The sequence below is a fragment of the Phoca vitulina genome, unplaced genomic scaffold, assembly GCF_004348235.1.
Source record: "Phoca vitulina isolate PV1807 unplaced genomic scaffold, GSC_HSeal_1.0 scaffold5, whole genome shotgun sequence".
Taxonomy (NCBI): Eukaryota; Metazoa; Chordata; class Mammalia; order Carnivora; family Phocidae; genus Phoca; species Phoca vitulina.
In genome coordinates, this window is record NW_022589708.1 from 59,083,178 (window position 1) to 59,155,266 (window position 72,089).

Sequence of the window (72,089 nt, forward strand, 5' to 3'; positions counted from 1 at the left end):
AGAAGAAAATGAACACATACGTGTGTGTGTGTGTGTGTGTGTGTGTGTAACTTGTTTCAGTTACCATCAGTTTTGGTATTCAGTGCTATTCAAATATGTTCATCTAACATTATGGCTGATGTAACTGGCACATTTTTAAAATAAGTACGTCCAGAGCCTCGCAGCATATGGTTCAATACAATTTAGCACCTCTGATGTGAAAGGCACTGAGCAATCTTAAATCTTTTATGGAACGAAGTAGGGTATAAACCAACCAACTAACAAACCATACAAAGATACAATAGGGAAGATACAAAGAGCACTGTACTAGTCCTAACCTTACTAGAACCTAGGGGATATTCTGGTTAAAGGTCAAACCAATACTTTGGTACTTCATAAAGAATTATGATATAAAGAATTATTAATAAAATAATGATTAGGGACGCCTGGGTGGCTCAGTCCGTTAAGCGTCTGCCTTCGGCTCAGGCCATGATCTCGGGGTCCTGGGATTGAGTCCTGCATCAGGCTCCCTGCTCAGCGGGGAGATTGCTTCTCCCTCTCACTCTCCGTCTGCACTCTCCCTCTCTCTCTCTCTCTCTCTAATATATAAATAAAATCTTTAAAAAAAAGAAAAAGGGGGCGCCTGGGTGGCTCAGTCATTAAGTGTCTGCCTTCGGCTCAGGTCATGATCTCAGGGTCCTGGGATCGAGCCCCGCATCGGGCTCCCTGCTCAGTGGGAAGCCTGCTTTTCCCTCTCCCACTCCCCCTGCTTGTGTTCCCTCTCTCGCTGTGTCTCTCTCTGTCAAATAAATAAAATCTTTAAAAATAAAAATAAAAAATAAATAAAAAAGAAAAAAATAATGATTAGAGCTCTTTATAATTGTATGAAGGAGGGTCTGTGTTTACTCATAAATACTTATTATTCATTAAGTATTACATAAATAGTATTTATTATTATTTATATAATAGGTAAAGTACTATATGTTAACCATTCTTCAGGATTAACTATTTTATGTTAAAGCTGTATGAGAAGATACTGTCTAAACCTCTCTACAAGATACATGAAACTCTAACTGTGGAAATTCAACATGTTTTAATTTGTCACCAGGCACAAGACATTGGTCTACCATCCCCTCCTCTCCATCCTGGTCCTCACTCCCTACCTCCTACCTCCCCTGAATTAGGACAGATAAGAATATAAATATGATATAACCAGGCAAACCTTCTGATGAGCTTTCACTACTACGTACCAGCTACCTTGGTCATTACAGTGACATTTGTATGTTTTACACACTTTCATTCAGTTTATTTCACAAAGCTTAATGTGCTTTGTTCAGAATTGCTACAGGTACATTCTCAACATTTCTGACACACATAAAAATATCGGTTTTATTTTTGCTAATTGAATAAAATTGGGAGGTGGTGGTTTCTTGTTGTTTGGTAATAGGGCTCACATTTGCTGAGAATTAGGTGAGGATTTTCAGGGGCAGGAAGCCTGTCAAAGCATTTTCTGTTAAACCATTGGCTGACAGCATTTGGTCAAACCACAAGTATCCTGGGCTGGGCTTCAGCAGGTCAGAGCAGGGCCACTTGCCTTAGGTGCCCAGGGCCTCCCACCTGCACGCGCCCCTGCACCCTGCCCACTTCCATCAGTGGTGCCTGTTTGTGAAGGTGGGGGTGGGGGGAAGGGGCTCTCACTTTTCACCCCATGCACTTCTGTGCTGCCTGCATTCTCCCACATGTGCCCTTTTGTGAGAACCTGTAAGTTCTACTCGCTTTTGCTTGCTCTTTCCAAAGACATGCGTTTCTTACCGTAAGATGTTCATCGTGGTGCAGCCCTTGCCCCGTGGCTTCTCATACTTCCTATTCCTTTCTGCTTCCCCAGCCTTCTCCTTTCTCACCTTTTGCTTTTCCTCCACTCTCATGGGGTTCCAGCTCTGCCTTTCCTTTCTTTCTTCTTTTGCATGGGTTTTGGTGAACTATACCTCTGTAGGATCTGTTTTAGAGATTCATCGAAGGCCCTCATTTGTAATTACACCCACGATTTGTTGCTGTGATGGCCGCTTCTTTAGTCCTTGGTTTCAAGAAATTCGTCCACAGTGACTTCTGCATGGAGTGGTATATTTCTCCACTTCCTTTATTTTCTCCCCTCACACATTTTGAGAAGGAAATAAGGAAAACCTGTGTTCTTCCTCTTCCTCCAACTTCTTTTGCCCCCTGGCTTGTACAGCATATTTGTTAACAGCAGAATTTTCTTTTTTTTTTTTTTTTTTAAAGATTTTATCTATTTATTTGACAGAGATAGAGAGAGAGAGCACAAGTAGGCAGAGAGGCAGGCAGAGGGAGAAGCAGGCTCTCCGCTGAGCAGGGAGCCCAATGAGGGACTCGATCCCAGGATCCTGGGATCATGACCCGAGCTGAAGGCAGCCGCTTAACCAACTGAGCCACCCAGGCCCTCAACAGAATTTTCTTTTAAAGCAAAAGGAAGGGGCGCCTGGGTGGCTCAGTCGTTAAGCGTCTGCCTTCGGCTCAGGTCATGATCCCGGGGTCCTGGGATCGAGTCCCGCATCGGGCTCCCTGCTCCATGGGAAGCCTGCTTCTCCCTCTCCCACTCCCCCTGCTTGTGTTCCCTCTTTCGCTGTCTCTCTCTCTGTCAAATAAATAAATAAAATCTTAAAAAAAAAAAAAAGCAAAAAGGAAATCATTGCTAGAGGAGACAAAGTTAACTAAAAGGCACACTGAGTTGCTGGGTATGTCCAGAGTCTGATTTAGATTTGAGAAGAGGAGCAGAAGTAATTTTTGTATTTTAGAAAGTGAGGAGGCCTCCTGGCCTAGTTTCAAGGACACGCATGACCAGAGAAAGCCCATTAAAAAAATAAAATCCAACAAAATCGAGTTGGGAAGATAAGCCAGGCTCTTGTTACTAAAAGTGTCAGAGATCTTGGTTGTATATTTTAAATGCACTAATTACTTACTAATTTAATATCAAAATGCATAGATATCCTCCTGGCCCTTGTTCTGTTCTTAACCTCCATTCCCTCTCTGTGGAGTCCTGATCTTTCTCCGCAGCCCCTCCCACACCTACCTTGGATGGGAGCTGTCAGGACTACTCCCAGGTAGTCTTGGTCTCTAAGGGAGCACCGGGTAGCCAGATTGCTCCTATGCAGGTCATCAGTTTCTGTGCACAGAGAAAATGCTAGAGTGAGTCATAGTCCTCCTTTCCTAACCAAAGGGCATTGTATTGTGCTGTTTGAGTTGGGCTCTTGTATGCCGCTTGAGGTTGCAAACTTAGGGTATGTGAGGCACAGTTCCAGTGACACACCTTTCAAGTGACATTTTAATGATCTGATTTGGGTGTGCCCCAATAGACTGTGAGATCCTTTAAGGCTGCGACACTTTTCTTTATCTTTGATCCCCAGCCCTAAGCACACTTGTGCCTAGCTCAGGATAAGTACTAAATAAATGTTTCTTGGTTGGAATGCTACAGCAGGAGGGGAAGGGCAAAAGCCGGGCTGTACCCAGGCGGGGAAGAGGACCCTGTACGAGACCGCATCACCTTCACAGGGCCAGCAGAGAGCGCCCTTGCATCAGTAGAGAGAGCGCGGTTCCTTACCCACCCCCACTTGTTTACTGGAGCGTTACCTCTTGGGTGAACCCAAGGCCCGAGACTACAGACATGTAAACTTAACCCTGGCACGCACGCATCAGGACGTCACCAACCGGACAGACGAAGGCTGTGTTACACTCAGTCCAAAGGCACAAGAACAATCCAGAATTAGCTTGAGGAATACTAAGCCATGACATGTCTGGTAGAATCAAACCTAAAGAAGAAAAATTACCCAGTGTTCCAGGAAATCTCAGTAATTTTAAAGTTGGAATGCTCCTTACACTCACTTGACAAACTAGTTCCTTTAATCCAGCTACCACATTTCTCAGACGGGGAAGCTGAGGTTTGTCCTCTAGGCTCCTGAAGAGGATAGAGCTACAGAAAAATTATACTTCTCTCAACATTGGGTTTTAGGCGTGTTTTGAAAACATGTGGAAAGATGGCCATTTGGAAAAACTGCATCTAGAATCCTTCTATCTCTCTTTCACACTCTCTCATATACATTTATGTATGTACATAATGTACATATAAATGTGTAATACATAATATGCAAAAATATAGAATATGTAATGTATATTTATATATAAATAACATTGAAATTCAATTTAAAATATAAATATATATAAACACACACACACATACCCAGGCCCTGTAAAGAGGCAGCGTAGCCTAGTGATTCAGCATATGGCTGTGATCCACCCAGACTGCCTGGGTTTGAATTCTGGTTCTGTCATTTATTAGCTGTGTGACCTTGAGCAGGTTACTTAACCTCTTTGTGACTTAATTCCCTCATCTATAAAGGTAGCTAATAACAGTACGTATTTTATTAGATTACTTAAGGATTCAATGAGTTAATCTTTGTAAACCTTCTAGAACAGTGCTTGGGACATAAAAAGTAGTGTAATAATTTTCTGCTAAATAAAATACATAAAAATTTGGAAAGACACTCTTTTAAAAGTACATAAGGGCAACATTCCAAGGGTACTTTTTTAAAAGATTAGAAATTGGCTTTGAAAAATCTTTGCGGGGGGAGGAATCAATTGCGTGATAAATTATAAAGGTGTGAGAAAGAATGTGTGGTTAATTAACCTGACCAAAAGGCCTTACATTACAATTCCAGGAGAGGCTCTGGTTTCCAAGGTCCATAAAAGTTTTCTGATAGCTTTTTTTTCCCTCCTTTTGGAAAGCTTCAAAAACAACCCAAACTGAAATCCTCAAACCTTCAAAGAATCAAGTGCTTAGAGCATTTTAAATGCACCTGCCCCTCTTGCTGGCTTGTTTCTGATGAACCATGACTCTCTCTCCAAGGCTGGTGGTCAGTCCTCATCGCCCTCCTTCCCCAGGTGTCCATTTGAAGGCGGCCTTACTTGTGTTCTGCTTTTCTGTTGGGGCTGTAGGGAGTACCTGGCAGGAAAAAGAAACAGGATAGTATGTCTGTGCAGCGTGGGAAGACTGGGAGTTCTCAACTTCAGGGCAAGCATGGCAAAGGGAATCCCTTGCTCTTCATGAGACGGACGGCTCACATCCCTGCCAAAAACCAGGGTCGAGGGCAGTCCGGCCCAACTCTAAGGGGCTGTCACTGGACAGGTTAAGGCAACTCTAAAAAAGTGCAGAAGTGGGAGCACTTGGTTTGGTATCACAGGTCCTCCTTGGGGAGAAGCACAGCAAGAAAGCCACCCTCCAGGAAATGTCCCAGGAGTGGAGCCTGGAGCCTCCTCAGAGCCCAGGAGTGGGGCAGGGGTGCTCGTAGAAGGAAAAGGGGTCCATAAAAGAGATGTTGGCTGTGAGGGGGCAGGGCAGAGTAGATGTCAGAAGTCCTGAGCTCAGGATTCTTTGAAAAGTGAGGACAGGCCATCTGGCTGGCTCAGTAGGTAGAGCATGTGACTCTTGATCGTGGGGTGTGAGTTCAAGCCCCATGTTGGGTGTAGAGCTCACTTAAAAAAGAAAAGGAAGGAAGGAGGGAGAGAGGAAGGAAGGAAGGAAGGAAAGAAGGAAGAGAGAGAGAAAGAAAGGAAGAAAAGAGAGAGAGAGAGAAAGAAAGAAAGAAGAAGAAGAAGAAGAAGGAAGGAAGGTAGGAAGGTAGGAAGGAAGGAAGGAAGGAAGGAAGGAAGGAAGGAAGAAAAGAAAGTGAGGACAATGAAGTAGGCTGGGGCTTAAGGGCCCTTCAACAGAACACTTACACGAATTCTCCCAGCCAGCAGGAAGGGAGGGGCCTGAGTGCTTCTCTGGCTTCTCAAACTTGCAGATGAGTGGGAATCACCTGGGGATCTTCTGATTCTGATTCAAAGGTATGGAATACCACCTCTGATTCTGCATTTCTAACAAGTTCCTTGGTGAGCCTGCTGATCCCAAGACCCTACTTTCAGAAGCAAGGGTCTCTTCTATTTGAGTCTGGAGGTCAGGGAGCAGAGACCCAATTACTGGGCAAATTCTTTCAGCTCCAGTTCAAATTCAAGGTTGTCTCCAGGTTCCCAGGTAGTAAAAGCATTTAAGGAGGAGTTCATTTATGGGGCAAGGAGGGAAAGGGGTCTCAGATTTAGGGACTCCTCACCAACCTCCCAGGGTACCTGGGGGCTAGGAAGAAGAATGGCTGGTCTTCCCATGACTGGGGGAATAATAATCAGGGAGATAACCAGTAATCAGGGAGATCTGGTGAGGCAGAAGATGCTAGCACCTGAAGGTCCCAAAGCAGCCCCTAAATTCCCCACAGGCAGCTTTTCACATGCTACCCGGAGGCTGCCATTTGAGAGGTTTTGAAACAAGATACTGGGTTACCCCACAGAAGCACTTGCCAAACCAGGTGACCCATTGAGAGAACCTGCTAATTGTAATAGAGGCAGAATGTTATCTGTACTAAGTTTAAAACAGTTTTCCAGGGGGAAATGAGGACAGGCCAAGGCAGCCAAAAAGGGCTGGGTGTTGCCTTTGCAGAAAGCTGAGTTACACGGACAAACAGTGTTGCCAGGTGTCCTGTATTGAACCAGACAGTGTGGTATTTTAGCTTCTGGTGTATTAAAATGCAGCAAATACCTGTTTTAAAAAATCATTATTATTTCAGATGTACTTTTCTTACATTTGGACTGATTTTGAATCAGCAGAGGTTTGTAATTTTAGCTTTTAGTTACTCCTTCTGCTAAGTATTGAATGGACAAACACCACTTAAAGGAGCCGTAGGATTCTTTTGAAATGCGAGCAATCCTTTTATGTATCTGTGTGCAAGGAAACTGTTCCAACACTAATGTTAAGTATTCTGTTAAGTAAAGTCAAAGTCTATCCCTTGGGAGGGGAGGGTACACTCTGCAAATAAAGTGTTTTGTTTCCTCGGTCTCTGTGGGGTGGATATTTTTGTAATCCTCTTTACCCAGGAAGCAGGGAAACACAGTCATCTTGGGGGTAGTCATAAGTGCCAGCGTTTATTGAGCATTTACCATGTGCCCGACACTGTGTGAGACTCGATGTCCTCTACCCCTTTCTGCAAATCCCATGAGGGAGATGCTCTCCTTGTCCCCATTTCACAGTTAGGGGAAACAGTCTCCCTGAGTCCCAAAACCAAATTCCTCTTTTTCTCTCAGATTCCCTCATCCAACTTATAACAAGTTCTGTCTGTCCGTGATAACTCCAAAATAGATCCAAAACTCTGACCTTTTTTCAACTTAGCTCAGGCCCTCGTTAGCCATCTTGCTTGAACACTGCATTAGCCTTCAACTGCCCCCATGATGCCACTCTTAACCCTAGGACTTTCCTCCCTACACACAGCGGCCAGAGTGGTCTGTTTATTTTTATTTTTTAAATGTTTTTATTTGAGCCTCGTTGACACAGTGTTGCATTAGGTTTACAGCATAGCTGATTGCACTTCTCTATACTTTATGCTGTGCTCACCACGAGTGAAGCGACCATCTGTCCCTGTGTGGTGTTATTACAATATCACTGACTCTCTTCCTTGTGCCCTACCTTTCATCCCTGTGACTAATTCATTCCATAACTGCAAGTCTGGATCTCCCCAGAGCGGTCTTTTTAAAATTCTAAGTCATACCATGTACTCTCGAGTGACTTCCCTTCACATTTTTTTTTTTAAGATTTTATTTATTTATTTGACAGAGACACAGCGAGAGAGGGAACACAAGCAGAGGGAGAGGGAGAGGGAGAAGCAGGCTTCCCACAGAGCAGGGAGCCCGAGGCGGGGCTCAATCCCAAGACCCTGGGATCATGACCTGACCCGAAGGCAGATGCTTAACGACTGAGCCACCCAGGTGCCCCTTCCCTTCACATTTAAAATAAAACTCACAGTCCTTTCCAGGACTTACAAGGCCCTACATGATCTGCTCCCAGTTGCTGCGTGCAAATTCTTCATTCACTCAACAAGTATTTTTTGTGGGCCTACTATGTGCCAGGCACTATTCTAGATGCTGGGCATCTTGTTCCTGTATAGAGTTTATATTCTAGTGGGAGGAAACAATAGCTAAAGAAATATGTAGGCCATCAGGTGGTAATAAGTTCTATGAAGATAAATGAAGTAGAAAAGGAGAATGGGGGGGTGGCTGGGTGGCTCAGTTGGTAGAGCATGTTGACTTTTGATCTTGGGGTTGTGAGTTCGAGCCCTACCATGTAGAGATTATTAAAAAAAAATAGTAAACTTAAAAAAAGAAACAAAAGGAGAATAGGGAGTGCTGAGTGGCAGTGAGGGTCCACCAGGATGGCCAAGTGGATAGCCAGGAAATTCTTCCTGAGAAAGTGACACTAGAGCAGAAACCTGAAGATGAGGAAGGAGTGAGCCAAGTGGATTCTGGAGAAAGAGCATTCCAGATAGAGGGAACAGCAAGTGCAAAGGCCCTAAGGAAGTGTGTGCTTGGCATATTTGAGGAACAGCAATGAGGCAGATGTGGCTAGAGCAGAGAGAGTAAGGCAGGGGAGTAAGCAGAGGTCAGAGAGGTCCCGTGGGTGGGTTGGGGGTGAGATCAGGCCATGTAGGTACTTGTAGGTCCCCACTGCACCCCCACTCTGGGGGCCTGGATATTGAGTGGGCAGGCAGCAGGGGAGGAATATGAACAGGGCAGCGACGTGACTGTGGAGAAAGGCAGGGAGACTTGCTTGGAATCAGAAACAGGAGCAATAATGGAGGCAAAGGTCAGAAGGGAGGCAATGCAGGAAGAGGGCTCCAGTGATGCCCATGGGTCTGGGAAGTGAGGATAGAAGACCAAGCATTGCATGTGCCGAGGCAAAAGATTTCGCAAATGAGGCGTTTTCCATGGGATGGTGGCCACAGCCTGCTGGAGAGGGTTCAGAGGGAACGGGGAGAAAGGAGGTGAAGACGGTGAGCAAAAGTGGTTGTGCTGTAGAGACCATCAGAAGCCTGAGGTGGTGGGTCATCAAGAGACGACTTTGTGAGGGGCACCTGGGTGGCTCAGGTCATGATCCCAGGGTCCCGGGATCGAGCCCTGCATCGGGCTCCCTGCTCAGCGAGAAGTCTGCTTCTCCCTCTCCCTCTGTGCTCTCTCTCAAATAAATAAATAAAATCTTAAAAAAAAAAAAGAGAGCGATGACTTCGTGACAGTGTAGGAAAGTAATACAGTTCCTTATGCTGGTGGGATCATGAAGGAGAAAGAAGGACACTCACTAGAGAAGGCTGGAGGGATGGAGTGTGCATACCTGCCGGAAGGCCTGCAGCCCTGGCACCCACAGGATGGAGGGCGAGGATGGGATGCAAGGGCAACTGGGAGCCTGTGGGTGTCCTCGATTGCTTGCTTCTGTTTTCTCAGTGAGATAGGAAGTCTGTCCGTGAAGATGAGCATTGCAGAAGAAGTGTTACAGGTTTGAGGAAAGAAAGAGGACATGCAGCTGAGGCGTTGAGTGTTTATGCAAGGGGGTAGTTATTATACTGGACTTTGGATCTAAGCTGATTAAGGATGGAAGTGAGGATATGAGGGAGGAGAGGAGCAATAAAAAGGTAATGCAACAGCGGGCTACTGTAGGATCCAATGGAGCTGGAGAAATTTTGGGTTTGGGGGACTATATGGCTAGGAAGATGGGGGGGTAGAAATTGGAATGCTTCACGTGCCACCATTCTCTCTCCTACACTCCATTTCAGCTCACTTGCCTTACTTCTGTTTCTCCAACACTTGAAGCTGGTTTCTGCCTCAGGGCCTTTGTACTTGTCATTCCCTTCACATCTTTTCATGGCTTGTTCTCTAACTCTACTCAGCTCTCTGCTCTAATGTCACATCCTCAGGGAGGTTTTGTCTGATCACCTAGATTGAAAAAAGTCTCTGTCCCCTGACTCTGTTTCATTTTTCTACATGACATTTATTGCTTCCTGGAATTATGCTATATTCATTCATAGGTTTATATTCTATGTCTCCCACTAGAATGTAAGCTCCATAAGGGTAGGAATATTGTCTTATGCACCATTTTATCTCTAACACATAATAATGGGCACTCAACAAATGTTTGCTGAGTGAATAGTGAATGAATGAACTTGCCCAAGGTCACTCAGCTAGTAAGTGATGGAGCCAAGATTCACACCCAGAAGTCTGATGCTAGAGCTTTTGCTCTTATGCACTCAACGGCGTGAAGGAGGAACTAGACAGAGGGGAACGGCTGTAGCTCTGAGGGAGATTTCAAAGTCTGAGATTTTGGTTGCTTTCCCATGATGGAGTTTGAGGGGAGGAAGGGAAAAACAGTTATATTGGAAGCTTTATTGGAAAAGGCAGAAAGTAGATGAAAAAAAATAATTTCCTGGCTAGAAAACTATCTAGAAGGACAAAAAACAAATCAGTAACATTGTACAGGTCTGAGATTGGGGTATTGATCAAAGATCACTTAAGCATTACTTGTGATGTGTGTGTGTGTGTGAAAGTGAACGCATTAAGGGAATGCTTTTGGAATTAAAAATTAAAATGCAAAAAAATACCCACTTTTTTAAAAAAGGGGAAAAAAAGAAAACTGCAGACTATCTGGTGATGAAGGCAAAGGCTAAAATTTAAGTCACCTTTTCTGGAAGAGCAATGAGTTTAGAAGATTAAGCCATGCAAAGATTTTAAACCATCCATTTTCTGGGTTACTTGAATCTTTGGTGTCATTGGGAATGACTCAGAGCAGGGATGCTTGTGATGCAAAACTTACTCCTCAGTGTTATTTTCTGTTTGAGAATTGGTTGGATCCATTCGAGTCAAACTGTGCTTTTGTAGACTTGGTTGCTTCTTTTGGAAGTGTTCTTTCAAATTAGGTTACAGAAACAAGAGCTGAATTACACAGACAGCTGCAGAAACAGATTTCTCCTTTCAAATGTAAGATGAAAAAGGGAATATTGAGAGTATTCCTTTAGTGCCAACTTTCTTGGTAAAGTTGTTTCTCCACAGTCAGAAATTGGGGGTGGTGGCCACATGCCCTGAAGAGGCAGCCAGGCCCCTTTCAGGGCAGAAGTTGGGGTCATGCAGATGGATGTTTGAATCCTGTTCTGTGCCTCATAGTTGGATGACTTTGGTCAAGGTGCTTTAACCCTGTTACTTCCTTCATTTGTAAAATCCCTGTCCCTGAAACTCCCTCATGAGGTTGCTGTGAGGGTTCATCGAAATGATGTGTGTGGTATCACAGAATGATTTGCTTGAGAAATGGAAGTTAATTATGTAAATTGCTGGCAGACTCCTACTTGCTTTTGCGCACTCATGTTTTTGTTCTAGCTCTGTTGTTCATAGACAGTGTGACTATATAATTTATCATCCAAACTGGGACCCTTCTGCGAATGAAAGAGTAGAGCAAACCAGAGTGGATTCTGGGCTCTTAGGAGTAGGTCAGGACTAACCCCAAGCAAATCTGGATGTATGGTCACCCTCCCAAAGACTAACTCCTGGTGAGGCAGGAGCCAGAGGAGAGAGCTGGCTGCTGTCATACCTCCTGCTGGAGAGATGACAAGAAAAAAGGGGAGAGGGGGGCCTTGCCTGTATTGGTAAGCTAGTTAGGAGCCAATGACCCAGTCTTTGGAAAATGTAAAGAATAGAAGAAGCTGGGGCGCCTGGGGGGCTCAGTAGGTTGAACATCTGCCTTTGGCTCAGGTCATGATCCCAGGGTCCTGGGATCGAGCCCCGTATCGGGCTCCCTGCTCAGTGAGGAGTCTGTTTCTCCCTCTCCCTCTGTCTGCTGCCCCCTCTGCTTGTGCTCTCTCTCTCTCTGTCAAATAAATAAATAAAGTCTTAAAAAAATAGAAGAAACCCTCTTTCCCTCCTCCCTTGCCACCTTATGATTTGGCAAAGGACTTCCCTCTGTTGGGCCCAGACTGGGCTAGAGATTAAAATAGCCAGCATGTGCCAAGACAGCATCAGACCCACAGGGTTAGGGTGAAGACCCCAGCACGGTTATAAGTAGGCCTTCTCTTGGGAGCCAGACCACATGCATTTATGCTACTGTGTTTATTTCTCTGTTAATTGCCAGTGCAATAATGCCCAAATTTGCAGGAATTTAAGGATAAACTGGCATTACTTTAAAACACCCATTTCCAGACTGCCACTATAGACCTTCTGTATCCAAATCTCTTGACATTCTGTCTGTTTAAACTTGCATCCTGGGGGCACCTGGGTGGCTCAGTTGATTAAGCATCTGCCTTCGGCTCAGGTCATGATCCCGGGGTCCTGGGGTGGAGCCCCACGTTGGGCTGCCTGCTTGGTGGAGAGCCTGCTTCTCCCTCTCCCTCTGTCCCTCCCCCTGCTCATGCTCTCTCTCTCTCTCAAATAAATAAATAAAATCTTTTTAAAAAGTAATAAGCTAGCATCCTGGCCATGCAAAGTTAGAAGACATTGCCCTTGCCCTGAGAAAAGTTGTTTAAACTTTCTAGCTTTGATTTAGTTGTGCCATGGGATGTTAAGAAATGCCTTTTGTATGTAACATTGTATCAACTATACTTCAATTTTAAAAAATGCCTTTTGTTATCTCATGCTAGGGTCTCAGAAATGAAAGGAAGAAAAGATCCAAGGAGGCTTTGCTGGAGCAAAGATAATGAGGCCAAGATTCCCAGAAGAAAGATGAATGTCTCGGACAGGGTTTAGGGTTTGGTGGTCTCTGCTTCTGGCTCTACAGTCACCTGGGGGCTCCTTTTTGGTGTCAACCCTGGAGGAACTGAGCTTTATTTTTATTATAAAAGCAGTGATTCCCTGCCCTTATACTTTATCTCTCTATCGCTCTTTGTCTTCTTTCTCCATCATGATTCCAGAAAGAATTGTTCATACTTCCTGTCTCCACTGCCTTCGTTCTCATTCACTCCTGATGATCTGGGCAACCCTGGGCAGGTTAATGAATGACTTCAAGCCTCAGTTTCCCCACCGTGACTTGTAAATAAGGTCATGCCAGAAAAGCATCCAACATAGTCCCTGGCAGGTAGCAAACACGTGCTCTTAATTCCTTCACTTCCTTTACCTACTTCTGCACCCAGGCCAGAGATTAACTTTCTCCTCCTAAAATGGTTAGTGACCTCATTGAAAGATTCAATGGTTCCCTTTACTTCTTTGTCAATATTCAAGACTATACTCAGTTCTTGAAATTCTTATTCTTTTCTCATATTTATGCCACTTCTCCCAGTGTTTGTCTCCTGGTTCATTTTCTTTTGCTTACACCTTACATGTAGGTATATTGATGGAATTATATAGTTATCAAAAAGTATCCTTGTGAAGACTGTGGAAAGATGCAGAAATGATTACTTTAACATCCTAAGTAGAAATAGTGCTATAGAAAATGTTACATGTTAAAAATAGGTAAGGAGCTTTTGGTCTTAAGAAGGCATTATGACGGCATTATGTGATCCACAGATTGTAACAGAGTCTTACCCAAGCCACAGCCACAGCCAAGATACCCCAAGGGCAGTAGGCATGTAGGGAACACTAGCAGATGAGAATTAAAGTGCCATTTGCTGGGCCTGAGCACCCCTGTGGGCTGCAGGCCTGAAGGCTGTCTCTATCTTCCACGCATACATAGACTCTTACCTCTGCAGGAGCATATCAGAGAGAGATGCCACGTCCTCTGCCTGAGAGGGAAGAGATCTGGTTTCAGCAGTGAACAAAGGGGCTGCAAAAGAGAAAAGAGATTCTCTCTTGGCTGTGCTGGGGCAGGCTCATAGGAGCTTGAGAGAGTAGATTCTGATCATCTCTTTCCAGTTCCGCGTTTAGCAAACTTCAGGTTGAAATTAGCCCTGGCAAGAATATTTACATCATGGAACTTGGTAAACACTACAAAGTGTGGCTTCCCACCCCCCCCACCTTTGCTCAAAGCTGAATGTTAACTATTTATCAGCACACCACCAGGAGAGGGCAGAAAACATGCAACACTCCCTTACTCTGAGTTGGCTCTGGTTATAAAATGCACCGTTCCGTTTCATTGTGGGGAGAACTTTAGGTCAATGTCTGAGTTCACATCTGCAGTAACAAAGATGACAACCTACTGAGCACGTCTAGGTACTGTGCTTCACTGTACCAAGCACTTCCCATGCATAACCTTAATTTATTCTCAAGTCACTTTATGAAATAGGAACTGTCGTTACCTCTGTTTTACATATGAGGAAACTGAGGGTCAGAGCGACTAAGTAATTTGTCTGATGTTATACTGTTGGTGAATAGAAGATTCTGGATTCCAGTCCAGACAAGGCAGAGAGGGTGACAAAGTTCCCTCCCCAACTAGCACTTGACAGTATGTGTTACTATGATAGAATATTTATATTTAAAAAAGTGCATCCTTTTGTGTATTGTGATACAATTTTTACATTGGGTTTTTAGATGTGCAAAATAATACTATTTATTTTCACAGATATTCACATATGTAGTAAAGGTGTAAAAACATACATGGAGATAATGTGGGTACATAGGTATTTTTTTAAATAACTTTTTTTGTACATTTAAACTATTTTATAATAAAAATTTCATATATTTCTATATAAGGTAATCAGGCTGCTTTTAGAGTGATATGGGTAGTTCTAATCATTTATTTAAAATTTTTAATGTGGGGCGCCTGGGTGGCTCAGTTGATTAGGCGTCTGCTGTCAGCCGTCAGCTCCGGTCACGATCTTCGGATCCTGGGATCGAGCCCCACATCCAGCTCCCTGCTCAGCGGGGAGCCTGCTTCTCTCTCTCCATCTACCTCTCCCCACTGCTCATGCTCTCTCTCTCGCTCTTGCTCTCTCTCTCTCAAATTAATAAATATAATCTTAAAATAAAATAAAATAAAAATTTTAATGTTAAAAATTGTTTTTTAGAAATGAGTGCATGCAAAATCTGGTAAAAGTGAATAATGTCTGTAGTCAGCAGTGTTGTGCCAATATCAATGTCCTGGTTTTGAGAATGTCTTGCAGTTATGTAAGATGTCATCATTGAGAGAACTGAGTGACACAATGGATCATTATTGTTATTTTTAAATGAATTAATAATTTTATTTATTATTTGCAAAAAGTGAGAATCTCTGTTTTAATGGAGGTCTCCTCTACCCCTCAGGTATGTTTTCCCTGTGTTCCCACCCCTCCTCCACAGCACTTACCACTTTGTAGGTTATGTTTATAAAGGAGCATTTACTTAAAATGCTATTCTTTTTCAGGAAACTTTGACAGGCCACCAAATTTTTTCCACACTTAAAAATTGAGATATGATTCATATACCATAATAATTCTCCCTTTTAAAGTATTAAGATTCAGTGGGTTTTAGTATATTCACAAGGTTGTGTGCAACCGTCACCACTATCTAATTCCAGAATTATTTCATCATCCCCAAAAGAAACCCTGTGCTCATTAGCAGTCACTCATCATTCTTCCTTCTCCCCAGTTCCTGGCAATCACTAATCAACCTTATTTATATTATTTTGCTTGTTCTGGACAATTCATCTGAATGGACGCCTACAATAGGCGGCCTTTTTGACAAACTCCTTTCACTTTTAGCATAATGTAACCAAGTTTCATCCATATTGTAGCATGAATCAGTATCATCCTTTATAGGCTGAATAATATTCCATTGAATAGCCATACCACATTTTGCTTATCCATCCATCAGTTCACAGGCATGTGGGTTATTTCCATTTTTGACGGGGGTGCTATTCTACATAATGCTGCTATGAACATTCATGTATATGTTATTGTTTGTACATATGCTTTCAATTCTCTTAGGAATATATCTAGGAGTAGATATGCTGGATCATACAGTAACTCTGTTTAATTTCTAGAGGAACTGACAAATTTTTTTCCAAAGCATAGGCCAACAGCTTTTAAAAGAACTTTTTTTTAATGACTATAAAGATAATATATTATATAACCATTAGAGAAACTTTGAAAAATCCAGGGAAGAATCAGGACAAAATAAAAGTCATTCCCACTTTATACTACTTATGAATAACAATTGTTAACATTGTGATCACTTTTTAATATGTGTACACACACACACAATCTGTATTATGCTATATATGCCTTTTGAAATTTGCTTTTCTTCACTTATAAAAGATATACATTTTTTAAGTTGTTAAAAACATGATTTAAAACATGATTCTAAAACATGATTTAAAAATGCCTTCATGTTATTATTTTGTATGAATGTACTGGGATTCATTTAATTCATATCCTTTTGATGGATAATAGCAATATTTCTAATTTTCCCCTGATAGCTGCTGTAACAAATATTCTTGGCATATAAATTGCAGTGTTTATGATTACTTTCCTAGGATAAATTCCTAGAAATTGAATTAAGTATATGTAATTTTTGAATGTTTTTTATACAGATTACCAGGTTGTCCTTTAAAAGGTTGTATCCATCTATGTTGGTTTCCAGCAGCAAACTGGTTTCCAGTATCTCCCTCACTGCTGGCCTACTGGTCATTATGTTTTAAATCTCTGCTAATTTAATGAACTAAAAAGGGCTGTATCAATGCTTGCTTGGTATTTCTTTGATTATCATTGAGAATGAAATTTTTTTTCTCATGCTTATTGATCATTTGTATTTCCTTTTTTAATATCCTGCGTTTCATGTATTTGGCCTGTTTTTCTATCTCAGTGTTTCCTTGTTACTCAGTTGGAAGAGTTTGTTCTAATTGAGTGCGTTTTTCTTTTACAAATTTTTCTCTTCTTTACAAAAGTAATAGATGCTCAATGTAAAAATATAAAAGAATTGTAATAATATAAAACATAAGCACTGAAAATCTCCAAATTTTATCCTCTCAAACTGATAATGTGGTGTATATTCCTCCAAATAGTTTTTTCTATCCATATTCTACCAATTACATTTCTTTTCAAAGTTGGAATCATAGTAAACCTATTGTATTTAACTTGATTTTTCACTTACTATATCTTACACATATCCCATTGTCAAACATACAGCTTTATCTTCTTTTTAAAAATTATTTTATTTTTTAAAGATTTTATTTATTATTTGAGAGAGAGCCCGCACGTGTACTTGCTCCCCGTGCACAAACAGGGAGAGCAGCAGAGGGAGAAGCAGACTCCCCACTGAGCAGGGAGCCCGATGTGGGGGCACAGTCCCAGGACCCTGAGATCATGACCTGAGCCGAAGGCAGACACTTAACCAACTGAGCCACCCAGGTGCCCCCAGCTTATCTTTTTAATAGTTGTGTGCTATCATGACTATATTATGTTTTAAACATGAATAGTTTTACATTTTTATTGAGTTATATCGTTAAGTCTTTTTTACGGTAGATTGCTTAACTTTTATGCGTAGAAAGAAGGTTCTCAATTTTATGGGAATTCTCTGGACTGTTCAAGAAATTATCCTCATTTTCAGAGACAAGCTATGCTGTGAAAGAGTGAAGACTGTTGACACATCTTGTAAACTGTAGGAGTCTGAAAGACTGCTTTGCAAATGAAGGGGGGAAAGATATTATTTTGATCAAATAAAATGTATTAAAGTTCCTATTTTAAGTCAGTAAGATTCAGAGTACATTACCTTTTTGGCTGGTCTCAACAGCTAATTTCTAGAAGGTTGAAATGCATCAATAGTCTTTGAAAGAGAATTCTTCCCTGAAACATTCATAAAAAAACATTAAAAAAAAAAGAATGGGATGATTCAGAGGGATCTGTCCCTGGCCTGGAACATTTTGGAAAGCTAACCTGGGATGTGTCAGCTGTGCAGCAGTTGGGGGATCGGGGTGGGAATGTGGGGTTTGGTGGCAGGGCGAGCGTGCATTAGGGAGAGAAGGAACTACAGGGGTAGGAACCCTGAAGCTAGAAGGAGCTCAAGCCTTGGGCAACACAAGGGCTAACTCAACTGCCTACAGAGAAGAAAGGCTATGGGAGAGCAAGAAGCATGCCTCTGCTGAAGTATTTAAGTTCAAACAGTTTTCATCATCTAAAAATGGTATGACGGGGCCGGGGGAGGGGGGGAGGAGTGGGGGGACCCTGGTTGGCTCAGTTGGTAGAGCGTGCGACTCTTGATCGTGGGGTTGTAAGTTTGAGCCCCACGCTGGGTGTAGAGATTACTTAAAAATAAAATCTTTAAAAAAGAGATAAAAATAAATGGTATGACTACAAGCTATCAGTTTGTGATCCCTGCTTTACAGGGAATGTGAGATCACTAAACAGTGACCGAAGTCCTGAAAATGTCCTGAAATGGCGGCGTGTCCAAAGAATTCCAGAATTTGAGAAGAGGATGACCCAGAAAGTGTTCCTGAGTTGGGAAAAGAAAAGCCAGGAGTGAGCAAGACCTTACTAAAGGCCAGGAAAAGGCAGCCTTTTAAGGAGGATGCAGTGAGTGCTGCTAAGAGATCAAGGAAAATGAGGAACTGAAATAGTGACCTCCACAAGATGCCTAAACTGTGCTGATATTGTATAATAAGTCTCATGCATCTTCTGAATTGTCTGTGTCTTTTGCCTGACTGGGAGGGGGTGTGGCTGAGTTAGATCCAGCACAAGCTCCTAGAGACCCGGCTTCATTCCAGCAACAATCAGCATGGCATAATAAACAAGACCACTATAAGAGAAACACATTTTTGACAAGGTATTTATTAACACATGCTTTAATATCAGAGAGACTCAAGTGGGCTCACATCAAAAACCATGAAGCATGTATTTCTTGTGCAATGCTGTTAAGATAGGTATCTAATAAATTTTGGTCTTCAGAACCAAAGCTCTATGAAATGTACTATTGCCTTTAACATAGACTGTTGAAGGTACAGGAATCTACCAGCTACTGAAAACTGCAGAACCCTACCCCTGGTGTATCTTTATTTGTGGAAGATAAATTCTAAAAAATGTGCCATAGAACAGGATGAAAGTCATTTTCTAAATTGAAATTATAAAACTTTATTATCAAAACTGACATTTTTCAAGATAAAAACAGAGCACATTAATGATTAATGAACTCAACAGAAAGATTCTAAAATAAAGTTTCTACAAATTTAATTCTCTTAAACAACTGTAAATATATAGTATATATAGCTTTACCTGAATTAAAAATTCTCAAGGCCCTCACAAAGTTACTCTTCATCAAGAATAAAATTCTACGTATATAGGGAATTAAATTCAGAAAAAATTTAGTTAACATATTAAATGTAATTAAACATTGTTAAAATATCAAAACAGAGCAGTACATTTCAGAGTATATATGTGTAGTGATTTTTAAGGCTCTAGTGAGACACACTCTAAAATGTAGCTAAGCAATGTATTAATAATGTATTAGTCACACAATGTAGTTAAGATCATTATAGAAAAATAAATTATATATGTGATTGATATATAAATCTATATACATAAATACATATAATTTCCTCTTATTGGATTTTAGGAAAATATGTGTCATAGTTAATTCTTTCTATATTGTATTTTATTTACAAGTTAAGAACTTAATAAATAATTATTTGGTATTAAATGGTTCAGTAAGACTTACCCATATATGCTGTACTTTTATATACATTATTGCATTTTTAAAAATCTATAATTTTCAACAACAAACCTCAGAAGTAAATATAAAGGAAATTTCTTCTCCCTTAAATCTCGGATCCTGTAATCAGATTAATCTTCCTAAAATTATTTCCTCTTATTAGTGCCACATAAATTATTCAGTGGCTCCCATTTTCTACAGAATGAAGTTCAACTCTTTATTCTGACATTCAAAATATTCCATGCTTTGGCCTCAAACTTTATTTTCAAACCAGGCCATACTCTTCACTGACTCAGTATCAGCAAAGCTCATTCCAACCCTGAGCTGTGTTCCTCACTTCCAATGCTCCCCTTTCTCATCTTCAAATCCTATGGCTTTATTTATTTATTTATTTATTTAGTAGACTCCACACTCAATATGGGGCTTGAACTCCCAACCTTGAGATCAAGAGTCCCATGCTCTACTGACTGAGCCAGCCAGGTGCCACAAACCCTATGATCTTTAAATGTTCCATTTGACTCCCACCTCCCCTGTGTAAATTTCCCTAATGTTTCTGATGCCTTCCTCTAATCTGGTCTTTAACACTCATGTTGGCTTTTAAATAGCCACGCTCATGTACTGTTACCAAACTAGTTTCTGTTTTTAAGACTTGTCTCTTCAACTAAATGGGAAATTCCTTGATTAGTGCCTTTGGTGCCTAGGACAATCCTGAGTATATAATTATAAACACATGCTAATATCATCTTAATCACCTCTGACATTTTACTTTATTCTTACAATTTTTCTTTCCAACTACAGAAACAGCACAACTAAAGGCCAAGTTTACTGTTGCTATAGTGTCTCATTCTCTCCAGAAGCCAACTGACTTTGCTCTTTGCTCCCATTATTAATGCATGACCTTTACTGTGCAACTAAAATACATGGAATCTGGAATTTTCTTCAAACCAGGGGCTAATACCTTTAATTTCATCAAGTCTCAGGTAAGTTTCTGTCTTTTGTGATAAATGTATATTTACAGATAGATTTTTTCCTTTTAATGGAATATTTTGGATGTTCAATCAATTTCTCTGAAATTACAGAGCTTTAAAATAACTGCAGGTTTCCTTCCATTGAGTATGATGTTTTTTCCTTTTTTCTCTCCTTTTCCTAACTGAGCAAAGGGAAGGGGGTATAGAAGTGGTAGGATATATGCTTTTTAAAAGGCCACCCCGGGCTGGGTGTAGAAAAGCATAAATTATGGTCCTAGCTTCCTCTACTGCGTAGGCAGCTTTGCTCTGCTTAAGACTGTTAGGCTTGAGGTTCAAATCTACAAATCCAAGCCAGCTGTAATCCCAAACCAGCATGGTTCTCTTCCTCCATATAACTGTAGCACCCATTTATTAATCACCTCCTATATGTCAGATACAGTATTGGTTGCTTTATATATCATCTAATTATCATAATCAAGTGAATCATGATTCTCATTTTACAGAAGACAAAAGGCTTACAGAGGCTTAGAGATGTTAAGTAATTTGAACAACTAGTAAGTGGCACAGCTAGAGTTTGGATGTAGAACTGATTCTAAAGCCTCTGCTCTTTTCACTACACCTTGCAATGCCAGCGCCTTGTATTGCCAGGAATTCTGTTTCGGGAATGTTGGGGCTTGTACTGATAACCTTGGCAGCTATTGGGAAGGACAGAATAATAATAAAATGTTTTAGTGTGTATTGAGGAGGCTCACCAACAGTCCTCTCCTGCACACACTTACTCCAGTCTTCGTTTATTAGGTGTTCCCCACTCTGACAATTTACATTACAGTTTACACCAAATTTGGCACTGTCCCTTTTGTTATGGAACATATGATCACATGTCTTGGTAGGTGGAAGGAGAGCTGGCAGTTTTTACCTTTGTCAAGGTTCAAGACAAAAACAACAGAATGAAATCAACACAATAAGAATATATATACATATATTTCATATGTGTATTAGAAATTCTCCCTGTAATAATAAATCACAAAGACAAACTTAAATAAGACTATATAGTCTTGTTGTTCTGACATATGAATTCCAACCTTCAGCTGTTAGTTTACTTATTTGAAGTACAGTCAATAGAAGGAAATTCCAGTGTGACAAGAATTTTGACAATCCCTCGGTATTATCTCTAATGGGATCTAGTTACATTGTGATTTTCCAGGAAGGATGTAGCTGTGTATGTATGTTTTAATCTGGCAGTTACTCTTATTCTAGTCATGCTGTATGTGGCAATTCCCATTGCTGTTTTATTAGGACCCTGGGAGGAGAGAGGCTATTCTTCCCTATTTTTCTATACTTGAGAGTTTACCGCATAATGTTCTCTTAGTAATTTAAGAGTCTAAAGATTTCTATGCTGATTTAACCAATGTTTTACATTTAGTTGGACAGAAGTTTATTAATAAGTATTTGCCACCAAACAGATCTAACTGTATAAATATGTATTATATAATTACATTAAGGATAATTTGTGTTTGAGTCAATAACCTTTCATTCTTGTATCATTTTAATATTAGGTATTTAAAATGCTTTTATAAATCAGATTTTTTTGGTGTGTTTAAAAAAATAACACTAATTTAGTAGGAGACTAGGGTGCAGTTTTCAATGGCATTGACAGTTATGGTGCTATAGAAAGAAACTATACCTGGAATCTAACTTTATAGAGTCTTGGCTCTGCCTCTTGATTTTTATCTTGGAGAAATCACTTCATCCACTTACTCATCTACAGGATAAGAATAATAATTTCCATCCCCCAATGTTTTTTATGAAGACTATATGGCATATAGGAGCTGTTCTACAGAGGCAAAATTGGGTTTAAGGGACAGGGGCATGGCAAGGAACTAGACATCTCAGAAGGGAGCAGGGAGGGGCTCTTTATGGAGTTTGAACTAAGCATCATTAGTCACAGAGCCCAAGTACTATGTATGGTAGGCCTAGAATACCTCTCCCTGAAATTCTACTTCCAAAGACCAGACTTCCCTACTGGGGGTGAACTCAACCCCAGGGCATATTTTGTGATTTTTGTCCTTGTTGCCCTTCCCCCCAAGATTGTAAATTTTGGAGAAGCCGTTCCTTCACCTTTGTATCCTTCTGGGAACCAAACCGATCATTAGTATATGTGTTTAATGTGTTTGATATTAGACAAAGTCCCTATACAGAATAGGGAATCAGGTTAGCAACTGAATAACCATTAGCAGCATTTAAGTTAAAGCCAATTTTAAGTTCTTCCTTCTCTCCAAAGGAAAGAACAGTGGTGTTTTTCCTGAAAGAAAATCTTAAATTGAATTGGGTCGCTAGTATTCAGCCTAAAGCCTAAAAAGAAATAGGTGCAAGGTTGGGGAGGACGATTATTAACCATATCTTGGTTGTGCTCTGGCTCGGGAGGAGCCCTGGCGCTGGTCCCAACAGGAATGCCCGTCCCACCCAACCCGAGTTGTGGGGTGCAAGGCAGACGGTTGTCTCCGTCCCTCCAAGCCACTGTGGCTGGGTTTCTGGTCTTGAGAGATGCAGATGAAGTGGTGTGAAGGGTTGGGCTTTTTTTTTTGTTCCTAAAAATGCAACGAACAAAAAAAAAAGTACAACAATCCAAACCCAACCATCTTGTTGCGCGCCAGCTTTCTTCCCGGGTGGCTCCACCGGGGACGGCGCCGCCTCCTGTCGCCCGCGCTCCGTCAGGCCCAGCCCACGCGTCTTAGCGAGCCGTCAGCCCGCCAGCGCCCAGGCTCGCCGGCCCCGGGCACCGCGCTCCGCGCCGCGCGCAGCCCCTCTGGAAGGGAGAGAAGCGAGCAGCCCGGGACCCTCCCCTCTTCCAGGCGCACCGCGGGCGGTGGCAATTATTGGTGGCGGTTGTTGACACCGGAAGGACTCCCGCCTCACCTCACCCGCCGCCCCCCACCCCCACCCAGGGAAAGGCGAGACTCGGGAGACGGAACAAAGGCGAAGCCCGGCCGAGGAGGCGGACCGAGGTGCCGGGAGAGGAGGGCGGTGGGGCGGGGCACGGCTGGCGCCGCGAGTCCATTTTGCCGCCGTGCCCAGCCGGTAACGCGCGGTCCTCCGGCTGGAGGACAGGCGGCCGCGCGGCTCCAGGTGGGGCCCCTCCCGCGGCCCCCCGAGGTCCGAGATAAGTACCCGGCGGGTCCCTCTCAGGGTAGGGGGGTGTGATCCTTGGGCCTGCTGCGAGGGTGGGGACTTGCCCTGGCAGGACAGCGACCTGCGTGGGTGGGGGGTTTGGCGGAGAGCTCAGTCTGAGCTCCACAGCTGCACAGCGGAAACCAGCTGGGCGCTGGAACGGGGCGTGGGTTGGAGCGGCGCGCAGGGGGCGTCAGCTGGGCTCGTGCGGCGTGTCTGTGTTCGAGAAAACCTGCTCCGCTACGGATTATGCCCGGCTTCACTGCCAGCGCCTCGGTATCGCCTAGGAAAGAAAAGGCGACCATGAATCACAAGTCGGAGCACTCAGCACTTTCTGGCACTGAACCTGGGGAGGTGCCTGGCGCCGGGGGAGGGCGCCCTAACCGGGAAGCTCCTTAGTACTGCACAAAGATCTCCGGTCATGCTGCTGGCTTTTTCACCAGGTCCTAGCACGCTGGCTTTATTTGTGGGGGACGACTGAAAAAATTAAGGGTCAAGACTAAGGATCCTGTGCAAATAAATGCATAATACTCTCTTCTTTGTTCTTTCTTTGCAGTAGCCTCGTTTGATTGTCAATCACAACGTGAGAAAAAAACAAAAACCTGATTGCTTTGTCCTGGGAAATAGTAACCCTGACGAATACACCTGCTCGCAGGGGACAGAGGTAAACTACAATACTTCTCCCTACATTAAGAAACCAAAAAAGCACCCAGTTTTTTTTCTAGGCCCAGAATCATGCAGAATTGAACTAGGTGTAGAATGTGTTCCCATCCTCATGCGCGGTCTCTGTTCTTTTCATATTTTTTCAAAACTCAGAAGAATAGATTTAGTATTTGGAAAATCTTTATGTAGCAATTATTCGACATGTATTGCAGTCCACAGATTTATAATGAAAAGGAAAAGAGAGGCCTTAGTAGCATTTCTTTTTTTTAAGATTTTTTTTTTTTCCTTCTCCCATACCGTGCTGCTAGGACTTGTACAAATACTGAGTTTTCTAACTCTAGAGACTTTTATACAATCGGTATTTTAAAAGCAGAATTTCATTTACATAGCCACTCCTTCTGGTAGAACTTGATGGAGCTGTTGATTAACTGCTTATACTTCTGTCTTCAACAATGAGAAGGTACATTTCTTCAGGCTCTCCTTTTCTTAAAAATACCATTCTTTTTTTGCACTAGCTGAGATGCTAAGCCTCCCTGGTAAGTCCTTCCATAACACCAGGTTATTCTTTCCATTCTATACATTTATGACTGGCTGGTTACCTGGTCTTACTTGTACCACAGCTACTGTTCAGATATGCCTGTTTCCATGAAAGTGCTTTGTACCTGCTATCCTATATAATGCTTTACCTTTTCATGAAATTGTAGTTCAAGAGAGTCCGGCTCTCTTTCAGGACCTTTCTTGGTTAATATACTCATGCTCTAAAATAACACTTTAAATGTGAATTTACATTTTGTGTATTTGTACCCAACTGTAATTAATCCAACTTACATTTATATAGTTTAGCAGTTTACAAAACTGGCACTCATTACTTAATATTCCCAGAAATATGATGAGGTAGATAATGTAAAAATCCTCATTCTATGAAGGCTAAAACTCCTGCTTGAAGTTAGGTATTCAGAGACAGGTTCAGTACTCTGTTTCCTCTACTAGAGAGCCTGTTATAGCCTAATTTGTAAAAATCATAAAATTTTAGAAGGGATTTAGAGAGCCATGATTAGACTTTTCCATTTTATGAATGAGAACACTGAATTCTTGATCCACTTTCTGGATAGTGCTAAAAGTCTAAGAATTGGGGAACTCAGGTCCTAAGCCTAGCTTGCTGTGTATAATTGGGAAAGCTCCATTTTTGGAGTTGGCGGGGGGGGGGGCTCAGTTTTTTCAATTATAAAGTTAGGTGTTTTCTAGATGGTCTCTAAGATACTTTTAGACTGAGTGCTTCTCTTTTTTAATTTTTTAAATTTTATTTTATCATGTTATGTCACCATACATTACATCTTTAGTTTTTGATGTAGTGTTCCATGATTCCTTGTTTGCATATAACACCCAGTGCTCCATTCAATACATGCCCTCCTTTATACCCATCACCGGGCTAACCCATCCCCCCCCTCACCCCCCAAAACCCTCTGTTTCTCAGAGTCCATAGTCTCTCATGGTTCTTCTCCCCCTCCGATTCCCCCCCCTTCATTTTTCCCTTCCTACTGTCTTCTTTTTTTTTTAAACATATATTATTTGTTTCAGAGGTACATAGACCTAGTACTTCTTTTTATTCCTACTCCAAAACTTTTATTACCATATATTCCCTTATACGTATTGGTAGTCCTAAACACACATTAATATTAACTGCCTTAAACTGTTTTATATTTTAAATTTGGGTAGGTATGGTAAAAATGTATGCCTTATTCTTGGTGTTTTACTAAACTATAAAAGTATGGTTCTATTGTAAGATCAGGAACTGCATGGAGAAGTGGGGCACTCATACATCATTGGTTAGAGTTCATAAATTGGTATACCCCTTCTAGAGGGAAACCTGACAATCTTTTCAAGGTCTTTAAAAGTGTTTCTACTCATTGACACACCTAACAGTACCCTTACAGGAATCATCTAAGGAAATAATCAGAGCTGTGGACCAAGACTTTTCTACAAGATGTTCATTTAAATGTTATAATCCAAAAAGACATATAGCCAATAAGAGCATATCCATAAGATGGACTATCACATTTTAGAAGAATATATAATAATAGGGGAAATACATGTGATTAAGTGAAAAATGGTGGATACAAAATTGTGTGAAGCTACCAGTTTTGTTAAAATAGGTATGTGCACAAACACAACACACACAAGATTGGAAGAAATAAAACAAAACAATAATAATGGTTATTCCTTGCTGATGTGATTATGGGTTATTTTTCCCCTGTACTTTCTGAATTTTCTATACTCACAAATTACTTTTATAGTTGGTTGCTTGGATAACCTCTCTAACTTCAGTATGGTGTCAACTTTCTATGTCCTTTTTTTATAAGGCATTTATCATACCTTTTAGAGGAACAATATCTTTGTAAATGTGCTGTATTTCTGAATTTAGGGCAGGAATTGACTTTTGGCTTATATTTCATCTTTTTAAATATCATTAGGTCATTGGATTATTCATTCTTATTATTCATTAAAGACACTGCCATCTTCATTACCTTGGCCTTGAACTCTGGATTCTAGAATGGTACTGATGAATAGAGTGCTATGCCCACTTCTCATAACAATTAACCCAAATACAGGCGTCCTCTGACATAAAGAATAGTTTCATTCACATTAAGCCTTCTATAAAGCAATTTCCTATAAACTTTAAAAAAAAATCATTTCCGGGGTGCCTGGGTGGCTCAGTCGTTAAATGTCTGCCTCCGGCTCAGGTCTTGATCCCAGGATCCTGGGATCGAGCCCCGCATCAGGCTCCCTGCTTGGTGGGGAGTCTGCTTCTCCCTCTCCCACTCCCCCTGCTTGTGTTCCTGCTCTTGCTATCTCTCTCTCTCTGTCAAATAAATAAAATCTTATTAAAAAAATAAAATAAAAAATCATTTCCATTACATATGGAGACATATTACTAAGGAAAAGTTGAACTGAAAATTTTTGTTGACAGTTTAAATTCTTGTCTTTCGTGTGGCATTAGTGCCACAAGTATATTCTACGGCAGTAGCCAGGTTCCCCATTATAACTCCATGAGGAGCTTTTTTGTTCCCCCCTGCATATTTGTGGTATTGAAAATGAGCGAGGAGTGCCCACATAGTATATATAATATAGCCAACCTAAAAATTGCTTAAAGTTTAGCATAATTGGCTTTCTACTTGATGTATCTTGTAGCTCACGTTTACTTTAGAATAAGATGTATACAGAATTCTACACTGAGCAAAAGGCCCTTTGTTATACTAATTATATTTCCAATAGGCATCTCAGAAGTAAGTTATTAGTTGATATGTAGTACTTATCATTTATTTACAAAATGCCTATTTTCCCTTCTACAGTATTATATGTGACATAAGTAACCTCACTTATCTAGATAAATCCAGCTAGCTACCTACCAAATGCTAGACTTTGACAGTACTTTCTGAAAGCTGGCATTAACCTGAAATACAGATTTAGATGATGATGGAAACTTTTTAATAGATACCAACCAATAGTGATTGCCAAATTTATGGTTGTAAAAGAAGACAAATTGTTTTAGGGGTAAAAATTTTCCAGCTTCATGAAACCCACTTACATTTATTTGGGAGAAAAGAGACCAGACATTTCTGGTTTGACCTTTCCAGAAGTCATTAGTTCCAACTTAACTAAATTGGAACTCTTAACAGGTAAAGATAAATATCTGAATCTGGTTGGTACCAGAGTAGGAGAATAATTTAGTCTGTACGTATGTTTTCCTCAAATTCAGACTCATTCAAATAGATTTCATCTGGGTGGGAGAGAATAGGCTTCAATACTGTTTGGAAATCACACAGACTTCTGTGGGGTTTTTTTTGTTGCTAAATTAAAAAAAATTTTTTTAAGTAATCTCTACATCCAACATGAGGCTTGAACTTATGACCCTGAGATCAAGAGTTGCATGCTCTACTGACTGAGCCAGCCAGGCATCCTCCCACAGATTTCTTGATAGCTGTACAGAAGTGGGATAGTGGGATATCTGATTGAGCTGGTATCCTAAAACCCTATTGATATAATGCTGTTACAGAGTAATAGCTGGGGTAATTATCAAGAGACACAAGGAAAAGATAAAAGGGAAAGAAAGATAAGGTGAACAGGCAGGTAGGGGATAAGGAAAGAATAGGAGGAAATCAAAAGATTGTACACCTTGACATGGGGAGTATGATGAGTTAAGAGAATAAACGAAGGAAAGAGGCAAGACAAAATAGTGGTTCAGAAAAGAGAATGAAGAAAAGGAAAAAACCTGTTTTTTTGAGTGGTCTGGACTAAGTAGTAAGGGTAATGACCTGGCTTTTACGTTTCTGAAAATGTTACCATAGTCCAAAACCTCTGTGAAATTGCTGAATAGGTGGGTCTTCCAAGCTGATGGAACTTTTGTTCTAACTTTATTTTGTCCTACTAATCAGGAATCCTACTAGAAATATCCTGGGGTAAATTTTAACTACTAATTCTAGGATAATGCCAGAAAACGGAAGTTTCTTATTGTCTTACATTGACACATAAGTAACTTTTATATTGTGTTTGCAGGAGCCACATAACAATTACACAAGCTATTTTAGACACTATATATATCTTCCATAGTCCTTTTTTGAGATTCTTAAACTCACTTTATCCTGTTTTGATCATATAAGTTATGGAACAGTCTCTAAAAGCCATAATAAAGTATAACAACACATTGATAAGGAGCACTTAAAACAAATATTTTGTAAATAATTTTCATATATTATGACTTTCAAAACAGTTGTATAACGAGGAGAGAAACTGCAATATGTACATGTGGTTTGTCAAAGGCTATTGTCTAAGAACCAAACAAGAACAAACCAAACGCCTCCTCACAGGCCTGGATCCAGAGATTCTCAGTAATAACATTTTTTATTTTATAAAAGATAAAACAATACTATAGCAGATCAAGCTCTTGTAAAGCTTATCTTACCTAGCTAATGCTTCTGAAGTTTTGCTTTTTAAGCTCAATTTCTTATAATTGGTCTCCCTTTTTAGTTTTTTCCTTAATTTTTTATTGTGAAAATTTTCAAATATACAGAAAATTTGAAAAGTACTACAATAAATATCCTTACATCCTCTACCTAGATTCAGTAACTTGACCCTAAGTTTCAAGAAAGCATTACTAGTGGATCTCATACTAGCAGAATACAGTATACTACTTGAAAATAAGATTAACTAATATGCTGAGAGGAAGTGCTTAAAAAAAAAAAGTGATTCCTTTTATTCCAAGCATTGTTTCAGGAAAGATTGGTGGCTCCCAGTTTAGTAGAGGCTTGCATAATTTAGTTTTGTCTGTGAGGTGTATTTCAATATTTGCTATGTAGTTTCTTATTAGGTATCTACTTTGGAATTCCTGAATCCAAAGATGACTCAAAGCAGGATGGAAATTTGATTTAAATCCTTAAGATCCAAAGTATTATTAACTTTTCTTTTTGTTCTTTAATGGGATTTGGAAGGAAATCATGGGTAGTATCTTGAACAACTTTATATTCCTACCAATTAAATTCAAAGCCTTAATAGGAAAGTTTCTTTGAATAGTTTTTTAATTAAAATTAACTTTTAAGAGTAAATAAATGAGCACCTTTTGCATTATAATCATTTTGAGTTGATCATTTAAAAACAAGGGACTTCTAGGAGAGAGAAGTCTAATACACATATGTAGGTTTTGCTTTTTATTTTAAGACTACTTTCCTTTGTAAGTATTGACTTTTCCATTGTCTACCTTGAGTGTAGATATCATGAATATTTGCCTAAAAATAAATCTGTGGTGGTGTTATACAACTATGCATTTGTCAAAACTCACAGAACTGTATACCAAAAAGAATGAATTTTATTGTATGTAAATTAAAAGTATATTTAAAAACACACATGGCAGGAAAATGAGGTTGAAAATGAGAGGTGGTAGATAATTAGATATATATTTGCTACTTTGTTGGTATAAAACTTGGGAAATTTCTAATTAGTGGGTAAAAGAGATTTCTGTCCTTCAAAATTTAGACTTTCTTGGTTTTCAGAAACACATTCAAAGGAAAAAAAACAAATCTTGGAAATGTGTTTGCTATTGTACACTGAATTTGACAGTGCTTAAGTTGAAATTTTATTGGAGAGCAATAATTTTGTTCACATAAAGTTTCTAGACTTCTATATTGGTAAAGAAGATTAGCTGTAGAAAAGAGGGGATATGTACTTTAGTTCCTACAAAGGAGTATGTTTTATTGACTTCTCCAGATTTTTACGTGTTAGCCACATTTTAAGAAAAGGATCTGTAAGTTCCTTTACTGCAAAGTATACTCTTCACTTAGTGAGCCTAAAAACATTATTAATTATCTATTTTCCTTTAAAACTTTTGAGGCAACAAACTTTGTATGGTTTTTTGGATTCAGCTGTCTCAGTTTTCTCTAAAAGTCGGCTGTGGAAGTGGTCACATAATTTGGTCATAGAGAAAGTTTTGAGTATAAAGAGAAGAAAAGAAAATGTTTAGCTTTTTAAAGTGAACAGAAATAAGAATCTTTAAATTATAAACAAAAATTTGTAAGCCGCATCACTAAAAATGGAACTGGATCCACCATAATTTTGATGCAAATTTTTATTTTTTAAAAGATTTGAGAGAGAGAGAGAAAGAGTGCCGGGGGAGGGGCAGAGGAGCAGAGGAAGAGGGAGACAAGCAGACTGCCTGCTGAGAAAGGAGCCTCACACGGGGCTTGATCCCAGGACCCTGAGATTATGATCTGAGCCAAAATCAAGAGTCAGTCGCTTAACCAACTGAACCACCCAGGTGCCCCTTGATGCAAATTTTTAAAAAGGGACTTTCTAAATAGTTTTTTCCTTTTTTCCTCTGGTTCATTTTCAGAGCTATAAGGTGATTCATGGTTTTGGGATGACTGTTTACTACTAAATTTTCTCATGTATGTCATATTCCTATTTATTTTTTTAATACTTGATTGCCTTAAAATTCTTTTTGGCCCCTATTGCAGTATCTTTTTCAGTTTTCCTTTGCCTTGGGTGCCCATTTTTTTTCCTCTGCATTCCGACCACTTGGTATTCTTTGTTTTTCCTCTTATTTATTTAATATGCTTGGATAAGATTCTCTGGAAATATTAACCTTGCAAGAATGAGTAAATTAGTTTACTTTATTGAATGCTGTCCTCTATTACTTTCCTGTTTCTACTACTTTCTCCAAAATCTAGTTTTAGTATAGAGTTCTTAGGTGAAAGAGGACAAAGAGCAGTGGAGATGATAAAATATAAAACAGGACTAAGGTAGGAGGATCATCAAAAGTTTTCTTTTCTCTGTTCTAGAGTCAGAATTTTTTAAGATTTTATTTATTTATTTGACAGAGAGAGAGAGCAAGCACAAGCAGGGGGAGCAGCAGAGGGAGAGGGAGAAGCAGACTCTCCACTGAGCAGGGAGCCCGATGCAGGGCTCGATCCCAGAACCCTGGGATCATGACCTGAGCTGAAGGCAGACACTTAACTGACCGACCCATCTAGGTTCCCCTAGAGGCAGAATGTTTTACAGCTGCTTCATAACTTCTCTCAGGGAGCACACTAACCCCAGTCTTTATAGCCATTCTCCTCCCAATGCCTTTAAAAGGTTTTATGATTTCTTATATCACAAAAGATTGTTCAGAAAAATCAGCTCATCACATATTTTTGCCTTTTGACATTAAATTTGACAGAATAATCTTTGCTTTAATTCTGCATATAATTTTATTATAATTTATTATACCTTATCCCTCACAACTAAATGTAAAGCCATAAACTAATTAGCCTTGCAAACTCGGCTAATCTTTTAAATACTATTTATTTTCTAGATTATAGCTCTAATTGTGACTCTTAAAATTAGTGCTAAAATTTATTTACTTATTTTTGATTATAAAATGGCCTGTAGATTATTAGACCCTATTTTATTTATTAGTTTGGTGGTAATGTGACGTAATTTGTCCCTCAGTAAGCTGAATGAGGACATAGTTAGCACTATATTTGGATTTAAAACTTTAGGGATAGAAGTTTTAAAATGTACATTTTAAAATAATAAACTTGAACTGAGAAATGGTATTCTCTAGATCAGGAATCTCAGTTTTTTTTGTCTCAGGATGACTTTACACTCTTAAAAACCGAGGATCCCAAAAGTTTTTGTTTACATATGTATTGTATATAGATATTTATTGTATTGAAAATTAAAACAAAAAATTTAAGATCTTCATTTAAAATAACGATAAACCTATTACATGTTAACATTTGTGAAAAATAACATTTTCAAAACAGTTGTGGGAAGAGTGGCATTGCTTTACATATTTATAGGTCTCTTTAATGAATTGCTATTAATAGATTATAACGAGTCTTTTATCTGTCCCTGCATTACACCTGTTAAAATAAGTAATTTTGGTTGAAATATACAAAGATCATATTTGGCCTTGCACAGATATATAGTTGGTGAAGGGAGGAATATCTTAATAGCATTTTCTGATAATTGTGGATCTTCTTTGATACTATACCAAAACTCAACAAGTGGTAGTTTCTTAAAAGTTGCAATATGGAATCTGAAATCATATTATTGAATGTGTTGGTCTTTTGATCTTTTGCCCAAGCATGATTTATAACATGCATTGGTGATTTGAACCAATTAGTTCATTGTGTTATGCAGATCTCCAAATGTTAACATTTTATTATACAATAATCTCCCCCCTAAAAAAGTAAAAGCCCACATTTGTTAAAATTACCACTTATTTCATTAGAAAATAATTAATGGGAAGTTATCAAGCACTTAAGTGGCAAAAATGTTTTCCAAAATTCTAATTTTCACTCAAAAACTTTTACCATTTGTTTTCCTTGAAGTGAAGAGCTATTTTGTTCATTTTTGAGAAGATGTCTGCTTTACCTAAGTCTAAATAGCCAGTTTGTCATTCATTCTTTAAATAAAAATTGTGTTCCATAAAAAAAAGCAGCTGGTTCAGATTGTGACTCAATCATGTAAGTGCTATTTCTCCAGACAATATCTGTTGGGTGTAGCACACAAAATATTAAAAAGGCATGTACACACTGATCAAGATTTAATAAAATGAATAATTTGTGCTGCTTCATAAAGAACATTCTTAAATGAAACTGGCTACCCCCACCCGTACTGTGGGTATGTGGTAATGAAGAATACAGTAACTTGTAATACAGTTTGGTGCTGCCTTTTGCCTTGTTTCATTCCTGCTAAGGCTTCAGCAGTGTCTACTCACCATTGCTTTTACAGTGCAATTGTCAACGTGGTGCCAAAAGTAAATATCATCTTAGTATTATTGTGAAAAAAGTATTGACCTTCACAAATGACTTGAAAGAGTCTTAGGAACACCAGATTTCAGCCCACATTTTGAGAATTGATGCACACTAGACAGTTGTGGTGGTTTAAAAGAAAACTTCATTTAATTCTCTGAAGAATGAATTGCAACTCATGTTTTTACTTACGATTTCAATAATTGTAATCTTGCCTCTGAAATAGAAAAATTTGCCAATTTTTAATAAAAGCCTGCACAAGATGCATGCTTGAATTTATATTTCTGTGCTTCTTTCTTTTAAATAGCATACCATTTTATAATTGTGGGCCCAGACTAAAGAGCTCATTCTATTCAAACACTGAGTAGCTTTGTTTCTGACAGCTAGCAGTCAGCTTTCTGTTTTAAAACAATCAGTTGGGTCCTGCTGGCTCAACTTGCAGTTGTCCTAGACCTAACCCTATCTCAGCCAAAGACTGTTGCTGGAAAGCCCACACAAAGGCCTTGTGTAAGGGAGTCCTGCTAATAAGGAGTGTGTTCTAGTCCCAGCAGATTAAATCTGCTTTGGTGTGCATTCCCTTCCCAAATTTCTCACTCATTTCCTTTGTTTGCCTGGCTATTTCAGTGAGAGATCATTCTTAATGCCTCTGAAGATAGTTTCTTCTGATTATTACATAGTCTGAGTGGAGGGGATTACTGGAGTAAAATGTTTCTTTCTCTATGGTAGGATGTGATGGAGCTGCTTGAAGAAGATCTCACGTGCCCAATTTGTTGCAGTCTGTTCGATGATCCGCGAGTTTTGCCTTGCTCACACAACTTTTGCAAAAAATGCTTAGAAGGGATCTTAGAGGGGACTGTGCGGAATTCCTTGTGGAGATCCTCTCCATTCAAGTGCCCTACATGCCGTAAGGAAACTTCAGCTACTGGAGTCAATAGCCTGCAGGTTAATTACTCCCTGAAGGGTATTGTAGAAAAGTATAACAAGATCAAAATCTCTCCCAAAATGCCGGTGTGCAAAGGACACTTGGGGCAGCCTCTCAACATTTTCTGCCTGACTGATATGCAACTGATTTGTGGGATCTGTGCTACTCGTGGTGACCACACCAAGCATGTCTTCTGTTCTATTGAAGATGCCTATGCTCAGGAAAGAGATGCCTTTGAGTCCCTCTTCCAGAGCTTTGAGACCTGGCGTCGGGGAGATGCTCTTTCTCGCTTGGATACCTTGGAAACTAGCAAAAGGAAATCTCTACAGTTACTGACTAAAGATTCAGATAAAGTAAAGGAGTTTTTTGAGAAGTTACAACATACATTAGATCAAAAAAAGAATGAAATCCTGTCTGACTTTGAGACCATGAAACTTGCAGTTATGCAAGCCTATGACCCAGAGATCAACAAACTCAACACCATCTTGCAGGAACAACGAATGGCCTTTAACATTGCTGAGGCTTTCAAAGATGTGTCAGAACCCATCATATTTCTGCAACAGATGCAGGAGTTCAGGGAGAAAATAAAAGTAATCAAGGAAACTCCTTTACCTCCCTCCAATTTGCCCACAAGCCCTTTAATGAAGAACTTTGATACCAGTCAGTGGGAAGACATAAAACTAGTAGATGTGGATAAACTTTCTTTGCCTCAAGACACTGGCATATTCATTAGCAAGATTCCCTGGAGCTTTTATCAGTTATTTGTGGTAGTCATTCTGCTTAGCTTTCTTATTTTCTTTGGTCCCACTGTGTTCCTAGAAGGGTCTTTATTTGATGAATTCACAAGTTGGAAAGACCATCTCTCAAACTTCAGTTCCTATCTGACTAAATCAGCTGATTTTGTAGAACAATCAATGTTTTACTGGGAACAGGTGATGGATGGGTTTTTCATTTTCAGTGAAAGATTTAAGAATTTTACTTTGGTGGTGCTGAACAATGTGGCAGAATTTGTGTGCAAATATAAACTATTATAAAATCTGTTGCAAGTGTATAGTTCTCTGTCTTTTGTTAGAAATTTGTTAAAGAGCTGAGTGGTAGTTCAGATTTCGTCAAGATTTCAGTCAGATATCTTCCTACAAAAGTATTCCTTTCAAAAATAATGTCCTATACATGTTGTTCAAATTAGGTAGCATAAAGATAAATGTGAGATTTAATACTAAGTCCTGAACCCTCCTTCCTTTTTAAATAGTGCTTTTGTAAAACGCCTCCTACCCCCAATATTGGTTGTGTTCATGCTATGGAAAAGAGGTGAAAGAAGAGCACATGATCTAATACTACGTAAATGAGGTAGTGTAACAGTGATTGTTCATTTAAGCATGTAATAAAGACTACTCTTGTAAAGCAACTTTTTTGGAGACTGGACATTCTTTTAAAAAAGAAGATATGGGTGGATTGGACTTCAAATTTTTCTAGATTTGGATTTCTAAATTTTATTTTTTTGCTAAAATGTAAATCTTAGGTAAACAAAAAGTGGCATTTTTCTTGCAATAAGTTTACATTTTTAGGGGGGTGGAGATTTCAGCTTGCCTTTTTCTCCTTCAGTTTTGTAAATTTATCACCAAAGGAATTCAAAGGAAATGTTAGGTGGCTGTGCAAGCAAAGGCATAGGTAAAAAAAAAAAAAAAAAAAAGTCTAACAACATGGCAAGAACAGGAAATGGGAAAGCCTTCTTTTTATTGGCAGCTAAGTGTTGTGTTGTTCCAAAGTATCATGGCAACTGTACAACCAAACTATCTACTGCTTAACATCTTTTTAAAGAGTAGTAAGATTAATTTGACAATAGATGGAACAGTCTTTCAGCTATTATAAAGTGCAAAGTAATCAGCTAAAAACTAATGATTTGTTAACTAGAATTTAAATAAAAAATTTTAAAACAGCAATACATACATACATACTACTGGGGGAAAAATAAAACACTAATGCTCACATGAGATAAAGATACCTACCTCCCACAGATTTTTTTTTTTTTTTAAAGAACTAGGTAGTTTTTTAAAATTCATTTGAGAGCGGTAGAGCAAGAGCAAGGAGGAGAGTCAGAGGGAGAAGCAGGCTCCCCACTGAGCAGGGAGCCCAATGTGGGGCTCGATCCCAGAACCCTGGGATCATGACCTGAGCTGAAAGCAGACACTTAATGGACTGAGCCACCCAGGTGCCCCCTACCTCCCACAGATTAAAAATACTTGCTTAGAATCCAGATGAAAACAAGAAGTGATCTTATGTTAGAACTGCTCTCTAGTCCCTTATTTCTGTCATGGAACAAGACATTCCTTGGAAAGCCCAGAGTGTCTTTACCCTGCCCTCTAATTTGGTTGAGAGGAAGCAACTAAATTTAAAGAACAGAAGAATCCAGCTATGGGAATAAGAGTCAAATTAAGCTGCTAGCTGAGGTAATGGCTGCCTCATCCGTAACTGACAATTCATGATTTAGCCACTAAATCGCTAAAGGGTTCATAAATTATGATAATGTTCCTCTGCAAATCTTAACTTCTGCCATGACAACTCATTGTAGATAGGTCTGGGGAAAGGGGAATGCTTTTCTGCTCCCACTATTTTTTTTTAAAGATTTTAAATATCTTTTTTAAAATCTTTAAATCTTTCTTTAAAGATTATTTATTTGAGAAAGAGGGAGCAAGAGAGAAAGAGCATGAGCAGGGGGAGGGGCAGAGAGAGAAGGAGAAGCAGACTCCCCACTGAGCAGACAGCCCAATGTGGGGCTTGATCCCAGGACCCCTGGATCATGACCTGAGCTGAAGGCAGACGCTTAACCGACTGAGCCACCCAGGCACCCCTTCCAGTACTTTTTTTAAAATAGAGATTTATGGGGTGCCTAGGTGGCTCAGATGGTTAAGCGTCTGCCTTCAGCTCAGGTCATGATCCTGGGGTCCTGGGATCAAGCCCCGCATTGGGCTCCTGGCTCGGCGGGGAGCCTGCTTCTCCCTCTCCCTCTGCCTCTCCCCCTGCTCATGCTCTCTGTCTCTATCTCTGTGTCTCAAATGAATAAAAAAAAAATCTTTAAAAAAAATAAAAATAAAATACAGATTTACAATAAGTTTTCATGGAGATATATATATATATATTTTAATGGAATACAGGAGAGGGATCTACTTGACATCTATCCTTAGAAATATTGGCAGTTTTTCTTAAATAATCCAGTTCCTCATCTGTTCCTTTTTCACTTTGTATACTGCAAGTTCCCAAGCAACTCAAATTTGCAAACACAGCTATGGATACACTATTTGCTTTACAGTAGTTAGGAGGGAATCTAGGTCTCTGTTTTTTGTTATTTTCCCCTCCCCTCCATTTCTTAATCATATATAACTAGCAACATTTATGGCTAGAGTTTGATTTACAAGTTTCTAAGTCTGTAGCTTCTAGTTTGAAGCAAGAAAAGAATGAGTAGTCAGGAACTGGTCACTTTGAATGTGGGAGGGAAGATATTCACAACAAGGTTTTCTACCATAAAGCAGTTTCCTGCTTCTCGGTTGACACGAATGATAGATGGCAGAGACCAAGAATTCAAGATGATTGGTGGCCAGATTTTTGTGGACAGAGATGGTGTTCTATTTAGTTTCATCTTAGATTTTTTGAGAACTCACCAGCTTTTATTACCCACCGACTTTTCAGACCATCTTAGGCTTCAGAGAGAGGCTCTTTTCTATGAACTGGATCCTCTGGTTGATCTCTTAAACCAAGAACACCTGCTACAGCCAAGACCCGCTCTTGTGGAAGTGCATTTCCTAAGCCGAAACACTCAAGCTTTTTTCAGGGTGTTTGGCTCTTGCAGCAAAACAATTGAGATGCTAACTGAGAGGATTACAGTGTTTATAGAGCAACCTTCAGCACTGACCTGGAGTAGTAACTCTTTCCCTCCGCAGATGACCTTACTTCCACTGCCTCCACAAAGACCTTCTTACCATGACCTGGTTTTCCAGTGTGGCTCTGACAGCACCGCTGATAACCAGATTGGAGTCAGGTATTTTGTACTTTGAAGCATCTGTCTTCTATATCAGTTCCTGATGTTTCCCCTCAAAACTGGGAGTTTCTCATGGCTGAAACTTTTCTTGGAAAAAATTATTACTCAAATGTTTTGGGGGTAATAAGTAGAGTTGAGTAGAATGATCAGATAATTATTGTCCAAACTGGGCTATTTTTCAGAGTGAAAGAGGGTATTGTTATTATGTGGGACAGTAGGAATAAACCAAGACTGTCCAGGGAAAATTGGAACTATGGTCATTCAAGTTGTAAGAGGATAATTTTATAGATTATGTTCCATTGCTAGTGAATTTGGCCTAGGACTGAGACAACACCTTTCTTTCCCCCAAGAGATTCTTTTAGTGGCTGGCATATGGTAAAGTCTCAGTAGTTTCTCCTGATTTCCTTACACTCTACATATATTTGTTCTTTTAGTCCTTATGATTTGACTACTGATTTTCCTCCATCTCACTTTATTTTTTTTATTTTTTATTTTTTTTTTTAATTTTTATTTATTTATTTGACAGAGAGAGACACAGTGAGAGAGGGAACACAAGCAGGGGGAGTGGAAGAGGGAGAAGCAGGCTTCCTGCTAAGCAGAGAGCCCGATGTGGGGCTCGATCCCAGGATCCCGGAACCATGACCTGAGCCGAAGGCAGACGCTTAACGACTGAGCCACCCAGGCGCCCCCATCTCACTTTATTTTTAAACACCATTAAGGCAGATATATCCCATAGCGAATTTGGTATCCTATTACATCTTTGGCATTCTTAGACAACTCAAAATATTGGGATAGGCTGTCAGTATGTTAAGAATAGTTGCTCCTGAGTCAATTATTCACTTTCTCCCCCTGTTGTTCTTGGCTGAACACTAAGGCTGATTTCTACTCTGCTGTCAGGGACACTTTTTTTTCTCCTTAAAAATGTCTTAATGCTGTCCCACCATTATTTTACTAACTGTGAAAGCCGGCTTTAATTTTCAGGAGGAAAAAAAAGTAGTCTGCATATGTTCTTTACTGATACTATTTAAATTGTTTTTTTTTTTTTTTTGCGGGGGGGGGGGGAGAAAAGGTAGACATAGTTTGGGATATTTTCTTGACTTCAGCAGTCGCCATCAGGAACTATCAATGTTTGCCTCTCCGACAACACACCCCTTTGTTTTACTTACCAACTGAAGAACACTGGGCAGTATGACAGTTCTTCAGTTTCTACACTTAATAATTTCCTGCCCTCCCAAAAAAGGTTGAAATGTCACTTGGGGAAAAGGGATCCAGTTAAATTAATAGGCTGATTGTGAAGAGAACTTAAGACCCTATCTTTATCTCAAAGTGTTTTAAGATATCTCTGTATACACCTTTCTTTTCACTGGTGGGGCACTAACATGAATAATTCAGAAGGGAAAACTATTCAGTTTTTTTAAAAAAATTTGATTTAATGATTAAGATCTTTGAGGATCGCGGTGCCTGGTGGCTCAGTTGTTAAGCGACTGCCTTTGGCTCAGGTCATGATCCCAGAGTCCTGGGATCAAGCCCCGCATCAGGCTCTCTGCTCAGTGGGGAGCGTGCTTCTCCCTCTCCCACTCCCCCTGCTTGTGTTCTCTCTCTCACTGTGTCTCTCTCTGTCAAATAAATAAATAAAATCTTAAAAAAAAAAAAAAAGATCTTTGAGGATCCCTTTTAAAAAAAGATAGAAACCCCAGGAAAAATGGTATAATTAATTTTAAGAAGAAACATGCAAGGTAAAAAAATCCTGGAAATACTAAACACTTTAAAATCTATGCATGTGGAGAAAGTAATTGAAAAAAATATGCTGAGAAACAAGATTAAAAACTAAGGTTGGAATATTCTTGTATGTACAGTGCCAAGTGTTTTTACCTTTGCTAAGTGTTTGTGTTTTAGAAATAGTACAAATTTTTTTCATCTTAATGTGAGAATGGCATTATAAACTTCCAATATAGATAATTCCAAAACCAGAAGCTATTTTAATAATTAAATTTTTTCATCACCAAATAGTATTCATTTGCTGGAAGTTCAGAATTTTTTTCCATCCTATAAGTGTTTATGATTTTTTTCTATCATGCCAATTTCAAAGTAGAGATGGATAACCTGAGTAAGGGGACATTATTGGGTTTTCGGGTGACTGTATGAAAACTCTGGCCCTGAAAGGCCCACCTTAGGTACATAACTGCCTGGCTAGCCATCATTTTTATTTCTTGCTCACTCCCTGTTCTGAATCATCCATTCAGATGTTTTTTGAAGGTGGGAAGTGGAGGAGTAAGCCTGGATGGCTCCTAAGAGTCTGGCGTATCATCCAGCTGTTCAGTATGTTCCATTAATATGATTCACCATTCTAAGATCTTGTTAACCTAGCAGATTGCTCAGTTACTATCTCTCAAGTTCACAGTATGAGAAATACTTGGCTTGCATCTTGCAGAAGGTCATTCATATGATACCACATTATCAAGCTCAAGTTATGGTCATAGGATTCTAGAGTCTCTTTGGTAGCCTTTATTCTATCTGACCTTTCCTTTTTAAATTGGATCAAATGGAAAAGTGTAGTTGCCTTTTTTTAAAATAAGATTTGATTTTCTATTTCTCAATGCATTCTTCTACCCTTTCCTTCTGCCTTAAAATCTTTCATTTCTTAATTTGACCACCTAAGGAATCAAGTACTATTGCTCAGTGATTTCTTGCAAGTGTGTCTTAATGTGAGATGTGCTATAATTTTCTTCTCTTTAATAAATGTCTCTAGGCTACACAATCAAGATCTGGGGTTTGGGACTAGATGGAATGATCTCCTAATGTGAAAAATTTGCTGTATCAAACATAATAAACATTTTCTGACATGTACTTTGTACTTCTATAAATCTTACAGTATTTTCTTTGCCTAGAATTAATTTCTAAACGTGAGCTAAAATAACCACTCTATTTTATTTTTCTTATTTTTTTTTTTTAAGATTTTATTTATTTATTTGACAGAGAGACACAGCAAGAGAGGGAACACAAGCAGGGGGAGTGGGAGAGGGAGAAGCAGGCCTCCCACCGAGCAGGGAGCCCGATGCGGGGCTCGATCCCAGGACCCTGGGATCATGACCTGAGCCTAAGGCAGACGCTTAACGACTGAGCTACACAGGCGCCCCAATTAACCACTCTATTTTAATCATAGTTAAAAGGAGGCAAAGGATGTCGTAAAGGCTTTTTTTATGCCATAAAACTACAGAGAATTTAGGTTGCTTTGTGGAAGTAAGTTAGTCTTTTCTTCACATCTCATAAACAAATGGTGAGAGGACTCAAAGACATAAAAATATCCTTGATGGTATTTAAAGGGGTAATATAGCTATATCTATGTGGACATGTTATGTTGACATTATTAAAACTAACATACAGCCAATCTGAAAAGTTCAGGTTGGCTTTCTTCTTGAACTATGTGTATTGGTTCTATAGAATCTCCTAGGAAATACAAAGTTTTGTCATTTTTACTCCAGAGGCCTTTTGACCCCGTGCTTTACTCTTTAACAATGGATAGTTATTGAGTAAAAATTGACAATAAAATCTTGACATTTTTTATCTGCAAAATTGTACCTGAAAAAATGTATTTGATAGAAATAAGAAAAAAATTTGTAATGTCAGTGCTAATAATGGGTAGAATTAGATCTACTAGGAGGGGAAACTAAATGTATAAAATATTCATTAAAATGATTGTCAATTCATTTAATTAAGCTGATTAAAATAATATTTAGTAAATTGAAAACAAAAATTAGAAGTTGTTAAATTATATAAAAAGTTAAGCTAATTTGTTTAATCAAATTGTTTGCTCCAGAAAATAATTTCTCAATGAAAATTCATCAGTGTTGGTTATATTCCTAAATATGGATTTAAGTGACTTTGGAGATCACAGGAAGGTCTTTATTTTCAATACTCTGAAATTACTAATTTGGATTTATAAATGAAGTCTCAAAAAAAATCTGATCAAAAATGGTATGATGCCTTTATTTGAGGTTATAAGTCAAATCGATGTGTTTCGTTTTGCTAGTTATTAAAGGGATGCTTTATAATCAAACATCTGTTGTGTGTCCTAGGTATGTTTCTATAAAACCTGATAACCGAAAATTGGCCAACGGAACTAATGTCCTCGGGATACTAATCGACACTTTATTAATGGAAGGCTTCCACCTAGTCAGCGCTAGAACATTATTCTCTGAAGACAAAAGTGAATGCTATAGCTTTGAAAGGATAAAAAAGCCTGAAGCTCTCACCATGAACAAAACACTGAAACCAGAGACTACCATCATGTCAGAGCAATCTCAGAAAAAGAAATGAGGTTCCTGTTCCCTTTTAGAGTAAAGAGAAATTGCCATTTTCTTGTGGAAATTCCATATTTATGGCATGTATGTTAGTCATATATGTACTCATTTCAACTTCTGGCCTTGTCTCCTAGTATGCCATCTCTGGCAACCATACCTCAGCGGTGCTTAAGCCACACTAACTGCTTCCTGCTCTCTAAATAACACTGTGCACTCGGTGCTTTGGCACATGTTCCTTCTACCTTCAATGCCTCTTTCCCTTTCTTTTCTTCATGAACACTTACACAACTCTCAAGAATGGGTTCTGGAATCAGACTCCTTGATTTCGTATCCCAACTTAATCAGTTACTACTTATATGACTTGGGCAAGTCATTTAAGCTCTCTGTGCCTCAACTTCTTCATCTATCAAATGGGGATAATGTATCTCTTTATAGGATATGTGAAAATAAAAGGAGATAATGTAAAGTACTCAACACACTGTCTGGCACATAGTAGACACCAATAACTGTTCGTGATGGCGATGATGATGTTGAAGAAAAAGAAGATTGGTGGCCTGCTTTGAATTGTACCTCTTCTGTGAGGGTGAGGCCTTGTTTTCCTCTTTTCCCAGGCATATTAATCAGCCCTTTCCTCTGTATAGACTTATATGCCATCATAAAAACAAACTTTTTTCACTTGAATGTGAGCTCAATCCACTCAACGGTTTTAACACTACTATGTGGAAAGGACTACTAAACATTTGGTGAGAGGATAACTGTTACTAATTAGCACCTACATTTGGTGAAAAGCTTCTGAATAACCTCTCCTAACATTTAAAATATACATATACTATGACTTAGTGATTCCTCTTTTAGGAATTCCTCATATATATGTGTCATTTTGAACACCAGAATAAACACCTAGAAAAGGAAACATTAAGTCAAAGAGCACCAAACACACAGCAGGGTTAAAAACCTGCATGGAAGCAGCTGAGTACCTTTTTAAAAAGTACAATTAATTCATTCAAAGACGTATGTTAAACATTTGTTAGACACCATACTAGGTTTTCAGGATTAAAAGATGAGTAAGACAAAAATTCTTATTCTCAAAGAGCTCATATTCAAGAAAGAAAGTACATCATCTAACAGCAAAAGATTAGAAATAAACTCAAAGTTCATCAATAGGGAATGGGTAAATTATGGTTCACACAATGAAATACTATGCAGCCCTTAAAGAAGAATAGGGCAACAGTTTACAAACTAAGGAAAGATTGTCAAATATTTGTAAGTGGAAAAAAAGCAAGGTGCAGAACAATGTATAAAGTGGGAAAATATATTTCCATTATATATGTGTGTATGTGTGTATAGTTTCCAGTTGTGGAAACACTCATTTTCTTAAACACACATAGAATTTTCAGCAAAGATACGGGTCACCTGTGTAGAAGGGAACAGGGTGAGTGGGGTTTGGTGTGGAAGGAAGATTTACTTTCACCAGATCATGTAGATATATTATCTATTTAAAAAAAAGAAAGGAAGAAGATACACCTGAAAGACTGTGTGTATGTGTGTGTGGGGGAGGAGAGGGAAGGGATTTTAGGAGGACTATAATGGCATAGTATGGACTATTATCTTATATTGATACAAATGTTAATCTACTACTTTTCCTGTGAAAGCCCTCCACTTAGTAAAGAATTTGCATTCCATAAATTTCTACCAATTATAGATTTGTGCACTAGGTTGTAGAGAAGAAATAAATATTTTTAAAATTTCCTAACAGTATCTCAACAGGTTATGTATAATGTAAGTGCAAAATACTTCAAGATTAGTAATGTCAAGGTTAGCAGTTGAAAATAATGACCCCAAAAAAGCCCTATGAATAAGTATTTTGTTTTTGGTGGCACTTATCCCCTCTTTTCTGCAAAAAAGCCAGTTTAGTTGTTTTAGTGTGTCATATTAATTTTGGGGATGATGTGTTTGGTTCCCTTGCTAGCACCATATTCTAGGGCACAATATTTCTATTTTGGTAAGTTTTTGACATTTTGTGATTTAACTAGCTGGATATAGTTGCCATGGTTACATATGCAACACTGTTTAATTCTGTATAGAGCTTTGCTGATAAGATTATTAAAAAACTGGTAACTGGTTAAAAAATACTGGAACAAAAAATATTGTAACAGGTTGGCAAATAATAAGACAGGAAATGTTTAAACTACTGTTAGGGGATGCCTGGGTGGCTCAGTTGGTTAAGCATCTGTCTTCGGCTCAGGTCATGATCCCAGGGTGCTGGGATTGAGTCCCGCATTGGGCTCCTTGCTCAGCGGGGAGCCTGCTTCTCCCTCTGTCTGCTGCTTCCCCTGCTTGTGCTCTCTGTCATTCACTCTTTCTCTCTCAAATAAATAATATCTTTAAAATAAATTAATGTTAATATATTCTCAGTCATTCATACTTGCACAAAACTACTTTGACTTGAGAAATAAAATATTCTTTTTAATGTGTTAATAGAAACATATTACCTATGGAAACATAATATATATGACATTCATTCATTCACTCAGTAAATATTTATTGACATCTACTGTGTGCCAAATACTATTTTAGACATCGGATATACTGCAAGGAACAAACAATGCCTTCCTTTCTAGAGTTTTTTCACAAAAACAATTCATAACATTGACAATGGGTTTAATCAGAATAACAAGTATTATTATTAGTTTCTCAAAAGTTATGAGTTCACAATGCAGAGGTTTTTAGAAGGAGATAGAATATTCCAATTTAAAAAATATATTATTCATTAGGGAAAGTGTACTTTCAGAGTAGATTGAGTTTCTTATTTTAGTAAATATTTTAGAGATTATTGCATCTGGAGGCACATCTGTCAAGATCATCTCAGTAAGCCTTTTGTGTTTACTCTAAAATAGAGTGGGACATTGTCACTGGGATATCAAGATATGCAAAAAATAAAGTCTTGTTTTAGAAAGGGGGGCAGGCAAATGTAGTTTGAAGAAAACAGGGATATATTAGATGCACCACAGGCAAATTAAAAACTCTTGCCTGCTTTAGAAAAAAAAAAAACTTTAACATTTTCATACGGGTATCACTTAACTCTTAACTTCTTGACTGAAGTGATTTGTCAGTGTTATTTTAAATTATAAGAAAATAATGGCAGAAGCTTGTCTTGGGCAAACCACTCTGAAAACCTTCTATCAAATCATATGCACCTATCAATCCATTTCATATATATAAATATGGATCATCACAACGATACATTAAAGTCTGTCAGTCCTTAACAGGACCATTAGTAGTTGGGTCTCCCCTATTCTCCCACTTCTGTTATGTTTATTTTAGCTTTTCTCCATCCCCCACAGTTTCATTTGGATAAGGCACTAAATATCTTAGCTTATTTTGAACCTCAATAATTTACCTTATAAGTGACTGGAAGTTGTCCCTAAAAAGATTTTCTAAAAAGGAGATCTAATGTTGAAATTTACTCTTGAATTTAATATACAAGTCATAATTACAAAGAGTTCTTAGGTTATGGTAAAGTTGGAATTAATTTGGGCTGCTTTCAAAATATATCTGAAATCAGGATCCCAAAATAACATAAAATGGTCAAAGGAAAGCAGCTAGAGAAATAATATATGGTTTAGGGAATCATAAGCTATTTCAAATTTATCTTCTATACTGCTAACATCTGATAAACTTCAGTTTTGCTTTATAAGTTTTTGTATTGGTTCTCTATCACAAATAATAGAAATGGTCACATCACCAGAAACCTTGCTGGGATAACAAAAGACTTGCTTAGAGCACTCTAAATCTCCCATATTCTACTGTTATTTTTCCTCTGTGCTGGGGAAGTTGACTCGTTACCAGCAAGTTTAGCAATGCAGAAGAACCACTATGAGGGAATTTTTAAAAATAAATTTAGGAAATTTTATTACTTTCCTGGCACCAAAGAACGCATGGAAGAGAATAATGTGACATCAAACTTAGTGTTTCAAACAAAGTTCAAGAAATAGAGTTGACATGAAAATGTATTACTAAAAATACTTAGATTTCTAGAATACCAATGACCTAGTAAAAGCCATAATTAACTCACTAGCTTTGCCACAGAACTACACTTCAAGAATTATTAGGCCTTCTATCAGACCTATTAGAGGTGAAAATTTCTGTAAAAATATCACCAAAAAACTCATTATGTCATAAATATTAAGCTTAGGAAATGCCTTAATATTTACCTAAACTATGAGATAGATCCAACCACAAAAATCTTTTAATGGCTAAAAAGCTAACACCTTACATAGTAAATGGGAAATAAGTATTAAGCATGGCACAGAATAAAAGGGCAACAACACACAGCAAAATAAATAGGACTTTGCTCCCTGAACTAAAATGTGCCTAAGATTTGTCTAATTATACAGAAATTTTAGATAGGCAGCATTCTGCACCTTCACATTTCATACCAATACCTCAAATCCAGAAATCATTATTTTTTTTTTAAGATTTTATTTATTTATTTGAGAAAGAGAGCACAAACGGGGAATGGCAGAGGGAGAGGGAGCCCTAAGCAGGGCTAGATCCCAGGACCCTGAGATCATGACCTGAGCAGAAGGCAGACACTTAAGTGACTGAGCCACCCAGGCCCACCCCAGAAATCATTATTTTAAAGTGGCTTTTTACTCTTATCAGTTGAGTAAAACACACCCCAAACCAAGTGTTTCTATTTCACGTCACTCTCCCTTATTTCACATTCCAGTAAGAATCTGAATTTCTTTGGGTTCCCAAGTTGGAAGCCAAATAGGAGAAGTTTGTCTTACTCTTCTTGTAGTAAGACACCCCAAGAAAGTCTGGCTGCAATGTCTGAGCTTCTATGAGTTCTTTTAAGATGAGGACTGGGATTGTGCTTTATACTGATCTGTATACTCCCCCCAAAGCGCTGGGCATCTAATGGTCTCAACTGAACTGAACTGAACAATTTGGAACACTGTAGTCTCAGTGAATAGGCACTTGGAAAAACAAGTATTATAGTAGATTCAAAGATGGATGACACTTTATGTAAAGAGTCTGAAGGAACTGATTCAAGCTAAAGACTCTTACAGAAAAAAATCCCATGGTATTTTTCTATTAGAAGTTTACTTGGGTAGGACGCGTGGGTGGCTCAGTAGGTTAAGCGTCTGCGTTCAATTCAGGTCATGACCTCAGGGTCCTGGGATCAAGCCCCGTGTCCAGGTTCCCTGCTCAGTGGGGAGTCTGCTTCTCCCTCTTCCTCTCCCTCTGCCCCTAACCCCACTTTTGCTCGTGCGCTCTCTCTCAAATAAATAAATAAAATCTTAAAAAAATCTTATTTTGTATGCTATTACTTGAGTAATAGCATACAAAATAAGATGAAAATATAGATGTATATAGGAATACTAACTAGTTGAAAGTTACACAAAATTACACATTTAATCAGAGTAAAACAGTCCAGCCAAAATTGGAATTTACATTATTTGTTAATAAAAATGCAATGCTACAAGAATGCTTAGTAATTAAAGAAATGTTAAGGGAATACAAGTTCAGAATGAATGTTATATGACCATAATTGATATTAAATCTTGACTTACCTCCACAATTTAGGAGTCTTAAAAAGATAGAAGTCATCAGACCAGGCATATAAGTCAGATGAAACTAGGAAAGAAATAGGGAAAAAAATGTTCCCAGTTCTGGATAACCTGATTTGAAGTCCTAGGTTTACTGAATTTTGATTAATCAAATGATTCAAGGATTGAGGTGAAATGGTCTAAAAGATGCTGGTATATCCAGAAGACATATTACTGAGTTTTTTAAATGCTATTTTGGAAGCATAGATTAACATTTTAGGTTTCCTTACATATCATTAAAATGGAATATATATTAAAAAAATCAATTCAAGATGTAGAATAATGTGGAATTTCTGTCTCATGAAGGTGGCTATTTTTCACAGCAAGTAGTAACTAGGTAAACAGAGCAAGATACTTGGACATTCTAAATAGAAATCCTACAACACAAGGTTTAGCTCCTAGAAAAACAAAATATTTGCTTTCAATTAAATTTTTCCCCCTTTGGCCACTTTTAAATTCCTGGCTACAATTTACTGAATCCCTGTTTGATTTGTTCTGGCTAACACTTTTTTTCAGAAGCAAACCTGATTTAGAGTGAGAAGAAGTAAGTCACAGGCCTCTTAGATAGAACCTTCATTTCTGCTTAACTGTGTTTCTCCATCAAAAACAAGTATTCATATAAGGAATCTCAATTATCTAAACCTATTTTTGGCCATCTTCTAGAATTTCTTGTTATTATCTCTTTTGAAATGCCACAACTGCACATTTGGAAAACTTGTCTTCCTGGTTTTCAAATTTCTGTTTATTATTATAGCTCTTCAGCCAGAATGCCAGGTCTTTGTGCTGTACTGTTTCTTGAAACTGGAGACCAGCACATTTCCCACAATTCAATTACCTGCCTTTCCATTTGAGAAATTAAAGCCATGTCAATTTTATAAAGTTTTAACTGACTGAATCATTTGAACTTTAAGTTCTCAATTTCATTCCCTCAATCTAATACTGGGAAAGATCTCTGTTTTATTAATAGACGTGAAGGTAAGTTCAAGAGTATTAACACACATTAGTCATTGATGCTCATAACTAATATAAGTGTAGGGATTTTCTTACAGGCATAAGCTTGGGATATCACAGTCTAAGGAAAAAAGAGAGTTGATTTTTGGAAATGTTTATTTAAGATTACATACCTAATCAAACAATTTATTTATGTAAATTTGTGTGTTACATATTTCTTTTTAAAAGAAAGGGATTGGGGTGCCTGGGTGGCTCAGTCAGTAAAGCGTTGGACTCTTGATTTCAACTCAGGTCATGATCTCAGGGTTTTGAGATCAAGCCCTCAATGGGGCTCATGCTCAGTGGGAAGTCTTCTTGAGATTCTCTCCCTTTGTCCCTCCCCCCTGCCTGCATACTCGCACACCCATGTGCGTGCTCTCTTTCTAATAAATCTTTTTTTTTTTTTAAGATTTTATTTATTTATTTGTCATAGAGAGGGAGCACAAGCAGGGGGAGTGGCAGGCAGAGGGAGAAACAGGCTTCTTGTTGATCAGGGAGCCCGACGTGGGGCTCGATCCCAGGACCGTGGGATCATGACCTGAGCTGAAGGCAGATGGCTTAACTGACTGAGCCACCCAGGCGCCTCTAATAAATAAATCTTAAAAAAATAAATAAATAAATAAAAGAAAGGGATCTATTGTCCTTAACAGTTTCAGTTCACTTGTCTACTCTTATCAGCTTTATGAGGATAACTGACAAATTTACCTTTCCAGCCTGACTTTTACATAGAATTCCCCTTCTGTATACTCAGTGATCTTTAATTAAAGGATTTCAAATGGAATGCCTAGATATTATCTTAAATTCAATGTTACCAAAACGGGACACAACATCTTTCCTTCTCACATTCACTTCTCTTAACTGTCCTCTTTCAGTGATACTGCCATTGTCTTCCAGTATAGAAAACATAATTTTTGACACCATCCTTTTATCCAACTCACCATGGTGTTCTACAATTTTTTTTGAAATATCTTAAATTTATTATTTCATCTCCATTCTCAATGCTATTATTCTGTTCAGGTTTTCTTTACTCCTAGATTACTGTAACAGTCACATGCCCAGTTTCTTTGCCACCAGAGTTTATATCTTAGAATCCTTCTCTATATAGTATATAGTATTGCTATATTTAATTTCCAAAAATTCCATTACTTTGTCAACTTCCATTATTTTGTTGGAAGAGGCCCTAATGTCTCCCTATTCCATGCTATTTCAAGATTAAAGTTCTCTAATTTGTTTTCCAGGCAAAGGCCCAATTACTTAGTTTTAACCCAGTTATTCAAGTTCATGTAACCTTTGCCTCAGGTCTCAAGGCAAAGGTCCCAAGTTTACTTTTCAGGGAATATTGCACTTTCTTTTGCCTTAAATTCTTATCAACAAACTAGGTAAGTCCACTATTTAACAGTTCAGTACATCTTAATTTACAGCATACAGGCCACAAATTATAAAATGAAGACTTTTTTTTAATTGAATCAGCAGGAACAACGGTCCAATTCCCCTGTACTTCCCCAAATTTACTTACAGTTTTGTGATGAGAGATCATCTTGTGTGGCATTTATTGCCCTTGACTAGAGTGAGCTGTTGTCAGGTACTCTGCTCTATACAATGTCTGTTTTCTGTTTCCAGTCTCAGTCCTTTCTCCACATGGTCTAGGTACACATGCACTAGTCAGTTCTCACCTTTGGAGTGGAGGCGGTGGTGGTGTCAAAATACATGCCTAGAAAACAGGTCATAAAGCAAATCAATATAGAGGGGAAACTGCTTTGCCATATAAACCATTATTTATTTGCTGGTTGAAATCCTGGCTTTTGGTTAAATGTTAAATATAACAAATCAGCCACCCTCAAAGCCAGATCAAACTCAACAGCAACAACAGATCTTTCAAAAAATGCAATTTACATACAGGTTCTGAAAAAGACATAAATATCATATTTTATATAAAAGCTCTAAGGGTACATAAAATAAATCCTTATCACGTTATAAATATGATTTAAATGTCCTAGCAGAAAACAAATGCTACATATTTGAGCCACAGTTTTGTCTTAGATTTCTAAAAGCTTTCTCTGGGGTGCGACTGGCTGGCTCCGTCGGTAGAGCACGAGACTCTTGATTTCAGGGTCTGAGTTCAAGCCCCGTGATGGGTGTAGAGCTTCAAAAAAAAAAAAGCTTTCATTGGTGTGATGTGGATAGCCTTTTACACAATCATCCAAGAAAATTAGAAAACCTATTTCACTCAATGAGGTGGTTCCAGTAAGCAGAGGGATTCAGAAGCATACCATTTACTTTAAAGATACACTTCAAAGAATCACAGGAGATGCTCAAGACATTTGTTTTTTTATGATTATGGTAATGGTGTTTCTTGAAAAGCATTTTTAAATATAAGTAGTTTTCATTCTATCATCTCCATCTCCTCAGAGACACACAAATAAAGGCCAACAGAAAACAAACTATACTTCACTGACAAGCTTTAGATGATCAATTAGATTACCAATGGCCCTCAAGAGGGATACTGAAATTTCATGGGCCTTCTAACTGTTCATAAACCTACCCACAGGTTTCAGCTTTGATTAAAAAATTTTTAAAAAGGACATTTTAAGATAAATAAGACTTGAGGCATGAGTGTCAGTAGGTAGCAAAGAATCAAAGGAGCCCTGTAAACATAGTAAAAGGTGGAGAACTTTTTAAATTACCAGGAAGGAGCCTAGGCATTTCTGTATTTATCTAGCTGGTATTCAGCCTTTCTAGAATATATTTATCATAAAGATATTATTGCTGATTTTCAGCAATCAATTGCCATTCATCAAGCACCCACTATGTTAAGTTTGTGGAGTATACAATAAAGAGTTAAGATAATCCCTGTCTATAAAGCAGGATCTATTAATTGTTCTAAGTCAGGTCAGAGCACAAAAGAGAGAAATGGCATTTCTGGCTGAGGAGGAAAGATGAACTGGGAAAATTTAATGCAAGGAGTAAATAGCCTGAGAAGATTTAGACACGTGAAGATGAGGGAAAGGACACTCTAACAGTAAACAACTTGAGCTAAGGCTTAGATGCAAATTAGAGAGGCATTTGGAAAAGGAGTATTTCTATTTGGCTTAATAGTACTTTGGTATTAATTCACAATCATTCTCATAGAATTAAGATCAATCTTACCTGGAACAAAAAATATCCCTGGTAGTAAAATATTGGCTATGAAATCCTTTCCCCTCAAGATTTCTCACTTGATTTGCTGAGTTAAAATCCATAGACCCCCTAATATTTAGGGTAAACTTGTCTAATTTAATCCTAGATTTCCTTCCAATTGTGTTTTTATCTCCCCTTCAAATCATCACATTTTGGCTCTCAAAAGGTCGCAGGCAATCCAAATACTCTTGTTTTTTTCTATTAGAAATTAGGGCACTTTAGGCAAAAGAAAAGAATCTCAAACATGGTTACATTCATTTCCCTACCTATTCCCCAGTACCAGTCTCTGTTTTTGATCTAGTATATGTGTTATTCCTTCCTACTTGATGATGCCTTGACTCATGTTTCCTGAACTTGAAAGTCTCCGATTTCTTCACTTCATTGAATTAATTCTACCTATTCTTTAAGCCCAGCTCATCTTCCACCTAAGAAGTCTCCTTTGATGAGTCTAAGTCCACATTTTCTTTGAGCTTCTACTGAACTTCAAGTCTGCCTGATAGAATTTACACTACAATATTTTCTAGTTGTTTCTTTTATGTGAGTATAATATTTCCATCTAGGCTAAAAGTTCTTTGCTGACAGTGACAATCTTTTTAGGACTATAGTGGGCATTGAATAGGCCCTTAAAAATCACATGAAAAATGCTAACAAATTTTTAAAAATTAAAAAAATTTTTTAAAGTAAACTCTATGCCACATGTGGGGCTTGAACTCATGACTCCAAGATCAAGATTTGCATGCTGTACTGACTCAACGAGCCAGGCACCCCAACATTTAAAAAATTTTAAAGTAGCGTTTAGTAACTATTTTTGATGACTCAAAATTATATTTACTCTCATTTATAGAATTTGAGGCCTCAAATTACAACCAACTCAGATTTTCACACTATTCAAAAATAGATTTGCATATTAATAAAACTGTCCTACTCTACCACATGTACATAACCATGATCAAAACCAGCGGCCAGGGCGCCTGGGTGGCTCAGTTGGTTAAGCGACTGCCTTCTGCTCAGGTCATGATCCTGGAGTCCCAGGATCGAGTCCCGCAGCGGGCTACCTGCTCAGCAGGGAGTCTGCTTCTCCCTCTCCCGCTCCCCCCTCTTGTGCTCTCTCTCTCTCAAATAAATAAATAAAATCTTTAAAAAAAAATATTAAAAAAAAACCAAAAAAAAAAAAAAACCAGCGGCCATTCTTGGTAATCCAATCCCTTCTGATCCAATTTCTGACAGTAGGAGAGATATACAAATATATGACCTTGCTTACAAGCAACAGATTATAACTGAAAGTTTTATAATTAAAATCCTTTAGAATGTACATCTTATAGTGTGTTATCAAATCATGAATACAATAATGTTCAGCTTGAAATAAAGTGAAATTTTGCTTAAAGGAAATTGGAATTCTTCAAATCGAATCCTTAGTTAATCTGAATTAGTCTCTTGTACTCTACCTCAAGAAAAAAACTGCAGGGGCGCCTGGGTGGCTCATTCGTTAAGCATCTGTCTTCAGCTTGGGTCATGATCCCGGGGTCCTGGGATCGAGCCCCGTATCGGCTCCCCGCTCCGCAGGAGGCCTGCTTCTCCCTCTCCCACTCCCCCTGCTTGTGTTCCCTCTCTCGCTGTCTCTCTGTCAAATAAATAAATAAAATCTTAAAAAAAAAAAAAACGAAACGAAAAACCTGTAATCAAATACCCTCTGGGTTATATGGCTTAAAACACATTGAACATAGGGGTGCCTGGGTGGCTCAGACGGTTAAGCGTCTGCCTTCGGCTCAGGTCATGATCTCAGGGTCCTGGGATCGAGCCCCACATCGGGCTCCCTGCTTGGCGGGGAGCCTGCTTCTCCCTCTCCCTCTACTGTTCTCCCTGCTTGTGCTCTCTCGCTCTCTCTGTCAAATAAATAAATAAAATCTTTAAAAAACAAACAAAAAAACCACATTGAACATAATTCTTAAAACTTCTATACCTATTATTACAGAATATATGACTTGATCACTCCTTACTCATAAAATTTAACAATACTAAGATTAGACAATATACTAAAATATTGTAATTTTTTATGTTTTAGAAAATATTCAAACAAAAGTTTAGGGTAATTGTAAACTTCAGTTAACTAAATCATCTAGTACTCCATATTGTCCCATTAATTCAATTAAATGCTTTATCTGAATAACTTTAAAAATTTTATCATTATTTTTCATTTACAGTGCAGCAAGTGCTTCTCCTTCTCTAAGTTCCAGTGGGGATTGTTTTTCTTTTTTTGACTGTATCTCACAGAGTCAAGGTGTTGGTTTGACGAAGGGTAGGAGAAACAAATCTAGCACTTTTTTCTATAATGGCAAAGTTAAACATATAATTTCCAAAATTCTAAGGTGATATTAAAATTTCCACATAAATCTATAAGATTTAACTTTTTTCCTTTGCTTTTGTAATATGTCAATATAAAGAATTATTTGCAAAATGGATATATTGGAGGCTGACTTTGTTTAGGGTTTTAAAAATATGGGACAAGACAGAGCCAAATTCAATCTCTTACAATTTTAAACGGAGGACTGGAGAGAGATAGCAACTTATTTAATTAAGGTCACATAACTAACCAGTAGTACCACAGCCAATTTTTAAATATTTGAATATGACCACACTTAACGTTTTTTTTTTCCCCAACTTCTTCACTCTTAATTATCTATTCCGTACAAAAGAAAAAAAAAAAAAGCATGAGCGAGTTATTTGTGGGACTTATTGGTTTTGAAGAAAACCTGTAAGATTTTGTCCCCCAGGCGGTAGCCGTTCAGACTCGCTATGGCCATGGCGGCTTCTTCATCATTTGTCATAGTCACAAAGCCAAAGCCTTTGCACTTGTTGGTGTTGAAGTCGCGAATCATTTCACATTGGTCACTGCCCCAAAGGGGCCAAACATTTGCCAGAGGATCCCCTCATCGGCGTCCTGCCCGAGGTTGTAGATGAAGATGCACCAGCCCGAAGATGCGTTGCCCGGGACGTTGACACAGAAAGCCCACTCATGTGATCTACACCCATAGGTGAGAACCTGAATCTCTGCGCCTGGTGGTGAATGGGGCCTCCGAACCGTCTGGCGGGCGAGTGGTACAGCTGGGAGAGCAGCGCCACGTTTTTGTTCTGGTTGGGGCTGGCTGCAAACTTCACTGTAATGGGCTCGGAGGAACCTGGGGGTTTATGACCACTGAAACTAGTAATTGCCTCTTCTGCCTCCGACCGTTTGTCAAACCGGATAAACGCAACCCCTCCGGACACACCTGTGGTCTGATCCACAAGGACCCGGGAGTTGATTCGCCCGAACCGAGAGAGCATGTCCTCCATGTCCTTCTGGGTCATGGTCCGCGGGAACCCGCTGATGTACAGGTTGGCGTCTTCGATGACCTCTGAGCTCGGGCGAGCGTACGACACCTTAATGGTTTTTGACTGGAGCCGCAGGCCATTCAGGGTGTTGATTGCTCTCTCCGCATCCTTGGCAGTCACGTAGTTCACAAAGCCGTAGCCCAAGCTGTGCCCTGCTACTTTATCCCGAATGAGTTTTGCAGATTCGACTTCACCGATACTGCTGAACAAACTCCGCAACTCATCCTGGGTCATGTTCTGAGGGAGGTAGTTGACAATTAAATTCCTTCTCCTGATATCATCCCTGCAGTCTTCGGCCATGTGGTCTTCATAACCATTAGATATTGTATTTTTTAAAAAAATGTGGACGCGAGCGGGCGGGCCTGGGGCCCGGCAATAGGAAGAGTTTAAGCTTCTGTTTACATTGTCAATCCTCTGGCAAAGTGACCAAGCTACCTAAACACTTCTTTAGCATAATATTCACAAATATGAATTTATTATATTCCATTATAACATTTTGCTCTGCTTCATTTCATGGTCTTCTAAACCAGTGGGAAATCTTTAGTTTTTTTTACATGCTCAACTGTTATCTGAATAAAATGGCATCTTGATGACATTGAAGAGACTGGTATCACAGGCAAGTGCCTCTGAACAAAGTGACTTGTTGGATGAATGAATAGCTGTACACGCATTACTAAATGAGAATGAACTGATGGAAGTTTTATTGTCTGAGACCTTAAAAATAAAGACAAAATCATAGAAAATAACTTACAGATTTGCATGTCTAGAATCATCAATGTAATGAATATTTTCATTTCTAATTTATATTAGCTGATTTTCCAGATTATTCCTAATTCTTAAATGAATTCTCAAATGAATACTAATTCTATTTCTTTAGGGATGCTTAAATTATTTTCTATAGAAGCAAGAGAACCAAAAGCATAGTCTAAAAAGAATTAATCTAAAAAATTCATTTTACTATTTCTAGAACATTCATCTTTTCAACCGTAAGAAATTAAATACAAAAATATTGACTACTAAAAGTAAAAATTTTGAATGCGCAGAGAAGGTTCTAAAATTATAAGACGATTTGTTGATAACAGAATTCTAAAAATTCTGACTTACCTTTTAAAACTCCCATGAGAAATAAATCAGATTTATTTATTCAATATTAATTAAATGCTTACTGGGTATCTAGTATGTGAGATATGTTTTCAGCTTAATTTTAATGTTGTCCTTATACGTGTAAGGAAATTTTGTTACTTGAAATAACATCAGCTATCACAAACTGTAAAACTATACAGTCCATGCATGAATAAATTAAAATTATAAAAATGCAAACAGTACAATTTCACATAAAGATTATCATACTAAGACAGGAAATGAAACAAGATGAAAAGTAAACTTAGCCAGAAAAAGTAGTTTCCAGCCACTTTAGACCTCTCCATGGCTACTAATTACAGTAGTCCCCCTTATCCTTGAGTTTGCTTTCCATGGTTTCAGTTACCTGCTGTCTACCACACTCCAGAAGATGATCCCCCTTCTAATGAATCATCAGATCTACAGTAGCTTAATGCTACGTCACAATGCCTACATCATTGACCTCACTTCATCTCATCACATAAGGATTTTATCATCTCACATCATCACAAAGGAAAGTACAATACAAGGTATTTTGAGAGACCACATTCACATAACTTATTACAGTATATTGTTATAATAGTTCCATTTTATTATAGCTATTGTTATTAATCTCTTACTATACCTAATTTACAAATTAGACTCTACCATGAGGGTGTGTGTATATATATACATATATATGAATGTGAATGTGTGTGTATATATATGAAAAACATAGTATATATAGGAAAAACATAGTATGTATAGGATTCAATACTATCTGTGGTTTCCACACATCCACTGGGAGTCTTGGAACATATCCCCCACGGATAAGGGCGGGGGGTTACTATATACAGGCCTGGATTGAAGCAAGGTTATAATTTTATCATTCTTATGCTTTCTTTGTGCCATGTGTTGTATTTAGAATCTTGCTATCAAAACCCTATTGTAACACAATGATATCTCAGGCTTTTTACTTGTCTAAAAATTAGGATATTGAGTATTCTCTGGAAGTGAGCAGCTAATTTTAGAAAAGTTATTAAAAGTAATTTTAGAGTAGCAAATGTGTCAGGTAAATTATCAAATTAAATGAATTATCAGGAATTCATTTAACTATAAAACACCCAAATATTTGACAAGGTAGGTCTTGTTTGGGAGGACTTAACTATGAAGAGCAACAGAGACTACCATGTGAAATCTATTCAAGAGGCTATGTACAGCAAGCAAGGTATTATGAGCTTCAGTTAGTTTGGGAATATACTTGCGTCTCCCAAACAAAAGTAGAGCCCAGAAGCCAGAAGATTTCCCAACGCAGAGCAAAGCAAAGCATCTGAGTCATAGATTTAGGTAGATAGGATTCAGAGGCTGGGTACTGTGGGGTTCAGGCAGGCAGGGTTTGGGAGATCAGCAAGAACACAAATGCAGTGCTAGGTAAAGGAGTCACACCCAGATGTCAGGTAAAGATGCAGGTGAAAACATCTATTTCTTGATGTGGTAAAGACAAAGTTTCTTGATTTGGCTGTTTTGGTCAGATTCTTACATACAAACTTGTATGAATTCATTGGCTGAAGCAAGGTTGACTTGGATTTTAAAGCTGTCTTAAGCAATCAACTATAGGTGATTCAGATATCAATGAAGTGAAAAAAATGACCATTAAATAATTTTAATACTTTTTAAAGTACTTAATATTTCAAACTCTGAATCTTGCAGTGGTAGAAAAGCTAACCGAAATTCTGACCTCCATAGTGCTTTCTTGTAAAATCTGAGCAAGAACATCTGAGAATCCATTTCAGCCTGCTAGGGACAATTTTTCTTAAGACTTACATCAGATATATTGTCAAAGTTTTTCTTGTCTGTTACCTATGAGATAAAATATGCTGTGAAATTCTTTATTCCTAACTAGTACCTCATCTCAATGAGAAATAGAGCCCTTACACAGACATACTTCACATATAAAACTATATTACCTGGCAAACACTATTTCATGTTTCTAATTTATCTTTTCCTTCTGATCCTTTAGTGAAATTGTGATACTGGTGGCCTATAGATGGATTTGACCTAGTTGAGCTTGGGAGAATTCCACCGAAAAGCAAGATCTAATGTCTAGCTGACTAGTGAATTGCTTTGAACAGCCATATTAATATTGGTATCAATGTATTGTATAATAAAGGAACTAACATATTACTTAGCGCTATGTGAGGTCATCAATTCTATTTACTACATTAGTCATAAATGAGCAGAGTTAAGATATAGTCTCTGGGCTCAAGCGTGTTAGGCTATCAGCCCAACAGCAGAGAAATAAGGAAATAATCAGTATGATGTAACATAAACACTAATGAAACTATTATAAGGATGATGGTACAGAAAAAGGAGTTATTTTCTGTGCGTGTATGTGGACAGGCTGGGAGGAGGTTGCCCTTCTAATACCTGAGAATATTTCTAAATGCTAAGTAAGGATTTGCTGGAATTGCTCTATGAGACAGAATGAAGTTTATTATTAAGCCCTGCCAGAAGTCCAATTCTTTAAATTGATAGGGAAAAAAAACTTGATAGGAAATACTAAGAAAACAGTGTCTGATAGCTTAGGGATAATCTCCAAAACAAGTCACAATTTATACTGTATAGTTTGTTTGCAGCCTTTTAGTTACAAAAGGTCTTGTTTTTCTTAGATTTTGATGAGCTTTCAGAGACACAGTGTGTTTAAGTGAGATGACAATGATGTTTGATGCTTTAATGCCTTAAAAACAATACAACTAAGTATAATATATAGATTCTGTAGTCTTTACTCTGGACAGTTAGGTGGGAGCAGTTTTCTCCCAGGGGAGGACTATGCTATTACACTGAAGCTGACTGAATTCATATATCTGCATGTATATCAATGGACCATACAAACATACAGAGGGACATGGACACATAAACACACCCCATGTCAAATGTTACCAAAATACACTTCTAAGAGTATGTCTCCTTGCAGTTGGACAGTAGTACCATCATTGAATATTTGAGATAATTTGTGTTTGGTAGAATATTTCCACATATAAACCTATTTTTAAGGTATCAGTATTATTTTTAGCATTTTAGGGCATAATATTTGTTAATTTTGTCCCTTCTGTGTCTTATTAGCTATAGGACAGAGGCTGTAAATATAATTACTAAGGGCATGATATCTGCAATCAAACCACCTGAGCTTGAATAACTGACAGACCCCATCCCTTTACAAGTTATGTGGCTTTAGGCATACTATTTCCCTGTAACTGTTTCTTTACTTATAACACAGGGATAATGATGTATCTCCCTCACCGGGTGGTTATGAAACTTAAATGGGTTATAAAATGTAAAAGTTTCTGGCAAAGGACAATCGATGTATTAGCAGTTATTTCTACCACTAATAGTACCTAAAGCTTGAGTGGTTTCTATATGCACTTAAAAAAAAAAATCAACCCTAGTAGGTATTTAATATGTTAATTTGATTGATTTGGGCCATTTTCATTAAAACCACCATTTAAACAATAAAAAAAAAATTACTGGCTTATTTCCTAGAGAGGCAAATACACCTTAAAAACTGTGCCATGGCTGATGTTCATTATTGTTTTTTTTTTTTTAAAGATTTTATTTATTTGAGAGAGAGAGAAACAGCATGAGGGGAGAGGATCAGAGGGATAAGCAGGCTCCCCGCTGAGCTGGGAACCCGATGTGGTACTTGATCTCAGGACTCCGGGATCATGACCTGAACCGAAGGCAGTCGCTTAACCAACTGAGCCACCCAGGCGCCCTGATGTTCATTATTGTATTTCCAATTATTTCATATCCATAATCTCTTATCTAATTTGGAAGAGAACCAGAGTAGTTTGAAAAAGTACTTAACTGTAAGAACTAAGAAGCCTGCATTAAAAGATATCATAAAAATTATCTTCTTAGCCAAGCCATAACATTGTCTCACAATGATTTGGCCTCAAAAGAACTGGCAAAGATACTATAGAATTATTTCCTGCATATTTGATGCCAGACTCAACTAGACCCCATTGCTAATTTTAGAGTGATATTGATCCTCCTGGGAACACTCCATCTAATTAGTAACTGAGCACCTACTATGTGCCTGGCAAGAGGAAAAGCTCCAATTGAAGCTGGATTCCCCTATATTGTAACTACAAAAAGAGAATCTCAAGAGTGTAATTCTAAGTCCAAGCTATGGCCTTTCAGTCTTACTAACATCCAAATACCACAGAATATAAACATCAAAGAATGCCCCCCCACCTTGGACACTATAACTCATCTCAAACCAAAACTGTTCAATTAAGAATTTCTGTAGAATTGATTTCTTCCTATTGGTTTATCTAAATTTTTTAACTTTTCTCTCCTTGGAAGTCTTAAGAGGAAAATGAAAACTTAATAATCTAGTTCTATGTCGAATTTGTCCAATAGCCTTCAAAAAGTAATCCTTGAAAACAAATGCCTACTTATAAAAGCTTTTAGTATTTAAATATTATGTTCCAACTCCAGTATTTAATAAGTTAACATTTTCATTTATTTCCTGTTCTCAGACAAGTGACATGTTTCTGGAAACCTTGATCTTGAACTTCTTAGAGCACCTTCCTTAGACAGTGTCAGGTCTGTTAAAAAAAAGTTTATCAGTAAAAACTGTCCAAAAGCAAAACAAAAAATCCACGTTTCCCTGTAATTTCCTTTAGTCAAAAATTGTCCTGTTAGCACAAATGCCTAAACATTTTAATGGCAAGGATTTAAGATGATGTATTCATTTTCTTCATTTCAAATAGTATCTTTAAATCATACAAACTCCCCCATCCCCATTTCACTTTTGAGGTCCTTGGTAAAGCAGTCCACTTCCATAATGCATACATTCAAAGTTGGTAGAGAGCCCTTGCTTGTATTAAGGAGCTGTATTTGCAACACTGAAACCTGATCTCCCTGGTTTCGCCCTCCAGTGCAAAACAAAATACACAAGTCTCAAGATTACTTGTCTTCTCCTTTTCAAGGAAGCTTCTCAATACCTTCAACCATTCCTTGTGACATTTGAACACCCCATATTTTTCAATTCTCTAAATGCACTCTAGTTGGTTCACTTCCGTATTTTACATGTGTCCTGACATGAGCCATACACACCAATACTTCCAATCAACAACGGTTTGGGGGAACAAGTGTTTATGAGCATATAATAGGTTAACCTAAATAAATGAATTTTCATGCTAGTTTTGAAATTTGTTCAAACTTTACCTAAATTCCAAATTAAATTATACAACTTGGCTATCCAGGAACCAGGAACATCTGGTATTTTTGAGAATAAGAGTACAAAAAAAAAAGAAAAAGAAAAAGAAAGTAGGAGTACAAATAAATAAATAAAATCTTTAAAAAAAAGAAAAAAGGGGGTGCCTGGGTGGCTCAGTTGTTAAGTGTCTGCCTTTGGCTCAGGTCATGATCCCAGGGTCCTGGGATTGAGCCCCACATGGGGCTCCCTGCTCAGCGGGGAGTCTGCTTCTCCCTCTGCCTGCTGTTCCCCCTGCTTGTGCTCTGTCAAAAAAAAAAAAAAAAAAAAAAAAAGACGAGTACATTAAAGGAATTCTCTTTTTTTTTTTTGCGGTGAGGGGGATTTAGTTTCATAACGAATATAGGAAGTATAGTAAAACCACCATAAATGTTTCCTGCAGAGCAAAACTACGTAGCACTTTCTAAAATGAATAAGTCATCACATTTTAAAGGTCCCAATTCCTTGAGTTTTAGAGGTAAACATATCTAAGAATCACTAATTTGAAAAAATTGTACAATAGCTTATTTATTATGGACCAAAGGCTTTACTTTCGGGTGTTTTTCCTATTTTCTCAAAGGATGCAATAAACCACTAAAATGCTGACAAAAATGGCACAACAGAGAATCTGACTTGAAATCTGTACCATAGGCCTGTTTTGGTGACAAATACCCCTCCCATAGATAAAGATTTTTAGACTTCCCCCAAAATATTTTCTTTGTTCTATTAGCCAAGTTGTTTTCAGGTTCTAAACCTCCCTTTCTAAATTACTACTGTTCTTAACAGTTTTAGTTAAGTTCTAAAATATTTGCATGTGAGAAAAACAAGTTGAGACATACCATTTTTGCTTACATTCTAAATGGGTCACTGTAACAGAAAGGTCATATACTATGAATCCATACATTTGTGTCATATTTACATTTAGCCATATTTTGAACTGAAATGTCCATAGTAAATGCTTTTTGAATATTAAATACAAATTCCACAATTTGAGAATAGCTCAGCTTTTTGATAAATTTGATATGGTTGTGGAGATACAAAAGAAAGAAACTCATAATATACCAGTCTTAGATTTCTCTTTGAGCAAATCTTGAGCCACTACACATACTTCGGTGGTTATTTTTCTTACTCTCCTGCTAAAAAAACTTCAATGACCTCCCTTGCCTCAGAACGCTTCTCACACTACGTAAAGGTACCCTTGGGGCTGGCATGAAGCTGTGGTAGAGGAACCACAGGGTCAACAAGATGTATCTTCTCATATGTACAAATTTACTAATATTGAGGAAAAAAGTTAATAAAAAAATTTAAGCATTTTTACAGTAAAATATTATGGAACAAATTATAAAATTAGTAGTTTAAGGTGTATTTTAGATAAATGTAAAGAAATTTCTTAGCCAGAAGCATATCCCATCTTTCTTTTCTAGAGGGAGATACTCTAGATTTCTATCCCTGGCAATAGTTATGAATTGGATTAAGAAATAAAAATTATGCAACTAAAGGGAATGAGGCTAATAATAGTAAGTTGCTACTGGATGGTAAAAATGTGATTTTTAAATAGAATTTTTTTGCCTTTTCCAAGGTTTCTATGCCTATGTATTACTTTTATGCTAGGAGAAATTAAGACAAATCTTTTTTTTTTTTTAAGACAAATCTTTTTAAACAGGAAAATCCCCCCCCCCACTTTTTTTTTTAAAGTAAGCTCTACACCTGAAGTGGGGCTTGAACTCATGACCCCAAGATCAATCAAGTCACATGCTCTACCAACTGAGCCAGCCAGGTGACCCAAAACAGGAAAATTCTTCATTTTTAGATCTAAAAGTCAGTTTAATTGCTGCTAAATATTTATAACTATAAAATAAACTAGATTTGTTTTTCTTTATATAGTTCATTAATATGGTTTCAAAATTAAAATAGATTTATCTTTTTTTTATACTTACCTTTTGAGGTTTTGGGGGCTGGAGTGGAGAAATGACAGCAAAACCACTCAACAAATTCTTGAATTCTTTTCAACACGCCTTTGAGAACACATAGATTGCTCCCCTACACTTGATTTTAAAATTATCTGAGTTTTGAAATTACCTGTTCAGTTCTTCCCTGATAGTTAATTCTTCATTATCACTTCTAAAGATCCTGAACCCCGTAGGATTTCCATTTACAGATTTCCAAAGGGGGTTGATTATGTGGTTGTAAGTCTGGTTCAAATAATTTTTATTTTTCAAGGATTTCTCTCTCTCCTTTTCAGAAAACAAACTTTCCTTTCCCCGAGTCACAAAAATGATACATGCTTATTTGTAATCATGAAAATAAGATCCACCCCCCTCATCCTAATAAGATTTGTCTTACACCTGCAATAAACCAGTAGTAACAGTTTAGCAAATGTATTCGTTTAAGGAGTCTGAAAATATCTGACATATCTTTAATCGTGAACAATTTTCTAGCTGATTAAATATTCATTACATTATTTTAAATAGCTGCACAATATTCCACTCAGCATGTTAATCAGCCTTTTATTACTGGACACTTTAAAAACTCTTCCAAATTTTTAATATTATAAACAATACTATAATAAACACATGGATTACTTCTTAAAAGAGTATATTTATTAATTGCTTTTACAATATTGAAAAATTAAAAGAGAATTTATTATTCTTTTAAATATGCTAAAATCCTAGAAATGTATATGGCTAGTCCATACTCAGTTATAGGTGAGATAGAGAGAAAGAGAGAGGGAAGCGGGGGAAAGGAGGGAGGGAGGGGAAGAGCTTTTCATATAACAGGAAAAAAATCAACTATATCACTCATCAGCATAAAATTAGTATTTAAACTTTGGAACCTGATACTTAGGCTGATGTTTTCAAGTTCTGGGCATCTTAGTCCATTTGCTTTTCTTCATTCTGTTTATAAAATTTTAAATTTTTATTCATATGGCTAATATATTTAAAAGGTCAATATGTATTAATAAATGAGGCACAATTAATGATGAAGCATTCTGTCCCTCAGGTGTGTTAAGTTAGAGAAAAAGGTTAAGAACTACAGATATAAATTGTTCATACCACAAGAAGGAGGGGTAATGTCTTATTGTTAAAGTAAGGAAACATTTACCACACACAAGAGGTCTGGCCCATTTTTAAGCATGTACAAGAATTAGTTGGGGGAGAGTTGTGGTGGGTGAAATGGCATAAATAAAGGCAAAGAGAAAAACTGGATGGATCAAGACTAGTTCCCTTGAAGAAAAACGGAAAAACTTAAAGTAAGGGCAAGATCATGAGGTACAAGCTAAGGAGTTTAAATTTTATCCTATAAGCAAAGGTAGTGTTTTAGGAAGATTAAATTAGTGGGATATATACTATAACGAATGAAACAATTACAGGCAAAGAACTTCTCAGATAAGATGCTACAGAATAGGTGAGAAATAATGAAATACTTAATTATGGCAGCAATTCCAGAAGGGAGGAGTCAAAGATGGCGGTGATTCATTTGGGTAAATGACAAACATGAGTAAGGTCAGTGTCTCCTGGAGCCCTTAGCATTGACAAGCTAAACTGATAAAGTGGAAAACAACTTCAGAGCCATGAAAGCACAATCTGTAAAAACCGGATCATTACACATGTACCTATTCACCAACTATTTAAACATTTTGTTTATATTCTAAATGGTGTCAGATGGAGGTTCTAAACCTTGAGTCAGATTCGTAAATATTGTTCTACCTACAAAGGTCAAATAGGCTGAAGCACATACCACTGTCAAGGTTCTCTTAAAGAACTATGAAAAATTAAATCTGTAGAGCAAGCTAAAAGCTTAAACAGCCATAAAATCTAGCCCCTATAAACTCTTCGATCCCATGAGCTACAAGTCTCCTTCTTGTATATTTAATCATGGCCACCCAGACCTTGCCATTCCTTGTACACACCAAAAATGCTTCAGCCTCAAAATCTTTGTAGTTGTTATTTCATCTACCCGAAAGGCTGTTTTCCCAGATACCTAACGGTTTGCTCCTTATCATTTTAAAAATCGTTGTCTTACTAAATATCATCTCCGTGAAGCATTTTCTGACTATAATACTTAAAAACATCTCTCTCCTGCCTTCTAAACACCTTTATTCCATCCTTTCCCCTTCCTTGCATTATTTTTCTACATAGAACTTAGATCTGACACACCACATATAGTACCTATCAGTTTTTTTTTGTCTATTCTATTACCTATGTCTCTCACTCCCAAGACTGTAAGCTCTATGAGGGTGGAAATTTATTTTTGTTCGGTGTTGATCCTCAGAATTTAATGTTTCAAATCTAATTTTAATGCTCCCTGTCAAACATTAGCATTTTCACACTGCCACAAGATATTCATGAAAGTATAAACTAAATAATATAAAAATCTGCATTAATTATTTTACAATTTAAAAATTCTCTTAAGGAATGATGTACTTAAACTTTCTTGACTTATACTACAGGACAACAAATACCCTTCTTCATTGTTTGTTTCATGCTAAAATGGCATTTTTAATTGATGACAGGGAAACAAAAAAATCTCCTGTAATTTACTATCATATGCATTAAATACAAAAAAGAAGAAAGTTTTAGTGGTACTATAAGAACTTATACCCCTGAAATGCTATAATATGAGCATTCCCAAAGATTATAAAATAATGAAATGTGGAAATAAGCAAACTCTGGGGTGATTCAGAATTTCTACCACTTCCTAAAGATATTCTTTAATAGAATAATCCATGGTGGGTGGTTAAATTATAAAACAAAGATATACAAAATACTTTTAAATAACAAGTTAACCAGATTGAGTAACATTTTGTGTAAAAGTAGCTTAAAAGCATAACTGCTTAAAATCTAATCCTACAGCATATGATAAATAGAAACAATAACAACATTTTCCAGGTAGTTTATATTTCTTCAAAACACAAAAGTTCAGTCACAAGAATACAATAAATATATTATTCAAAGTTCCACAGAATTAAGGGGGACCTATAATCATTGATATGCTAATTTAAGTATTTTACTCATAAAGTTTTTGCATGAATTCCATGTATTAGTAATCAAGAAATAGACCCAAATAGAAATTATAAATGTTGAATTTAATTTCAGTAATAATAAAGCAAAAAAAAAGCAACTAACTTGTGACCTTGCACAGTAACTTTAACATAAAAGGTATAAACTTATTTATTTTGTCAATATTTTCTTCATTGTATATAGCTCAAAAAAAAAAAAAAGACATCAGAAATCTGAGAGATATATTTTTAAACAAACAAGGCAAGAACATACACACATTTCTGGTGAGTTAGTTCTGCATTAAAGGGGCTCAAGTTATTAGTAATAAGACAGAAATTGCAAGAAATCCTTTGACAGAGGTAAAAAAATAATTTTAGCTGGAAATGATGATGGTCTCATTTCTTCTCCTAGATATGCAAATAATATGTCTAAATACTTACTAGAGCCAAATCTATCTCAAAAGTTTGGGACATTAGTTTTTCTCCTTTTTGTTAATACTCAATGAGAAAAAACACTTAGAATTAAAACTTTTTCGATGAATAAGGGATAGTAATATCCACCTGCAAAAGGAAAAAAAATTGATTTAGAATGTCAACTTCTAAATAAATAAATCATTAACTTAGAGATCACAGTTTATGAAAGTATAATCTTGCTTATCCAATTATGGCTAACCTGGGCATGTATCCATAATGATACTTAGTGGCTTACAAACAACATGTAATTCTGTAACAACCAAAAGGATATATAATTGAAGAAAACCTTTAGGGTTGAGTATAGAATTTAGTCTAAGGCCAAATTTTCATATATACCATCACATATCTGTATGTGTGATCTTACGAGATCTCCCATTTAAATATAGGATATAAACTGAGTTATTCAACTATTAAAATATTCCTCTTGCTGCCTCCTGGATACTTGCCTGAGTCCTCTGACTAAAATCTTAGCTCCAAACTCAATCCATATTCCAAGTAAAAGATTTAAGATGCTCAATATTGAAATTATTTGGCATCAACTTAAAAAGAGACTGAATGAAAAAAATGAAGATTTTTTCCAAAGATGGAAAAATGAAAATTTAATACACACCCATACTTATTTTTCTTTGTAAAATAGCCAAATTTAGGTTATAAAGGGTATAACTTTTATTTTACTATTTGCACTTTATGTGTTCAAAATTACACAAAGATGGAAGTGTATTAACTCATACAAATAAAACTTCCCAGTTCCACTGAATTACCTAAAATGTGTGTTTCATTAGGTAGTGATAGGCCATTCCTCTTCTTTAGTAAGAGACTGGAAAGAAGCTGTATGCTGTTATGATAAATTTCAATATAACAGTTTTTCTATAGTTTCTCACTTCGCCAATATTTCATTTTTTCTTTAATCCATTCTCAGGATTAAAACAAGAAAGTTTTCCTTTAGCTGTAATAGCCCCAAATATTCCTTCTTCACATCTGGAACATCCAGATATAAAGATTCACCTAAGTAAATGTAAAATCCAGGTTTTCTCTCTGTCATTTAGAAAGCAGATTAGACTAAATATAATTTTCTAAAATTAAGTCAAAATATACTTAGGAAAACAAAAAACAGAAAAAGGAAATCTAATTCCTGAGTTGTTCTGGAAAATACTGGACAAACTTTGTAATTTATTCAATAAATATTTCTAAGCATTTAGATGTTAAATCCTGGAATACTTTTAGTGGAATTAAAAATCATCATTTATTTGTTACAGTCTTTCACAAAAGAGTTGAAATAAAGGAAAACAGGTTAAGAGCTTGATGAATGATTTTTCAAAGCACCAAGGCAATACTTATTTCCATGTAAATGCTGGCATTTAATACTAATACCATATATATGGTATGCTGCTTCCTTATTTGGGGGAAAAACTGTTCTTAAAAATGAAAGCTTTATCTTATATATTTTCTTTACCTTCAAATTAGAATTTAAACAGAAGATCCTCAAATACAATTCTTTAATTTACATCTGAAATACTTTTAGAGTTTCTAAAAGAGACAATAATAATTGGAAATGATTCGTTAAGAACTGCATTTATTTTGTAGATTTTCTGCTTGGTTACAGTTGAAAAGGTTAAGATAGTCCTTATAGAAAAGACCAGAAGTGTGGTACACTACATAAACATGCCTGTCTTATCCTGAACATTAATTTTTAGTTTAATGACTTAATAAAATAACAAAGTAAGAAAAAGAAAATAAAGAAAACATTTTCCTGGGGCGCTTGGGTGGCTCAGTCGGTTAAGTGGCTGGCTGCCTTTGGCTCAGGTCATGACCTCAGGGTCCTGGGATTTCAGGAATTTAATTTACATGTTTTGATAGTTCCCCCTTCCTTTATAAGGAAATATTTAGAAACATTACTAAAAACTGTCTTCTAAGTTCTGTTCAGAATGTATATTTTATAAATGTACACTTATCTGTAAGATAAGCAAATATCTTCAATTTCATTTCACTAGAGAAACAAAGGGAAAATGAATATTTAAGTAAAAATTTCAGTATTTACATTGGATATAAATATGCAATAAAATAAGTTTGATTCTATATAAGCTTTTTTTTTTTTTAAAGATTTTATTTGACAAAGAGAGACACAGCAAGAGAGGGAACACAAGCAGGGGGAGTGAGAGAGGGAGAAGCAGGTTTCCCGCAGAGCAGGGAGCCCGATGCGGGGCTCGATCCCAGGACCCTGGGACCATGACGGGAGCCGAAAGCAGACGTTTAACGACTAGTCGAGCCACCCAGGCGCCCCTCTATATAAGCTCTTTCAATAAACTCTTGATGGCATTCAACAATTATTAAATTGCAATTATATTATTTTATTTTACTCTATTTTTAAAAAGATTTTATTTTTTTAAAATGTTTATATGTAACTTCTACACCCAACATGGGGCTCGAACTCATGACTCCGAGATCAAGAGTTGCATGTTCCTCTGACTGAGCCAGCCAGGCACCCCACAATTATATATTTCTTTAATACACATACATCGGAAAAGTTAGTACTTGTTTTTATAGAATCATTCTAAACATAACAAGATTATCAATAATACTGAAAATAGATTATCAATAAAACTGAAGATATATCAGTAATATTAATACATATTAAACTGTAAAACATATCAGACTGTAGAGTATGGCCAACCTTACTTCAGCAGCACAGTTAATACTGGAGATAATTTTAGAATCTTAACGCCAATATTTACGTGCTGCTAAGGCACTGCTGACATCACTATCATAAGAGCTATGAATAAAAAGAAATATATTTTCTTCAGAAGATCAGATCCTTGTATTTTTGAGGCAGCACAATATGGCCTGCACCTTTTCAAAATCCACAAACCATTATGTGCTGCTACTTTACTCCAAGGTTTTTGTTTTTTTAAACACACATTAGCACCTAAAGATACAAAAAATTTTTTTCTTTTAGAAGAGAATACATTAAAAAACCCATGTTTAAAGATTATAACCGACAAAATATGCATAATTTGCTATTTCTTAGAAGCTTTAAAGTAGCATAATAAAATTTATTTCTACATCAAATGTTTAAGAAAAGCCTACTATGTGCTAAGCACATTGCTATAGGTTAGGAACACAAAGATGTGTAATATGCAGAAATGAAAAGCATTTTCCCCCCTTTGTCAACTTAATAAGCCAATACAGTTAAATATTTGATCAAATTTTTGAATGTTATAATATATAGAAGTTATTTTTTCCTTTTATAAACAGAATGTGAATTGATAAAATTTGGTCTTTACCTTGGTAAAAGTGTTAATTTACAGACAGCATTGCATTCCTTGCAGTACACCTTTCAAAAGACCTCTTCATCAAGTAGGTAAGACTTCATGTCAAGGGAAAAATAAGAAATGACATACAAAAGCTCAGTTTCAATAAACTTAAGTGGGCAAATGCAAATATACTTTTATTTATTTATTTAAATTAAATCTATCCATCCATCCATCCATCCATTCTGAGCTAGAGTGCATGCATGCCCATGAGTTGGGGGTGGGGTGGGGGTGGGGTGAGAGGCACAGGGAGACAGAGAATCTTAATCAGGATCCATGCTCAGCATACAGCCCACAGGGTTCATCTCACGACCCTGAGATCATGACCTTAGCCAAAATCAAGAGTCGGACACTTAACCAACTGAGCCACCCAGGTGCCCCCAAATACACTTTTAAAGGAAAAGCCTGCTTAAGAGTCTTTCTTTCTCTCTCCCCCATCCCAAAGGTAATTCCAGATTATGAAGCCGTGGAAAGATGAGTTAACTTTGTATTCAGAGATGAGAAGTAAAACCGAATCTTGTGGCTCTTAATCTTCCTATATCCTACCTGCCTCCACTCTTCACTAGGCAAGGAAGTATACTCCTAGTTTCCACTTATTCCGATGTAGGAATGCAATTACTTCTCTAAAAGATACCATAAAACTATCATCATTCTAGTTCATGCCTTGACAACCTTTGCTCTGGTTTTCTCATCATTAAAATGGCCATGCTAAAGCTATGGTATAGGTATGAAATGAGATGTACAGTGAAATCTGCCCTTCTTCTCCTATCTAATTGTTTACAAAAGCACAAGTGTCCTACATTCTACATTTTTTGTGAGCATCTTCCCCATTAAAAAATATTTGTAGTTAATCTCCTGAGTAACCCCTGTTTCACATACTACTCTGCTCTATTACTATCTCAAATTTCTGCACAATTTTTGAGTATGTAACCAAAATAAATCTTTGTGCAATGACTGGAGAAATACACAATATATATTTGTATTTATCAATTAAGGAACAGTTCCTTAGGCTATCTCTCACATAAACCC

General features: G+C 37.6%; 2 protein-coding genes, 2 long non-coding RNA genes and 1 pseudogene across 7 annotated transcripts in view; 2 read left to right on the plus strand and 3 right to left on the minus strand.

Annotated features, from left to right (window-relative positions):
- The first annotated feature begins 23,101 nt into the window (after positions 1-23,101).
- TRIM13 (tripartite motif containing 13) lies at positions 23,102-35,841 on the plus strand. Of its 4 annotated transcripts, XM_032403075.1 has the most exons (4): positions 23,102-23,519; positions 23,849-24,004; positions 24,118-24,225; positions 34,241-35,841. In XM_032403075.1, exon 4 carries the CDS (start codon positions 34,247-34,249, stop codon positions 35,468-35,470), a length of 1,224 nt encoding a protein of 407 aa, XP_032258966.1. In that variant the 5' UTR covers positions 23,102-23,519; positions 23,849-24,004; positions 24,118-24,225; positions 34,241-34,246; the 3' UTR covers positions 35,471-35,841. The 4 variants fall into 4 exon arrangements, with proteins under 4 accessions (XP_032258966.1, XP_032258964.1, XP_032258965.1 ...); XM_032403073.1 differs by lacking the exon at positions 23,849-24,004 and having other exon boundaries at positions 23,102-23,546; XM_032403074.1 differs by lacking the exon at positions 23,849-24,004.
- LOC116631672 lies at positions 23,553-53,229 on the minus strand. The gene is made up of 3 exons (XR_004299235.1): positions 50,892-53,229; positions 48,350-48,413; positions 23,553-23,844 (listed from the first exon to the last, which is right to left on the minus strand). It is a non-coding gene; the product is annotated as an uncharacterized LOC116631672 (long non-coding RNA).
- On the plus strand, positions 37,599-44,983 carry KCNRG (potassium channel regulator). Its single transcript, XM_032403078.1, has 2 exons — positions 37,599-38,469; positions 42,546-44,983. Exons 1-2 carry the CDS (start codon positions 37,889-37,891, stop codon positions 42,784-42,786), a joined length of 822 nt encoding a protein of 273 aa, XP_032258969.1. The 5' UTR covers positions 37,599-37,888; the 3' UTR covers positions 42,787-44,983.
- Positions 53,230-54,415: 1,186 nt separating the features above from the next.
- Positions 54,416-57,549, minus strand: LOC116631333 (annotated as a pseudogene).
- Positions 57,550-70,653: 13,104 nt separating this feature from the next.
- The window catches only part of LOC116631673, a 69,700-nt gene continuing 68,264 nt past the window's right edge, over positions 70,654-72,089 (minus strand). The window contains exon 5 of the long non-coding RNA XR_004299236.1: positions 70,654-71,116. This is a non-coding gene — a long non-coding RNA (uncharacterized LOC116631673). The remainder of the gene's footprint in view (positions 71,117-72,089) is intronic.

Coding starts and splice junctions, on each gene's coding strand:
- KCNRG (XM_032403078.1), top strand. CDS start 37,889: ATGAGTAGTCAGGAACTGGTCACTTTGAATGTGGGAGGGAAGATATTC. Junction 38,470..42,545: donor GATAACCAGATTGGAGTCAG/GTATTTTGTACT, acceptor TGTGTGTCCTAG/GTATGTTTCTATAAAACCTG.
- TRIM13 (XM_032403073.1), top strand. CDS start 34,247: ATGGAGCTGCTTGAAGAAGATCTCACGTGCCCAATTTGTTGCAGTCTG.